The 72089-nt window shown below is 36.1% G+C and overlaps 4 protein-coding genes across 4 annotated transcripts in view; all 4 read left to right on the plus strand.

Annotated features, from left to right (window-relative positions):
- Positions 1-1108, plus strand: part of LOC109674790 (uncharacterized) — a 1824-nt gene extending 716 nt beyond the window's left edge. Inside the window, 2 exon segments of the mRNA XM_074081770.1 lie at positions 1-869; positions 872-1108. The exon segment at positions 1-869 is cut by the window's left edge and continues 430 nt beyond it. Of these exon segments, the coding sequence (XP_073937871.1) occupies positions 1-869; positions 872-1080 (1078 nt within the window). The 3' untranslated portion in view covers positions 1081-1108.
- Positions 1109-22791: 21683 nt separating this feature from the next.
- On the plus strand, positions 22792-23760 carry LOC141425950 (olfactory receptor 6C2-like). The gene has a single exon (XM_074084873.1). The coding sequence runs from the start codon at positions 22792-22794 to the stop codon at positions 23758-23760; it is 969 nt and encodes a 322-aa protein (XP_073940974.1).
- Positions 23761-36057: 12297 nt separating this feature from the next.
- Positions 36058-36987, plus strand: LOC109675817 (olfactory receptor 6C2-like). The gene has a single exon (XM_020152429.2). It carries the CDS (start codon positions 36058-36060, stop codon positions 36985-36987), a length of 930 nt encoding a protein of 309 aa, XP_020008018.2.
- Positions 36988-61904: 24917 nt separating this feature from the next.
- LOC109675199 (olfactory receptor 6C2-like) lies at positions 61905-69521 on the plus strand. The gene is made up of 2 exons (XM_020151969.2): positions 61905-62129; positions 69153-69521. Exons 1-2 carry the CDS (start codon positions 61905-61907, stop codon positions 69519-69521), a joined length of 594 nt encoding a protein of 197 aa, XP_020007558.2.
- The last annotated feature ends 2568 nt before the right edge of the window (positions 69522-72089 follow it).

The raw sequence follows: 72089 nt of genomic DNA on the forward strand, positions 1-72089 counted from the left end.
TAACAGTTCTCACCTGATTCAGCATCTAAGAACACACACAGGAGAGAAGCCCTACCAGTGTGCTGACTGTGGGAAAAGCTTCAGCAATACTTCCCATCTTATTATCCATGAGAGGACTCACACGGGAGAGAAACCCTATAAGTGTCCTGCGTATGGAAAGAGTTTCAGTAGCAGCTCTCACCTTATTCAGCATCACCGTTCACATACAGGTGAAAAACCGTATGAGTGTTCTGTTTTTGGAAAAGGCTTCAGCCACTGCTATGTTCTAGTAGAACATCAGAGAACCCACACTGGAAAAAAACCCTATAGATGCCCAGATTATGGAAAGAGTTTTACTCAGAGTTCCAGCCTGATTCGTCACCAGCGGACACACACAGGTGAGAAGCCATACAAATGTCATCAGTGTGGAAAAAGCTTTGGTTGTAATTCTACTCTAATAAAGCATCAGAGAATACAAACAGGAGAAAAACCCTATCACTGTCCAGAATGTGGAAAGAATTTTAGTCGAAGTTCAAACATTGTAACACACCAAAAAACACACACAGGAGAGAAATCTGAAAGAAATTCTAAATATGAAGAAAGTTTGCATCAAAGCTGCAATGTGATAGAAAAATATAGAGTTCAAGATGGAGAAAAACCATATAAATGCTATGTATGAGGGAAGAGCTTTGGTCTTAGCTCCCACCTCATTAGACATCAGAGAACACATACAGGTGAAAAGCCTTACTGATGTTCTAAGGGCTGGAAAACCTTCAGTCAGAGCTCCACCCTGGCAATTCACCAAAGGACACACACAGGAGAGAGACCTTATAAATGCCCCGAGTGTGGTGAGTGCTTCAGTCAGAGCTTTAACCTTATCAGGCACCAGAGAACCACATAGGAGAAAAGCCTTACAAATGTGCCAGCTGTGAGAAATGCTTCAGCAGAAATGCCTACCTCAATCAGCATCAGAAAACTCACATAGAAGAGTCTTCAGAAGTTCCCGAGGTGGTGAGGTTTCCTCAGAAATGGACTTGGAAAAGCTGTTCAGGGGAAATGGCCATCATCCCTTCATTGTCAATCTCAAATTCATCTTCCTGAGTTTCAGAGTCTGGTGGTTTTTCTTTCTTCCTTAACTGAGCCATTATAATTAAAGTTCTCTATCATCAAAAAAAAATCAGACTAGATCCTTATCTCTTATCCTCATACAAAAATTAATTCAAAATGAATCAAGGTTAATGCAACACCTAAAACAATGAATCTACTAGAGAAAAACATAATGAACATCACAGACTACTTCGAGAACCTATATTCAAATAAATTTGAAAATCTTAAAGAAATGGACAGATTTCTAGATACATATGATCATCCAAAACTGAACCAAGTTGAAATTAATCACCTGAATAGATCTATAACACAAAATGAAATTGAAGCAGAAATCAAGAGTCTCCCCAAAAAGAAAAGTCCAGGACCTGATGGATTCTCTGCTGAATTCTATCAGACCTTTAAAGAAGAACTGATGCCAACCCTCCTTAAACTATTCCACTAAATAGAAAGGGAAGGAAAACTGCCAAGCACATTTTATGAAGCCAGTATTACACTTATCCCAAAACCAAGCAAAGACACCTCCAAAAGGAGAACTACAGACCAATCTCCTTAATGAACATTGATGCAAAAATCCTCAACAAAATAATGGCAAACAGAATTCAACAGCACATCAAAAAGATTATTCACTACGACCAAGCAGGCTTCATCCCAGGGATGCAGGGGTGGTTCAACATATGAAAATCAATAAACGTAATAAACCACATTAAGAGAAGCAAAGACAAAAACCACTTAATCATCTCAATAGATGCAGAAAAAGCCTTTGATAAGATCCAACACCATTTCATGATAAAAGCTCTAAGAAAACTAGGAATAGAAGGAAAGTACCTCAACATTATAAAAGCTATATATGACAAACCTACAGCCAGCATTATACTTAATGGAGAAAACCTGAAACCATTCCCTCTAAAATCAGGAACCAGAAAAGGATGCCCACTATCTCCACTCCTATTCAACATAGTACTGGAATTCCTAGCCAGAGCAATTAGGCAAGAAGAAGGAATAAAAGGAATAGAAATAGGTAAAGAAACTCTCAAAATATCCCTATTTGCAGACGACATGATCCTATACCTTAAAGACCCAAAAAACTCTACTCAGAAGCTTCTAGACATCATCAATAGCTATAGCAAGGTAGCAGGATATAAAATCAACATAGAAAAATCATTAGCATTTCTATACACTAACAATGAGCAAACTGAAAAAGAATGTATGAAAACAATTCCATTTACAATAGTCTCAAAAAAAAATCAAATACCTAGGTGAATGACCTAACAAAAGATGTGAATGACCTCTACAAGGAGAACTATAAACTTCTGAAGAAAGAGATTGAGGAAGACTATAGAAAGTGGAGAGATCTCCCATGCTCATGGATTGGTAGAATCAACATAGTAAAAATGTCGATACTCCCAAAAGTAATCTACATGTTTAATGTAATTCCCATCAAAATTCCAGTGACAATCATTAAAGAGATTGAAAAATCTACTGTGAAATTTATATGGAAACACAAGAAGCCACAAATAGCCAAGGCAATACTCAGTCAAAAGAACAATGCTGGAGGTATCATGATACCTGACTTCAAACTATATTACAAAGCAATAACAATAAAAACAGCATGGCACTGGCACAAAAACAGATATGAAGACCAGTGGAACAGAATAGAGGACCCAGATATGAAGCCACACAACTATAACCAACTTGTCTTTGACAAAGGTGCTAAAAATATACAATCCAGAAATAGCAGCCTCTTCGACAAAAACTGCTGGGAAAACTGGTTAGCAGGCTGCAAAAAACTGAAACTAGATCCATGTATATCACCCTATACCAATATTAACTCATAATGGATCAAGGATCTTAATATCAGACCCCAAACTCTAAAGTGATACAGGAAAGAGTAGGAAATACTCTGGAGTTAGTAGGTATAGGCAAGAACTTTCTCAATGGAACACCAGCAGCACAGCAGCTAAGAGATAGCATAGATAAATGGGACTTCAGAAAACTAAAAAGCTTCTGTTCATCAAAAGAAATGGTCTCTAAAGTGAAGAGAATACCCACAGAGTGGGAGAAAATATTTGCCAGCTACACATCAGACAAAGGACTGATAACCAGAATACATAGGGAACACAAAAAACTAAATTCTCCCAAAACTAATGAACCAATAAAGAAATGGGCAACTGAACTAAACAGAACTTTCTCAAAAGAAGAAATTCAAATGGCCAAAAAACACATGAAAAAATGCTCACCATCTCTAGCAATAAAGGAAATGCAAATTAAAACCACACTAAGATTCCACCTCACCCCGTTAGAATAACCATCATTAGCAACACCACCAACAACAGGTGTTGGCAAGGATGCGGGGAAAAAGGAACCCTCTTACACTGTTGGTGGGAATGTAAACTAGCACAACCACTCTGGAAAAAAATTTGGAGGCTGCTTAAAAAGTTAAACATTGATCTACCATTTGATCCAGCAATACCACTCTTGGGGATATACCCAAAAGACTGTGACACAGGTTACTCCAGAGACACCTGCACACCCATGTTTATTGCAGCACTATTCACAATAGCCAAGTTATGGAAACAGCCAAGATGCTCCACTACTGACGAATGGATCAAGAAAATGTGGTATCTATACACAATGGAGTTTTATGCAGCCATGAAGAAGAACGAAATGTTATCATTTGCTGGTAAATGGATGGAATTGGAGAACATCATTCTGAGTGAGGTTAGCCTGGCCTCAAAAGACCAAAAATCATTTGTTCTCCCTCATATGCGGTCATTATATCAAGGGCAAACACAACAAAGGGATTGGACTTTGAGCACATGATAAAAGTGAGAGCATACAAGGGAGGTGTGAGGGTAGGTAAGACACCTGAAAAATTAGCTAGCATTTGTTGCCCTTAATGCAGAGAAACTAAAGCAGATACCTTAAAAGCAACTGAAGCCAATAGGAAAAGGGGACCAGGAACTAGAGAAAAGGTTAGATCAAAAAGAATTAACCTAGAAGGTAACATACACGCACAGGAAATTAATGTGAGTCAACTCCCTGTATAGCTATCCTTATCTCAACCAGCAAAAACCCTTGTTCCTTTCTATTATTGCTTATACTCTCTCTACAACAAAATTAGAAATATGGGCAAAATAGTTTCTGCTGGGAATTGAGGGGTGTGGGGAGATGGAGGGGGTAGAGTGGGTGGTAAGGGAGGGAGTGGTGGCAGGAGGGAGAAATGAACCAAGCCTTGTATGCACATATGAATAAAAAAAAACATAATGAACAAACTTGAAGATATAGGCATAGACAATGACTTTCTGAATAGAACTCCAAATAGCTCAGAAAACAAGATCAAGAATTAGTAAATGTGATTCAATCAGCTTAAAAGCTTCTGCACATCAAAGTAAAGAATTGAATGAAGAGACAACTTACAAAATGGGAGAAAAACTTTGTCAGCTATTCATTAGACATGTGGTTAATAACCAAAGTATATAAAGAGCTCAAAAAATAAACCCATAATCCCATTAATAAATATGAAAATGAATTGAACCTACAGTCCTCAGAAGAAGTACAAATGGCCAATAAACACGTGAAGAAATGTGTGACTTTCTTCAACATAAAGAATACACAATTCAAAACTACGTTGAAATTCCATTTTATCCCTATCAGAATGGTTATTATCAAGGAAATAAATAACAGCAATTGCTTATGAGGATGACAGGAGGAAAAAACCCTTAACCACTATTGGTGGGAATGTAAATAAGTGCTGCCACTATGGAAATAATTATGGAGGTTCCCCCTAAATCTAATAATAAAACTAACATATAGTCCTACTACACCACTTTTGGGCATACATCCAAAAGCATGTAAGGCAGCATAGAATAGAAACACATGTATAACCATGTTTATTGCAGCACTATTCACAATAGCCAAGTATGGGAACAGCCTAATTCCCATCAACTGATAAAAATATGTGGTATATGTACAGAGTAGAATTTTATTTAGACATAAAAAATGAAATTATGTCATTTGCAGGAAAATGTGTGGAATTGGGGATAGTCATATTAAGTTTAAAAAAAAGCCAAGCTCAGAAAAACAAATATCTCATATTTTCTCTCATATGCAGAATCTAGACCTAGTTAAATGTAGAAGTGTTTGGAGGAAACTAGAGGAAGGAGGAGAGGGAAAGGAGAAGGTGATAGGGAGTGAATATGATCAAAATGCCCATATCTATATGAAAATAGTATAGTGAAAGCTACTAAACACTGTAACAAAAAAGGGAGAAAGTAGATGGAGGATAACCAAGAATAATAAAAGAAGGTGAGTTTGATCAAAGTAAAATATATGCCTGCATGGAAATATCACAATGGAAAAACAAACAAATAAAATCTAACTACATGTGCTCCATATTCTGGATAAACAAGAGCCTTTCTATATGCATTAGTCCAAATATTTACCAGTCTGTGTGGCAATATGGTCTAGGTATTAAGTCAGAATTCCTATAACTTAGTATTATATCTGGAAAATGGAGTTTCAACCCCCCCCCAAAAAAAAACAGATCCACAGAGAGAGAAGTTGGGTATGATAATGCATGACTGCAATCCTAGCACTTTGAACAGACTCAGGAAGATCATGAGATTGAGGCCAACCTGGGCTCCCTAGCAAGTTCCATGCCAATGTGGATTATGCCTTAACATAATTAAAATTACAAAAAGAAAATGGAAAGCAAGGAAAAAGTGTCAGGTCACATATAAGGGAATTCCCATTACACTAACAGCAGATTTCTCAGCAGAAACCTTACAGGCCTGGTGAAAATTGGATGATATATGGTTCACAGTGCAGGAAAAAACAACTACCAGTGAAAAACACTAAGTTCAGCTAATCTAGCCTTCAGATATGAAGGAGAAATAAAATCTCTACCTTGCAAACAAATATTGGAATTTGTCACCACTAGATCTCCTTTATAAGAAATGCTCAATGGTGCCACATATCTAGAAGTAAAGAATGATAGTTAACATCACAGAAGCAATCAAAAACATAAAATACACTGATAAAACAGATACATAAGTGAGAAATAGAAAGGAATCAAATCTTACCACTAAAACAAACCATAAAAATAAACGATAAGAGAGGAAGAATAGAAAAGAGGGTATATAAAGTAATGAGAAAACAACCAAATGATAAGAAAAGGTTCTTATAGGCCAATAATAAGCATCAATGTAAGCAAGTTAAATTCCCCCAATTAAATGATATACTGGGTGAAAAGTTTTTGTTAAAAAAGACTCAACCATATGCTGCCATATGCTGCCTATAAGAAACTCATTTCACCAGTGAATAAATGCATAGATTGAAAATAATAGGATGGAAAAATTATCCCATGCAAACAGAAACTAAAAGTAAACAGGAGTAACAATATCAGGTAAAACAGATTTAAAGGTCAAAATGAATAGACACAAAAGTATTGTATAATGATAAAAGGATCAATTAAACAAGAGGATATACCAGTTGTAAACATATACTTGCCCAATACCAGAGTATCCAAATGTATAGAGCATATATTATTGAGAGAGATGCTAATGAAATAAAGATTGAGGACTTCAACATCCCACTTCAACAATGGAGAAATGATACATACAGAAAAATAAAGAAACAGAGAAGCTAAACTATACTGTAGACAAACTGGACCTAAAAGAATGTATAGAACAATTTGTGCAACAATTGCAGAACACATTTTCTTCTCATGAGCACATGGAACCAACTCAAGGATAGGCTAGATGCTGGGCCTTAAAAAGAAAGTGTCAGCATCCTTTTAAAAACTGAATACATACCACATATCTTTGCTGACCACAATTAAATAAAACTAGAAATAATCAACAAGAGTAATTTAATTTCCATATATATCTGTATCTATATCCATATGGATATAGATACAGATATATTTCCAAATGACCACGAAGATGAAATGATGGTTCAATATATTCAAATCAATAAGTATGACACATTAATTCAACAGAATGAATAATGAAACATTTATGACCATCTCAGTAATTGCAAGACATGATTTGATAAAATTCAGCATACTTTCATGATAAAAACATTTTTATATTTTAAAAATTCATTATTTTCTTTTTTATTTTGTTCATTCTTTTACATTTCTGTTAGCATATATTAATTGTGAGGGGTGTTTCATTGTGACTTTTCCATATATGTTTACAATGTACCTTGGTTAAATTCACCCCCTCTATTGTTCTCCCTCATCCTCCTTTCCCCCTTCTTAAAGCAATTTCAAAAGGTTTCATTGTTCTATTTTCATACAAGTATATAAAGTACACTGAACATATTCATCCTCCTTCACCTTTCACCTCCCCCCTCCCACTAGTAACCATCCTTGAACTGGAGCAGTTTTACATTCCTGTCCATTTTGTAAGTGTATATTCATTGTTTTAAGGGGTTACACCAAGCTATTTCACATGTGAATACATTGTATTTTAATCAGATTAAACCCCTCTACTACTCTCTATCCCCAGGATCTCAAATTACTCAAGAGCCTTCAGTGCATTTTGTTATGCCATCTACATACACAAATACAGTGTATTTCAATATTATTTACAATCTATCATTCTCCTTTCCTCTCCCACCTCCCCCTAGCCTCCTTAAACAGCCTTTTACAAACATGTGTATATATGCATTATAAATACATATATATAATATACATACATGTATTTATAATATTTTTAATTCATCTTTTAGGTCTAGCTTCCACATATGAGAGAAAACATGCAACCTTTATCTTTCTAAACCTTGCTTACTTTGCTTAACATAATGATTGATCACCAGTTTCATCCAGTTACCTGCAAATGAAATAATTTCATCCTTTTTATGGCTGAATGATAGTTCCTCATTATTATTATATGACACATTATTATATATGACATGTATACATATATATGACATTTTGTATGTATATATATATATGTGTGTATATATATATATGTGTGTATATATATATACATACATACATATATGATGTTTTCTTAATCTATTCATCAGTATAGGACATTTCAGCTGTTTCCATAGCTTGGCTATTATGAATAGTGCTACAATAAGCATGGGTGTCCAAGTGTCTCTATTGTATCCTAAATTACATTCCTTCAGATATATGCCCAGGAGTGGTATTTCTGGACCTTGTGGTAGTTCTAGTTTTAGTTTTTTGAGGAACTTCCATACCACTTTCCTCAGTGGTTGCACTAATTTACATCAACAGTGTATAAGAGTTTCTTGTCATCATTTGTTATTTGTGTTCTTAATGGTAACCATTTTGACAGTAGTAAGATGAAATCCTAATGACATTTTAATTTGCATTTATTTTATGACCAGGGATGTTGAGCATTTCTTCATGTATTTATTGGTCATTTGTACTTCTTTTGAGAATTATCTGTTCAGCTCATTTAGTCATTTATTTATTGGGTTGTTGATTCTTTGGGAGTTTAGTTCTTTGAGCTCCCTATATATTCTGGTTATTAATCCCTTGTCATATGAAGAGCTCTCAAAGATTTTCTTTAATTCTGTAGGCTTTCTCTTCAGTTTAGTGACTGTTCCTTTGCTGTGCAGAAGCTTTTTAGTTTGATGCAATTGAATTTGTCAATCGTTCTCCTATTTGCTGGGTTATTGGAGTTCTATTCAGAAATTTACTGCCTATACCTATATGTTCCAATGTTTTTCTTCTTCTTTACTGTAAGCAGTTTCAAAGTTTCTAGTCTTACATCAAGATCTTTGATCAACTTTGAATTTATATTAGTCTAGAGTGAGACATGGATCTATTTCAATCTTCTACCTACATATATCCAGTTTTCCCAGCACCACTGATTAAAGAGGCTATCTTTTGTACAACATGGTTTGGGGCTGCTTTGTCAAAAAGGAAATAGCTATAGCTGTGTGGATTCACTTCTGGGTCTTCTGTTCCACTCCATTGATCTTCATATCTGTTCTGTGCCAGTACCATGCTGTTTTTATTGCTATAGCTCTGTAGAATAGTTTCAAGTCAGATATGATAATTCCAGCTTTGCTCTTTTTTGCTCAGGATTGCTTTGACCATTCAAAGTCTTTTGTTCTTCCATGTGAACTTTAAGGTTGATTTTTCTGTGTCTGTGAAGAATGTTATTGAAATTTTGATGGGGATTGCATTGACCATATAGATTGCTTTCAAAAGTATAGCCATTCAAAAATATTGATTCTGCTGACTCATGAGCAAGGGAGGTCATTCCATCTTCTAATGTCTTTTCTGGTTTCTTTCTTCAGTGATTTATAGTTTTCACTGTTGAGATCTTTCACTTCCATCATTGAATTTATCCTAAGGTATTTTTTGAGGTTTTTATGAATGGGATTGTTCTCCTGATTTCTTTCTCAATCTGTTCATTTTTGGTATAAAAGAAAGCTACTGATTTTTGGACATTGATTTTGTATTCTGCTTTGTTAAAGGTAAACACCTTTAACAAAGTTTTTAGAATCTTTTAGGTATAAGATCTTGTCATGTGCAAATAGGGATAATTTGACTTCTTTCTTCCCTGTCTGAATCCCTTTCATTTCTTTTTCCTGTCTTCTTACTCTAGCTAGAAATTACAATACTATATTAAATAAGAGTGGAGAAAGAGGACAGCCTTGTCTCATTCCTGACTTTGGAGAAAATTTTCAATATTTCCCCAGTAAGTACTATGTTGGATACAGGTTTGTCATGTATAACCTTTATCATGTTGAGGTACATTACTTTGTTCCTAGTTTCTTCAGAGCTTTTATCATAACAGAATATCTTTGTTTTGTTTTTGGTGGTATTGGGTTTTGAACTCAAAGCTTCACATTTGGTAGACAGACACCCTACCACTTGAGCCAAGGCTTCCAGCCTATTAAAGGATATTGAATTTTTATCAAAGGCTTTTTCTGCATTAACTGATATAATCATGTGATTTTGTTATTAGTTCTGTGTTACATTTATTGATTTGTGTATGTTGAACCATCCTTGCATCCATAGAATGAAATCAACTTGATCGTAGGAAATTATCTTTTTGGTGTGTTGATGAATTTTGTTTCAACTTCTTGTTTCTATGTTCATTAAAGTGAGTGGTCTATAATTCTCTTTTATTAGCTTACTTGTCCAGTTTTGGAATGAGAATAAAACTAGACCCATATCTATCACTATAAAATTATATTCCAATCTCATGATATAGAAAAATAAACTCAAGATGGGTTAATGACTTAAATAAAAGACTCCAAACATTTAAAGCACAAGGAAACACTTCAGAAAATTAGTATATGTGAAGATGTTTTGGTTAAGATTCTAAAAGCATGAGAAATAAAACAAAAATAAGCAGATAGAATGAAAATGCTTCTACACAGAAAATCAACAGAACAAAGAGAAGCCTGTAGAATGAGAGAAAATGTTTGTGAACTATTCAGCTGAAAAGGGATTAATAATAAGAATATATAAAGAACTCAAACAATTCAATATCAAATAATAAAATAATAGTAATAATAATCCAATTTGAAAATAAGCAAATGACCTGAATAGAGATTTTACAAAGTAAGCCAGATGGCCAAAAACATATAAAAAGATGCTCAACATCAGTAATCATCAGAGATAAAAATCAAGGCACAAAGAAATACCACCTCATCCCAGTTAGCATGGCTATCAGCAGAAAGGCTAAAGGCATCCAAAGCTGGTGAGGATGCAGAGAAAAAGGATTACTTATACACTGTTGGAAAGGTAAATTAGTACAGCCATTATGAAAACACTATGTAGACTCTTTCTAAAACTATAGAACTACCACACAATCCAGTCATCCCTCTACTGGATATACCCACGGGAAAGGAAATCAGGGTGCCAAAGAATATCTGCACTCCTATATTTACTGCAGTACTATTCACAGCAGCCAAGATAAGAAATCACTCCAGGTTTCCATCAGCATCTAAGTAAAAAAAAAAAAGTGAGATACACACACACAAATAATTAAATACTGCTCTACCAAAAAAATTGAAATCCTGTCATTTCAGGAAATATAGATGAGCCTACAAGACATTATGTGACATGAGCTAAGCCAAACACAGAAAGACAATTACCACATAACCTTACTCATATGTAGAATGTAAAAAAAAAAAATGACCTCAGTTAGATGTATTGGTGCACACCTACAATCCCAGACACTCAGAAGATGCAGATTGGGAGAATCTCAGGCCAGACCAGACAAAAAGCAAATGAGACCCTCTGCCAATCAATAAGCTAGCTTGGTGGTTCATACCTGTAATTCCAGCTACATGGGAGGCATAAGTAGGAGTTCCATGGTCTGAGGTTGGCCCTGGGCAAAAATGTAAGATCCTATCTGAAAAATAACTAAAGCAAGAAGCGAGTGGCTTGGCTCAAGTGGTACAGCATCAGGCCCTGTGTTCAAACACCAGCACCAACCCCCAATAAAAAAGAATGATCTCATAGACACAGTGAGTAGAAAGGTTAAGAGGATAGGTAAGATGGGTAATTCTTTTTAAATATGCACCTACAAAGGAAGAACAGTTCTAGGGTTCTTTAGCACAGTAAGGTGACTATAGTTAATAATAACTTATTACATAAACAAAATAACTAGAAAATATTTTTAATGTTCCTGTTATGGTTAACCTTTTTTTATTATTCATATGTACATACAATGGGTCATTTCTCCCCCCTCCCCTACCCCCTCTCTTACCACTCAACCCCTCCCTCTCCCCCCACCCCCTAGCTAACCCAGCAGAAACTATTTTGCCCCTATCTCTAATTTTGTTGTAGCGAGAGTATAAGCAATAAAAGGAAGTAATAAGGGTTTTTGCTAGTTGAGATAAGGATAACTATACAGGGAGCTGACTCACATTAATTTCCTGTGCATGTGTGTTACCTTCTAGGTTAATTCTTCTTGATCTAACATTTTCTCTAGTTCCTGGTCCCCTTCTCTTATTGGCCTCAGTTGCTTTAAAGTATCTGCTTTAGTTTCTCTGTGTTGAGGGCAATGAATGCTATCTGGTTTATTAAGTGTCTTAACTATCCTCATACCTTCCTTGTGTGCTCTCGCTTTTATCAGGTGCTCAAAGTCCAATCCCCTTGTTCTGTTTGCCCTTGATCTAATGTTCACATAAGAGGGAGAACATATGATTTTTGGTCTTATGGCCAGGCTAACCTCACTCAGAATGAAGTTCTCCAATTCCATCAATTTACCAGAGAATGATAACACTTCATTCTTCTTCATGGCTGCATAAAATTCCATTGTGTATAAATACCATATTTTCTTAATCCATAAATCAGTAGTGGGGAATAGTGGCTGTTTCCATAACTTGGCTATCATGAATAGTGCTGCAATAAACATCAGTGTGAAGGTGCCTCTGGAAGAAACTGTGTCATATTCTTTTGGATATATCCCCAAGAGTGATATTCCTGGATCAAATGGTAGATCAATGGTTAGCTTTTTAAGTAGCCGCCAAATGTTATTCCAGAGTGGTTATACTAGTTTACATTCCCACCAACAGTGTAAGAGGGTTCTTTTTTCCCCGCATCCTCACCAACACCTGTTGGTGGTGGTGTTGCTAATGATGGCTATTCTAACGGGGTGAGGTGAAATCTTAGTGTGGTTTTAATTTGCATTTCCTGTATTGCTAGACATGGTGAGCATTTTTTCATGTGTTTTTTGGCCATTTGAATTTCTTCTTTTGAGAAAGTTCTGTTTAGTTCACTTGCCCATTTCTTTACTGGTTCATTAATTTTGGGAGAATTTAGTTTTTTAAGTTCCCTATATATTCTGGTTATCAGTCCTTTGTCTGATGTGTAGCTGGCAAATATTTTCTCCCACTCTGTGGGTGTTCTCGTCACTTTAGAGACCATTTCTTTTGTTGAGCAGAAGCTTTTTAGTTTTATGAAGTCCCATTTATCTATGCTATCTCTTAGTTGCTGGGCTGCTGGGGTTCCATTGATAAAGTTCTTACCTATACCTATTAATTCGAGAGTATTTCCTACTCTTTCCTAAATCAACTTTAGAGTTTGGGGTTTGATATTAAGATCTTTGATCCATTTTGAGTTAATATTGGTATAGGATGATATACATGGATCTAGTTTCAGTTTTTTGCAGACTGCTAACCAGTTTTCCCAGCAGTTTTTGTTGAAGAGGCTGTCTTTTCTCCATTATATATTTTTAGGACCTTTGTCAAAGAAAAGTTGTTCGTATTGTGAGGCTTCATATCTGGGTCCTCTATTCTGTTCCACTGGTCTTCATGTCTCTTTTTGTGCCACTACCATGCTGTTTTTATTGTTACTGTTTTGTAATATAGTTTGAAGTCAGGTATCGTGATACCTCCAGCATTGTTCTTTTGACTGAGTATTGCCTTGGCTATTCGTGGCCTCTTGTGTTTCCATATAAATTTAATGATAGATTTTTCAGTCTCTTTAATGAATGTCATTGGAATTCTGATGGGAATTACATTAAACATGTATTACTTTTGGGAGTATAGACATTTTACTATGTTGAATCTACCAATCCATGAGCATGGGAGATCTCTCCACTTCCTATAGTCTTCCTCAATCTCTTTCTTCAGAAGTTTATAGTTTTCCTTGTAGCAGTCATTCACATCTTCGTTAGGTTTACACCTAGGTATTTGATTTTTTTTTTTTGAGGCTATTGTAAATGGAATTGTTTTCATATATTCTTTCACATTTTGTTCATTATTAGTGTATAGAAATGCTAATGATTTTTCTAAGTTGATTTTATATCCTGCTACCCTGCTATACTTACTGATGGTGTCTAGGAGCTTTTGAGTAGAGATTTTTGGGTCTTTAAGCTATAGGATCATGTCATCTGCAAATAGGGATATTTTGACAGATTCTTTACCTGTTTGTGTTCTTTTTATTCCTTCTTCTTGCCTAATTGCTCTGGCTAGGAATTCCAGTACTATGTTGAATAGGAGTGGAGATAGTGGGAATCCTTGTCTAGTTCCTGATTTTAGAGGGAATGGTTTCAGTTTTTCTCTGTTAAGTATAATGCTGGCTGTAGGTTTGTCATATAAAGCTTTTATAATGTTGAGGTACTTTCCTTCTATTCCTAGTTTTCTTAGAGCTTTTATCATGAAATGGTGTTGGATCTTATCAAAGGCTTTTTCTGAATTTATTGAAATGGTCAAGTGATTTTGTCTTTGCTTCTGTTAATGTGGTGTATTATATTTATTGATTTGCATACGTTGAACCATCCCTGCATTCCTGGGATGAAGCCTACTTGTTCGTGGTGAATAATCTTTTTGATGTGTTGTTGAATTTGGTTTGCCATTATTTTGTTGAGGATTTTTGCATCAATGTTCATTAAGGAGATTGGGCTATATTTCCCCTTTTTGGAGGTGTCTTTGCATGGTTTGGGGATAAGTGTAATACTGGCTTCATAAAATGTGTTTGGCAGTTTTCCTTCCCTTTCTATTTCGTGGAACAGTTTAAGGAGGGCTGGTATCAGTTGTTCTTTAAAGGTCTGATAGAATTCAGCAGAGAATCCATCAGATCCTGGACTTTTCTTTTTGGGGAGACTCTTGATTGCTGCTTCAATTTCATTTTGTGTTATAGATCTATTCAGGTGATCAATTTCCTCTTGGTTCAGTTTTGGATGATCATATGTATCTAGAAATCTGTCCATTTCATTAAAAATTTCAAATTTATTTGAATAAAGGTTCTCAAAGTAGTCTCTGATGATTTCCTGGACTTCCATGGTGTTTTTTGTTATCTCCCCTTTGGCATTCTTGATTCTACTAATTTGGGTTTTTTCTCTCCTCATTTTAGTCAGGTTTGCCAGCGGTCTGTTGATCTTGTTTATTTTTTCAAAAACCAACTTTTTCTTTCATTAATTCTTTGTGTGTTTTTTTTTTTGGTTTCCATTTCATTGATATCAGCTCTTATTTTTATTATTTCTCTTCTTTTATTTGTTTTGGGATTTGCTTGTTCTTGTGTTTCTAGGAGTTTGAAATGTATCATTAGGTCATTGATTTGGGATCTTTCAGTCTTTTTAATATATGCACCCATGGCTATAAAGTTTCCTCTCAGGACTGCCTTAGCTGTGTCCCATAGGTTCCAGTAGGTTGTGTTTTCATTTTCATTGACTTTCAGGAACTTTTTAATTTCCTCTTTTATTGCATCAATGACCCATTGTTCATTAAGTAATAAGTTATTCAGTTTCCAGCTGTTTGCATGTTTTTTGTCTTTACTTTTGTTGTTGAGCTCTAGTTTTATTGCATTGTGATCAGATAGAATGCATGGTATAATTTCTATTTTCTTAAATTTCCTGAGGCTTGCTTTGTGCCCTAGGATATGATCTATTTTGGAGAAGGTTCCATGGGCTGCTGAGAAGAATGTATATTGTGTAGAGGTTGGATGAAATGTTCTGTAGACATCTACTAGGTCCAGTTGATCTATTGCATATTTTAGATCTTGGATTTCTTTATGGATTTTTTGTTTGGATGACCTATCTATTGATGATAATGGGGTGTAAAAGTCTCCCATAACCACTGTGTTGAAGTTAATATATGCTTTTAGGTCTTTCAGGGTATGTTTGATGAAATTGGGTGTGTTGACATTGGGTGCATATAGGTTGATAATTTTTATTTCCTTTTGGTCTATTTCCCCTTTTATTAGTATGGAATGTCCTTCTTTATCTCATTTGATCAATGGAGGTTTGAAGTCTACTTTGTCAGAGATAAGTATTGCTACTGCTGCCTGTTTTCGGGGGCCATTGGCTTGGTAAATATTCTTCCAGCATTTCATCCTAAGCCTATGGTTATTTCTGTCGGTGAGATGGGTCTCCTATAAGCAAAAAATTGTTGGATCTTGCTTTTTAATCCATTTCATCAAATGGTGCCTTTTGGTGGGTAAATTAAGTCCATTAACATTAAGTGTTAGTACTGATAGGTATGTGGTGATTCCTGTCATTTAGTTGTCTTAGTTGTTTGAAGGTTTGATTGTGTGTACCTAAGTTGAGATTACTCTCTACTTTCTTGCTTTTTCTTTTCTTGTATTTTGGTGCTGCCTGTCCTTTCATGGTTATGTTGGATTTCACTTTCTGTGTGCAGAATCCCTTGAAGAATCTTTTGTAGTTGTCACTTTGTGGTCACATATTGTTTTAGTTTCTGCTTATCATGGAAGACTTTTATTGCTCCATCTGTTTTGAATGATAGTTTTGCTGGGTAGAGTATCCTGGGGTTGAAGTTATTTTCATTCAGTGCCCAGAAGATCTCACCCCATGCTCTTCTTGCTTTTAATGTTTCTGTTGAGAAGTCTGCTGTGATTTTGATGGGTTTACCTTTGTATATTATTTGTTTTTTCTCTCTTACAGTCTTCAATATTCTTTCCCTAGTTTCTGAACTTGTTGTTTTAATGATGAAATGTCATGGGGTAGTTCTATTTTGATCTGGTCTGTTTGGTGTTCTGGAGGCCTCTTGCATCTATATAGGACTATCTTCTCTAGATTTGGGAAATATTCTGTTATTATTTTGTTGAATATATTATGCATTCCCTTTGCTTGCACCTCTTCTCCTTCTTCGATGCCCATGATTCTCAAGTTTGGTCTTGTGATGAAGATGGTGAGTTCTTGCATTTTCTTTTCACAGGTCTTGAGTTGTTTAATTAATAGTTCTTTGGTTTTTCCTTTAATTACCATTTAATCTTTGAGTTCTGAGATTCTGTCTTCTGTTTGTTCTATTCTGCTGTATTGGCCTTCCATTTTGTTTTGCAATTCTCTTTCGTTCTTTTTTCTGAGGTTTTCCATATCCTGGGTCATTTATTCTTTAATGTTGTCTATTTTCGACCTGAGTTCATTTATCTCTTTATTAATCATGTTCTCTGTTTCACTTTGGTGTTTATACAGTGCTTCTATGGTTTCTTTTATTTCTTCTTGTGCTTTCTCAAATTCTCTATTTTTGTTGTCTTGGAATTTCTTGAGTGTCTCCTGTACATTTTGTTTGACCATATCCAGTATCATCTCTATAAAATTCTCATTGAGTACCTGTAGTATGTCTTCTTTTAAATTATTCTTGTGGGCTTCATTGGGTTCTTCAGCATAGTTTATCTTCATTTTTTTGGAGTCTGGATCTGAGTATCTGTTTTCTTTATTCCCCTCTGGTTCCTGTACTAATTTTTTGCTCTGGGGAAACTGGTTTCTCTGTTTTTTCTGTCTTCCTGTCATTGCCCTTGGTGTTGTCATTGTCCCTGTATTGTGTGCAATTAAGTATATTCTAGCTTGTAATAATAACAGTGGTGATATTTAGAATGGAAGGGTGAGAGGAGATTGAAAGCAAAGAAGTTAAAGAAAAAGGGAAAAACAAATAAACAAGTTAAAAAAATAAACAACAAAAAAGTTTCAAAGATATAAACAGGGAGAGATAGTGTACTAATCAACAGTAAGCTGTACAGGCATTAGAGAGACAGAGAGATGATTGAAAATAAAAAATAAGAAATTAAAAAAATTTTTAAAAGAGAAAAGAAAAATAAATAAATGAAAAAAGAAAAGAAAACATATATATATGTGTATATATTTATATATATATACACATAAATCTCCAAGTTCAAATGCAATAAAGTTTTAGTCTTAATAATTTTGGTGTTCCTCAGCCTCCAATCCTGGAGATGATGTCTCAGAACTAGTTGTATCATTGTCTCATCAAAGGCGAACCTAAACTAATAAAAACAAGACAGCACAAAACAAAACAAAAAAAACCCACAAAGTGCCCAAGTTCAAATGCAATACAGTTTCAGTACGTTTTTCAGCATGCAGGTGTAGTTCGGTTATTGTCTCATCAAAGGGAGAGAGAAAAAAAAGAGTATAGAGACAGTTCTGTGAATGTTATCTGCAGCTGTGGCTTGCCTGCCCACTGCTGTCAGCCTACTGTTGCTGTAGGCGTTATTTATGCAGATCTCAGGAGTGAGCTTAACACTCCCTGGCCCCTGCAGGCTTTGTTTACTCAGAGTTCTCCTGTGCGCAAGCCACTGCTACAAGCTTTCCCCTTTCCATGCACACTGGGGGAGATGACACAACACCCACTTTCTCAGGACTGCATGTTTATTTACAGTTCACATGGGAATTGGGTCTTCCCCCATCTCCAGTGGACTTTTCCTCCCACTGCCACTTTTACAAGCTTTCCCACTCCTGATTGCTGGGCGTGTGCCACTGCTCCTGCCTTCTCTGGCCGGCTTGTTTATTTACAGCTCATGTGGGAAGTGGTCTTCCTCCCTCTCCTGTGGAGTTTTCCTCCTTCCGCCACTTTTACAAGCTTTCTCACTCCTGGTTTTTGGGTGTTTGCTGCCGCTCCTGCCTTCTCCAGCCGACTTGTGAGGGATTTACCCTCCCCTCCTCTTTGGTGCTCAGGGCACCCTCTTTGCTACATGTTTTTGTTGTTGTTGTTATTGCTTATTATTCAGTTTCTCTTTTTTTCCCTTGTGGGGGTCAGTCTGTCCAGGGGGCTATGCTGATCTGGCCCAGGGTTGTCTGTGGGAGTACAGCATACTGCTTAGCTCACCTTGTGAGCCATCTGGGCACTGGCGTCTGGTGGCGGCACAGGAGTCCTCTTGGTTTCTCTGTTTAACATGAAGTGGAGATGCTATGCACAGGCTGGAGGTGTGGAGGAGGCAAAGTTTTGCCTTTTCTGGGTGGTTTTTCCTGTAAAGTGTGTCTCCAGCATCTCTCTAAGATTTTACTGTAGGAGGCATGCTTTCTGCTTCCTCCCTCTAGCTGCCATCTTGGAATTCTCCTGTTATGGTTAATCTTGACTAGATTGAGAGATGCCTAAGAGATCAGTAAAGCACACCTCTGGGTATGTCTGTGAGGGCATTCCCAGAGCAGATTAACTAAGAGAGGAAAACCTGCCCTGAATGTGGGTGGCACCATCCATAGACAGTGGTCCAGATTGATAAAAGGGAGAAAAAGAAAAAGCCCACTAGCCCAGGCATTCTCTCCTTCTCTCCCCACCTCCCTTCATGTCCACCATGATGTGAAATGTTCTTCTCTGCCATGCCCTCTACACCATGATGATCTGAAACCATGAGCTAGAATAAATCATTCCTCTCCTTATGTTGTTTTACTTAGTTATTTGTCATAGCAACAAGTATTCTAACACACTTCCCAACAACAAAAAAAAGTTTGAGATGATGGATATGCCATTACCCTAATTTGATCATTACACATCATAAACATATATAAAATATCACACTGTGCCCCGTAAAAATGTACAATTATCATGTGTCAACTAAAAATAATGTTTAAGAAGAAACAAATTGTAATAAATGATACATATGTAATTATACATATATTAAATTAGCATAATTTAAAAGTTTGAGAACATTTGATGTTATATATGCAATTATATAAATTATGTTGCTGTTTATTTTTAAATAATACTTATAAATATATTGATACATTTATAGAATAAAACTGAAATTGTATACAGTATAATGCAAGCAACATGAATTATGTAATTTATATTGTTCCTATTTTTATCTAATTAAAATTTCCCAAATATATTAAATAATTTGTGTGCCAAATTTTAAATGAGAAATGTGCTTTCTATATGAGCCCCTCATAGGTTTCATCATTCAGTAAAAAGGAGCTGAATTCATGTTTTATTTTATAACTTCTGTTGTTCTACTGGCCTTTATCTATTGCTGCATCTTCCTGTCTCCAAGGACACTGTCTCCAAAGAAGACAAAGTTAGCACACTTTTCCAACCTCAAATTTGGTTACTCAGAGGATTCATTAGTGACTGTTTTTGGGTCACCAGGGAATGTGTTTATCCATTTAGATGTACTTTTATCAAATAAAGCAAATGTTAAACTAGCTACTGCAAATGTGTTCCTTACCTTGAGAAGTCAGAGTCACAACAATCCTAAACTGGAGAAGATTCCTGACATTCCACAGCCTTTGTGTGGCAATATTTTTATTTTTTCTTTTCTTTTCTTTTCTTTTCTTTTGGGAATTGGGGGTGGGTAGAAAGTAAATAGTGCAGTAAGGAAACCCGTATGGGTTGGTCTTGTCTGAAATGCCTATGCATCCTAGAGTTGCCATGAATTTAACAGTGGATTTATAAGTAAAAATGGCCAAAAGTTCATAAGAAAATTTTCACCTCAATTATCATTTTCTGTTTAGGAATTTTAAGATTTCAAGTTTCAACAACCAGTAGAAATTATGTTGACAGTTATAATGGTAAGTGCAATAAAGCCATTTCTCATGTATATTATGTTTATTTTATTATATTTACTTTTTTATGATATAAGTTTGACTGCTCTGGAAGAGAAAAAAATAATTCATTTGACTCTTAAAATTGGAAATGTGAGTGATAATTCTGTATTTGGTAAACTTTTTATTTGTAGAGCATGGTTTCTTTGGCTATATAAATGTCATTTTGGAAGATGTTTATGCGCAAGAATATATCAGCATTTAAATGTTAAAATGTGATGACTGCAGAAATATATTATCTATATTGTCAACTTTACATCAAAAAATAAGATATGAATATATATAATGTATACCCCATTTCCCCAAAAGTCTGACAAATTGGCAGAAGTACCACCTCATTAGAGAGGTCCTGTCTTCATTTTAAACATACATTTTTTAAACCAGAATAAACAAAACCAATTAGTCACATTTAGGACATTGACTAACGTCTAGTGTAAACAGGGATGATTAAATTTACAAAGTGATGCAATCTCTGTGTTATTTGAGTAGTTATAAGAAAGACTGGAGGAAGGAATTGTACCTGAATATATGGAAAAGAGAAGGTAATTTCTCTGTTATAAGCTATGAAGATAACAAAGAAAGACAGAAAAGTTAATCTCTTTAAAAGCAAAAATAAAAAAGAAATTTAACAATGGGTACAAAGTCACAGAAAACTTAGTTAATATCAAAAGGTCTGTGATAAAAATCCAAATAAAAATCTAACATAAGAATCTAATGGAAGCTGGACACCAGTGGCTTATACCTCTAATCCTAGCTACTCAGGAGGCAAAGATCAGGCAGTTCAAAGCCAGCCCAGGCAAATGGTTCACAAGACCCTATCTTGAAAAAAATCCATCACAAAAAAGTGTTGTGTGGAGTGGCTCAAGGTGTAGGCCCTGAATTCAACCCCCAGTACCGAAAAAAAAAAAAAAACTAATGGAAAATGCAATAAATAAATCCTTCTAAAAGAATTTGTTGGACAACTGAATGTGTGTGTGGTACTTGAGTTGTATGCACTATTATGGTGAAAAACATACACATTTCATCATCCCCACAACTGATTATTTCTTTCTTAAGTGTCAATATAGTAGTAAGCATTGTTTCCTATGGGGACTACCATAACATAGTAATCAGACATGCAGTAAGCTTTCCAGGGGGCTTAAAACTGAAGTTGAAAACCATTGGAAATACAGAAGTTACTCAATGACTTGGGGACAGCAAACTCTTGTTCTGTGAGGAGCATTTATGAAAATACCTGTCACATAGACAAAATGTAACCTATTATCTTTATTGAAAGGAAAATACTACTGCGACATGATTTATTTGAAGTAAATGAGAAATGTTCAAATAGATATGTCAGGTACATTTGAGAATCAGAAAGGGCCATTGCAAAATAAAGATATGGATTTAATAATAATCACCTAAAATGATATTTCAAAACATAGGAATTGATGAAAATATAGAGGTATATGAGTATGGTTTTATTTTGGGGTTTTTTTCTTTATTCATTTACTCATATGTACATACATTGTTTGGGCCATTTCTCCCCCTGAGTATGGTTCTAAAAATGAAGAGGAATAAATAAAACACTAACAAAACAAAAAATTCAAACTGAGGCTCTCATGATATCATAAGTAGAAGAGTCACTGTTTCTACTTGAGCATGCACCTGCCTCTTCAAAAATGATTAATGATGTGTGCTTATGTCATTGACTGGGCCATAATTTCTATTTTGTTTTAAATCAGATTAGTCACTTTTCATATTTATTTCTCCATATTTTAGCTTTAGATGAAGATTGGTCTACATAGTCAAAAATACTATAACAGGTTATGTTGAGGAAAGAAAATAGTAGCAAACAGATAAAAGGGTGAGAGAAACATAGCAAACATGTCTTTGAAGTTCATTTATCAGAGCATTTCATGAAAGCATAAATGCCTACCATGCATAAGTATGATGTGTATGTTGTGCATTACAGGATTCTGTGTTATGCACCTCCATGAATTATAAGTAATTGCTTAGAGACATACAAATCTAAGAAGGAGCCAGGACCTGGGGAGGATCTGGGGAGTTTGTGGAGGAGGGAGGGAGTGGTGCATGCATGCTAGAGTTTAGATGTATTCAGAGGAGAAAAACACATGTGCAATGAACAAAAACTTAAAATTTTTTAATCATACAGCTATAAAAAAGACCTTAAGTGACTGCAATGTGTGTGGAATGATTCCAAGTTGTCTGACAGATATTAGCATTTTTAAAATAACAAATGTCAAGTAAATGCATTAGAGAATTCTTGAGTCAAAAATATCTCTACTCCCCATGAAATGTAAGACTCATGAAAGTTAGAAGTAATCTTCCACTGTATATTAAAACTGTAAAAATTTTCAAATCCTTAGTGGATAAAAGAAAACTGAGTGATTTAAAACTGTTAATCCATAACAAAATATCTGTGAATGTTACAGGCAGATATAACAAAAGCCAGAAATCAGCAATGAGGAACAATACAGTAACAACTTTCATTCTGATGGGACTGACTGATAACCAGCAACTGCAGGTTCTGATTTTTATCTTTATCTTTCTCACTTACACACTGAGTGTAACTGGGAATCTGGCTATCGTCTCCCTCATCTTAGTGGATTCTCACCTTAAAACAGCTATGTACTATTTCCTACAAAATTTTGCCTTCTTGGAGATCTCATTCACATCTGCATGTATTCCCAGATACTTGTATAACATAGCAACAGGTGACAAGATGATTACCTATAATGCCTGTGTCACCCAAGTATTTTTTACTGACCTCTTTAGTGTAACTGAATTTTTTCTTCTGGTTGCTATGTCCTATGACCGCTATGTGGCCATCTGCAGGCCCCTGCATTATATGACTATCATGAATAGCACACACTGCAGAAGACTTGTCTTTTGTTGTTGGGTAGCTGGTCTGTGTATTTTAATACCTCCACTTAGCCTAGGCCTAAAACTAGAGTTTTGTGACTCTAACGCCATTGATCATTTTATCTGTGATGCTTCTCCCATCATAAAAATCTCTTGTTCAGATACTTGGTTCATGGAACAGACTGTTATTATCTGTGCTGTACTGACCCTCATTATAACATTTTTGTGTGTAGTTCTGTCCTACATTTATATCATCAAGACAATTTTAAAATTCCCTTCTGCCCAGCAAAAGAAGAAAGCCTTCTCTACTTGTTCTTCCCACATGATTGTGGTTTCCATCACTTATGGCAGCTGCATCTTCATCTACATCAAACCTTCAGCGAAAGAAGAGGTGGCTATCAACAAGCGTGTGACAGTCCTCACCACTTCCATCGCTCCTATGCTGAACCCCTTCATCTACACCTTGAGAAACAAACAAGTCAAGCAGGCCTTCAGTGACTCAGTCAAAAGAATCATGACTCTTTTCAAGAAAGAAAGGAATGTAATGTCCAATCAACATAAATCATGAACTTCCCAAAATCCTAATTCTCCTTGTCTAAGGACATCTTCCCCACAGATCTCTTTTAAGATCACATCCTTCTGACCAGACAAGGTGGCTCACACCTGCAATTCCAGATATGTGGGAAGCAGAAATTCATAGGATTGCAATTCCAGGCCATCTCAGGCATAAAGTTAACAAGACTCATCTCAACAAATAAGCTGAACGTGGTGGCACACACCTATCATTCCAGGAAATGAGAGGTCTTGCTCCAGGATGAACCTGGACAAAAACACATGACTCTATTTTAAAAATAACTGGAGGCATAGCTCAAATGGTAGAGCATTTGCCTAACAAGTTAAAGCCCTGAGTTCAAATCCTAATACCACCACTAAAAAAACTCACATCTTTCATTAGTAGGCATGTTAATAGCTTTCAAAAATTTAATTCCTGGATTCATTTGCAAATTAAGAATACCAAAAGATAAAATATGGCAAAATAAGATAGAAGTAAATTGCCAATATATTTTTACATTTTCAGCAAAAAACAAAAAAGTCATGGTCATTATTGTTTCTTCCAGTCCATAGTTTTCAAGTGTTTTATTTATTGGCTCACTGAATAAATATGTATTTGGGTACTTTCTTTATGGCAGACACTGTTTTAGGTCTAAAACTAGAGGAGAAAGAAAACCAGAAAATACCTTTCATATACCCTTAGAGGCAAAAAGAAGAAACAGAAACAAGCTAAGTGTCCATCAACTGATGAATGGATAAAGAAAATTGTTGCATACATGCAGCATGGAATACTACTAGTCAGCCATAAAATAAGATGAAATCCTATTGCTTGCAATAGCATAGATGGAACTAAAGACCCATCAGTAGAGTTAAGTGAAATAAACCAGGCACAAAAAGAGAAGTACCTCATTCATATGTGGAAATAAAAAAAGAGAAGAAGTAAAAGCATCAAAGTGTTGCACAAATGTACTTCCTATACTTTTACCTTTGCATGCTGCTCTCAGTGAAAACACAGTTCATATTTATTATACACTTAAATACATCTATTACTTGCTGTGTCATTTGATTGGTTTATTGTATATATTTAAAGTATTCAGCATGATATTTTTATATACATAGTGCAAGCAAATTAACATACACATCATCTCAAAAAGCTTCCTATTTTATCTGAAGCAAAAGCACCAAATATCTCTGTCAACTTTTATAAACTAGGTGCTGTGGCACATATCTGTAATCCCAGCAGTTAGGAGGCTAAGATAGAAAGATCATAAGTTCCAGGCCAGCCTGGTCAACATAACGAATTTCAGGACAACCTGGACAGCAAGACTCTGTCTCAAGAAATAAATGAATTATTAACTGTAGTCCTAACACTATACACCATGTCTCTAGACATAACTTACATAACTGCAAGTTTATACCCTTTTACCTAGGAATACCAAAACTTTATTTTCCTAAATGCATCCAGATTCTTTCTCATCATGTATCCCACAGCAAAAGGTATGAAGTAAAGGAAGGTTTGGGTTTGTCAAAGTTAGCCAGTGTTTGTTTGTTTGTTTGCTTTACTTCATTTCAAATATATCTTATTTTGTTTTTTCATTTTTGCATTTACTTACATATGTATACATTATTTTGGCCACCCCCTCATTCCTCCTCCTGCTTCAAGCCTCTAGGCAGAACCTGTTCCACCCTCTTCTTCTCTGATTTTGTAGGAGAAAAAACATAAAAGATAATAAGATGTTTTGCTAGTTTGAAATAAAGACAGCTACACAGGGAGATGCCTCATGTTCTTTCCATGCACATGTATTGAAAACCATGCTGGTTCATCTCTACCAGACCTCTTCACTACTTCCTGCTCTCTTTCCCATAGTGGGCTCCACCAGTTTAAGATTACTTTATTCATTCCTATACAGTGAGCACATCAATCACATTCAAGTTTTAGGTTTTCTTCCCTTTCCCTATTCCTCCCGTGCATGGTCTCCCCTTAGTGTGTGATCTATGTTTAATGACATTACTGCATTTGTTTTATATCTATAATCCTCTTATGAGGGAGAACGTGCAATTTTGGCCTTCTGAGCCTGACTAACATCACTTAAGATGATGTTCTCCAGTTCCATCCATTCACTTGCAAATGACAAAATTTCATTCTTCTTTGTGGCTGAATAAAATTCCACTGTGTATAAATACCAAATTTTCTTAATCCATTCTAAATTTATATCCTGTCACCCCTCCTTCTTGCTGTGAGATTTTTCTGAAGTCACTCAAATTATTGAAAATAATAACATATTCTTTTGAATAATATGTTCAGTATATTTTGAATAATATATTCAAAAAATATTCTTTTTGACTGGAGCATTTAATCTATTTTTAAAAGAGCTTTATTAATATATAAAAACATCATATTGTATTCCTTAAGCATAGATCAATAAATGTAATACAACATCATAAACAGAATCAAGGGCAAAAACAACATCATATCAATAGATGCAGAAAAATCTTTGACAAAATTCAACATCTTTTCATTATAAAAGCTGTGAAGACAGGAAATCAATGTGAGTCAACTCCCTGTATAGCTATCCTTATCTCAATAAGCAAAAACCCTTGATCCTTCCTATTATTGCTTATACTCTCTCTACAACAAAATTAGAGATAAGGGCAAAACAGTTTCTGCTGGGTATCGAGGGGGTGGGGGGAGAGAGGGAGGGGGCGGAGTGGTTGGTAAGGGAGGGGGTGGGGGCAGGGGGGAGAAATGACCCAAGCCTTGTATGCACATATGAATAATAAAACAATAAAAAATAAATAAATAAAAAAGAAAGAAAAAGAAAAGCTGTGAAGAAACTAGGAATAAAAGACATATTTCTCAACATTATAAAGGTTATATATGACAAACCTATAGCCAACATTATACTAAATGGGGGAAGAAATAGAAAACATTTCCTCTAAAATCACGAACAAGGCAAGGGTGTCCGCTCTCCCTACTGTTATTCAACATAATGCTGGAATTCTTAACCAGAGCAATAAGACAGGAGAAAGAAAAACGAGGGATTCAAATATGGAAGAAGGAACTCATAGTCCCTATTTGCAGATGATATGATCTTATACCTGAAAGACCCTAAAAACTCTTAGATCTAATAAACATGTTCAGAAAAGTAGCAGAATACAAAATCAATACACAAAAATCAGTATATGCAAACAATGAACTGTCTGAGAAAGAAATGAGGAAAACAATACCATTTACAATAGCTTCAAAAAATAAAATGCCTAAGAATAAATTTAACAAAGGAAGTGGATTAAGAAAATGTGGTATCTATACACAATGGAATTTTATGCAGCCATGAAGAAGAACAAAATGTTATCATTCGCTGGTAAATGGATGGAATTGGAGAACATCATTCTGAGTGAGGTTAGCCTGGCTCAAAAGACCAAAAATCGTATGTTCTCCCTCATATGTGGACATTAGATCAAGGGCAAACACAACAAGGGGATTGGACTATGAGCACATGATAAAAGCGAGAGCACACAAGGGAGGGGTGAGGATAGGTAAGACACCTAAAAAACTAGCTAACATTTGTTGCCCTTAACGCAGAGAAACTAAAGCAGATACCTTAAAGCAACTGAGGCCAATAGGAAAAGGGGACCAGGAACTAGAGAAAAGGTTAGATCAAAAAGAGTTAACCTAGAAGGTAACACCCACGCACAGGAAATCAATGTGAGTCAATGCCCTGTATAGCTATCCTTATCTCAACCAGCAAAACCCCTTGTTCCTTCCTATTATTGCTTATACTCTCTCTACAACAAAATTAGAGATAAGGGCAAAATAGTTCCTGCTGGGTATTGAGGGGGGGGAGCGGGAGGGGGCAAAGTGGGTGGTAAGGGAGGGGGTGGGGGCAGGGGGGAGAAATGAACCAAGCCTTGTATGCACATATGAATAATAAAAGAATAATGAAAAAAAAAAAAAGGAGGTGACCAACCTATGTCATGAAAATTATAAATCACTAAAGAAATAAATCAATGAAGACATTAGAAGATGGAATGACATCCCATGCTCTTGGATCAACACAACCAATATTGTGAAACAGCTATACTACCAAAAGCAATCTATATTTCAATACAATCCTTATCAAAATTCCAATGACATTCTTTTTTTTCCTTTTTCTTTTATTGTTCATATGTGCATACAAGGCTTGGTTCATTTCTCCCCCCTGCCCCCACCCCCTCCCTTATCACCCGCTCCGCCCCCTCTCTCCCCCCCCCAATACCCAGCAGAAACTATTTTGCCCTTATTTCTAATTTTGTTGTAGAGAGAGTATAAGCAATAATAGGAAGGAACAAGGGTTTTTGCTGATTGAGATAAGGATAGCTATACAGGACATTGACTCACATTGATTTCCTGTACGTGGGTGTTACCTTCTAGGTTAATTCTTCTTGAACTAACCTTTTCTCTAGTACCTGTTCCCCTTTTCCTATTGGCCTTAGTTTCTTTTAAGGTTCCAATGACATTCTTTACTGAGACAGAAAAGGCAGTCTTAAAGTTTATATGGAAGCACAAAAGCAATCCTGAGCCAAGAAAGCAATGCTGGAGGTATCACAATATCTGACTTCAAACTATACTGCAGAGTTATACTAATAAAGACAGTATGATACTGGCACAAAAACAAACATAATAGACGACGCTGACAAAAACCGGTGCAACTACAGCCATCTGATTTTCCACAAAAGAGCCCTAAATATGCATTGGAGAAATTATAGCCTGTCCAACAAATGGTGCTAGGAAAACTGGTAATCCACCTGCAGAAGACTGAAACTATATTCCAGTCTCTCACCTTATACTAGCATCAATTCAAAGTGGACTCAATACCTTAATGTAAGAACTGAAATGGTGAAATTGCTCCAAGAATAAATAGGGAGCACATTGGACCACATAGGCATTGGTAATAACAGTATGAATAGAATTCTAATAGCTCAGCAATCAAGAGAAAGACTTGACAAATGAGACTTCATGCAACTAAAAATGTTCTGAAGAGCAAAGGAAACAGTCACTAGACTGAAAAGACAACCATAGAATGGGAGAAAATTTTTGCCAGCTGTACATCTGAAAGGGATTAATAACCAAAATAAATAGGGAGCTCAAAAAACTAACCTCTCAAAGAATCAACAACCCACTGAATAAACAGCCAAATGAACTGAACAGACAAGTCTCAAAAGAAGAAGTACAAACAGCTAATAACTACACAAAGAAATGTTCAACATCTTTGACTAAAGGAAATGCAAATCAGAACAACACCAAGATTCCATCTCACTCCACTCAAAATAATTATCATCAACAAACACAAATGCTGGTAAGGATGTGGAGAAAAAGTGATACTTCTATCCTGCTGGTGGGAATGTAAATTAGTGCAACTCCTTTGAAAAGCAGTATAGAGGTCCCTCAAAAACACTAAAGATAGAACTACCATGCGATCCAGTGATACCAGTCCTGGGCATATATTCAAAGGAATGTGCTACAGAACACGATAGAGCCACTTGCACACCCATGTTTATTGCAGCAGTATTCACAATAGCCAAGCTTTGGAACAGCCCAGATGCCCCCCCACTGATGAATAGATTAAGAAAATGTAGTGTATGTACATAATGGAGTTTCTTTCAGCCATAAAGAAAAATGAAATTATGTTGTTTGCAGGTAAACAGATGGAACTGGAGAATCATGTTAAGTGAAGCAAGCCAGGCTCAAAAAGTCAAAGGTCACATGTTTTCCCTCATATGTGGCTAGAACTATAAGTTAAATGTACACATATAAACACACATATGATCATATTTATGTGTGTGTGTGTGGTGTGTGCATAGTGAGAGAGAGAACAAGACTGTACTAGTGAGTCTGTCTGAGGAGACTATGATAGGCAAGAGAGGGAAAGAAAATGCTAGGAAAAGAAAAATATTGAAACCTACCATCTATATATGATTATAATATAATGTAATACATTGTAAACTGTTGAATAATAGGGGAGCAGGGCGAAGAGAAGGAGTAAGAAATGGGGGAAGGGTTTAATCTGATTAAGGCATTATATATATAGGTCTGAAATGCCAAGGCAAAATCCCTTTAGATTATCAATATACACTTTTTAAAAATTGAAGGACAAGAGGGTAGAACCGGTCTTATCTGGGTTGTGGGCATCAGTGAGAAGGGAGAGGACATAAGGAAATGGTGAATGAAGGTGAATATGGTGGATGTATTTGGTATTCATATATGAAAATAGAAAAATGAAACATGTTAAAATTGTTCCAAGAAGGGGAGAGGAGGAAGAATGATGGAGGATTAAATATGACTAAGATATATTATAAGCACATATCCAAATACAAAGTGTGTCCCCTGGGTAACTATTATATGCTATTAAATAAATTAAAAGTTTCAATAACATCTTTATTAATACATGTAGTTTACATATAATAGCATCAATGTGTAAATTATACTTGTACAGTTAAGTGATTCTTAGTAGTATTCACTAAGTTGTACATGCATAACCATAGTCTAACTTTAGAACATTTTTATCACCCTTAAAAGAACATTGTACCCATGAGCAGTCACTCGTTATTCATCTCCTTCCACATTTCTTCCCAGCCAGAGATAACTACTAATATACCTCCTTCTGTGGTTGTTCAAAGGATATAGCGTTTTAGTTAGACAGGAGAAATAAGTTTTTTATGACTATTGCTCAGCAGAATGACTATACTCAAATATAATGCATTGCATATTACAAAAAGACTAAGAATAAATTCAAATCTCTAATCAAAGCAAAATGAGTGAGAAGTATATGTTAATTGGTTTGATTTAATTATTTCATATTGCCTGCATATATCAAAACATCATATTATTAGCTATAACCATATATAATTACAGTTCATTGATTAAAAATAAGAAAAATAAGGCCAGATGCATTGGCTCCTTCCTGTAATCCCAACTACGTGGGAGGTAGAGGTTAAGAGGATCACTGTTCCAGGCCAGCTGGGGCCAAAAGTTGGTGAGACCACAACTCAATCAATAAGCCCAGGTGTTTGGCACATGCCTGTGATACCAGCTATATGGGAGGCCATAGGTAAGAGGACCACGGTCTGAGGCTAGACTCAGACAAACATCTAAAACCCTACCTGAAAAGTAACCAAAGCAAAAAGAGACTAGGAGTGTGGCTAACGTGTTAGAGTTAGCCTAACAAGCAGTTTAAATCCCAGTGCTCCAAAATAATTAATAATAATAATAAAATAATAAGGTCCATGTGTTTTAAATGAACACATCAAATATTCTTATACTAAATTATAAGATAATTTTATTTAACACAATAATATTTCTCATGTAGTAGACTCTGCTATATTTCTATTCCAGAAGAAATGATAAAGTTAGTTTTGTGAAAGAATGAATTTCATATTGGGTTGATTTCCCAATATAGATTTGAGGTCATTGAGATTCTTGGGTATTAAATTTTATATATCAAATATGTTAATGCATGAAAAGAAATTTCTATTTCTGCTTTCATGGAAAGTTTGATGAATTTAATTATTTGTTCTGACTGAAGTTTTATAGTTTGCCTTATAAGAAGAATATTCTGAGAAAGGGAAGCTAAATAATGTTTTTTAACCTTAATATGTAATTTAATAACTGTATAACATTGACAAGGCAGAAAAGGAGACTTAGACCTTTTAGCTGTTGTACATGACAAACACTAATTAAAAGAGACAGACAAGATCTTGTTTTTTATTAGGTTCTTAATGTTTTCCTGCCAGCATGTTTTAAGTAATATGGATGATTTCCCCTGTCTCTAAAGGCCACTTTTCCATTGTTGCTATGTTAGGTTTGATTTTTTTCCCTCAAGTTCCTTATACAGATGATTCATTAGTGATTTTTTAAACTGGGTCACCAAGGGCTCTGGTTCATTAACTTTGCTGCAGATTTGGCAAATAAAATAAAGAACAAGATTGAAATTAGAAAAATCCTCTCTGTAAGCAAAAGACTTGAGAACATCATTTCTTCAAGAGCTACCAGGAGTTCCTTTGGACCCACTTTTGTTTTCAGATAAAAAAAACAAGGAAGCTATCTGCTAGGTTTATGATAGCACTACTTTTATTGTTAAAAAAAAAACTGGATGGAATTGAGTAGATACAAAACCCAAGCAAATTATGCATTTCCAGGCTACTGTTACTGTGGAAGTGACCAGATTCAGTCAATAGCAACCAGAAATTATCATGCTAATTGTCAGCATTCTATCCACTTTCAAATTATGTTTGTAAGAATGGCTGTGGTTAAACAACATATAGAAGAAGGTTCTGATTACCTACCAGAAGTGTAAGTATAATAAATTCTGTCATTTTAGTTAAATGTGCTTGAGATTTTGGTCACATATGCCTCTAGTAAATAAATGTTTCCTGACTATTAAAATTTAAAAATGAAATTCCTAGCATGGTATTAATTTAAACATTAATTTTAAAGCATTTTAATATTAGATGGTATGTAGCCATTGATAAGATTATGGTAAGCAATAATGAGTAAGATGTTATCTGAAAGTGGCATAATTTGAGTGTTGTGAAAAGTAGTAACATCACCTACATACAAGTCTCTAGAAACTAAAAACTACAAACTAATGGCTGAGTGTGTCTTCCAGTGGAACTGGAGACTGGGGTGCAGGGATAGACTGGGGAGACCTAGAGTGCAGGATAGAATATTACTCCAGTCAGGTAATCCATGTAAAATCCTTATTTCAGTTTCTAGCATACAGAAAATGTTCTGTAACTAAAGCATATTAGTTTGATTATTAAAAAAAAATACAGGGAAGAAAATAGGATATGAAAAATCAACAGCTTCACTTTGGACTTACATTTGGGTACATTAGGTTATGTGATTGAGACTATGAAGAGCAATCATTTTTTTTTGAGATTAAGAGTTCAAGAAAATATTCAAAGAAGCATGCACATGTTATGAACTAATGAAGTAAAAAGAACTATCAACAGAAGAGACATAAGCAAGAAAATAAATGCCTAGAAATTACAAAGTGGAAAGGTGAGAAGCAAAACATAGACACCTAAAAAATTAGCTAGCATTTGTTGCCCTCAACGCAGAGAAACTAAAGCAGATACCTTAAAAGCAACTGAGGCCAATAGGAAAAGGGGAACAGGTACTAGAGAAAAGGTTAGTTCAAGAAGAATTAACCTAGAAGGTAACACCCACGCACAGGAAATCAATGTGAGTCAATGCCCTGTATAGCTATCCTTATCTCAACCAGCAAAAACCCTTGTTCCTTCTTATTATTGCTTATACTCTCTCTACAACAAAATTAGAAATAAGGGCAAAATAGTTTCTGCTGGGTATTGGAGGTGGAGAGGGAAGAGGCGGACTGGGTGGTAAGGGAGGGGGTGGGGGCAGGGGGGAGAAATGAACCAAGCCTTGTATGCACATATGAATAATAAAAGAAAAAGGAAAAAAAATAAGTAAATAAAACAAAACAAAACAAAACAAACAAAAAAAAGAATTGGCAATAAGGTAAGTTATGAGAAAATATTACGAATATGCTAAAAATACCCATTCTAGCAAAGTGTGGCCCCCACTAGTCAGCAAGCAGAGATCAGAAGAATCAAGGTTGAGGCCAGTCTAGGCAAAAAATTAATGAGCTCCCATCTCAACAAATAAGCTGGGTATGGAGATGTGTGTCTATATTTCCAGCTATCCTAGAAGCATAAGTAGGAGCCCACAAAAGGGCTGGGGGTGTGGCTCAAGAGTACAATGCCTGCCTAACAATTGCCAGGCCCTAAATTTCAACAGAAAAAATGGAAGTGTTTGATAAACTTTCATCTAAATTGCTCAGTTAAAATTATAGGGACAAAACATGACTTCAAGATATTGACTAACAAAAAGACAATCACTGTAGACCAGGGCACTAAAATCATTAGAATATACTTATTACTCATTATCAGCCAGGTACTTTTATAAGTACTTTATAAATATACTTGTTTCATTTTTAAGCATACTATATGTGTTACAGATAATATTATATCTATTAAGGATAACAAAGGGAGTCACAGTGAGATCAAGCCACACTTCAGAAGATGTTTAACAGTTTAAATCCGATATTTTTTGGACTTTTAGTGATATTAATAACAGTATTTTGGTGTGTGTTCAAAACTTAATTAAACAGATTCAAAACTGAAAACAATTGTGGTGATTTTTGTCTGGTATATATTTCATAGTTAACATACATTATCATTCTATACAATAAATTTGTTTTCAAAATATACCATTTCTAAACCAATGGGATGCTATTTAGATTCATAGCTTGTGTTATAAATTAAACAGTTGACTCTTTCCTTGAGAAAACAAAAGGAGACTGAAACATGTAACTATTAATAGCAGATAATTTGAAGTGATGAGAAAAAATATAATTATATGTATTGGGCATAGGTTTGTCTTCTTTGCAGAAATAGCCACTCAGGACCTTTGCCCATTTTTAATACTTTTGTTATTTTTAATTACTATGCATTAATAATATGAGGGGATTTCATTGTGATAACTCCATACATGTGCACAGAGTACCCTGAATAAGTAAACCCCTTCATTTTATTTCTATTCTCTCCCTGTTACATCCTCCTTTTATCAGTGTTTGGTGAGTCTCGTTATGCTGCTTTTGTATATATGTACTTGCATATATATACTTGTATATGTATATACACACATATATATATGTAGCATACTTTGATACTATTCAGTCCTCAGTATCCTTTCTTTCTCCCTCGCCATTATTGATCCCTTGATCCCCCCGACTTTCACATGCATGTCCTATCATTGTTATTATTACTATTATCATTATTATTATCACATTATCATCATCCTTTTAAGTCTAGGTTTCATACATAAGCAAGAGTATGTGATGTTTGGCTTTTGGGGTTGGCTTATCTAACTCAACATGATGCTCTTCAGTTTCATCCATTTTCCTGTAAATGACATAATTTTATTTTTCTTTATGGCTAATAATATTCTATGGGATATATCTTCAACATATAGTTAATTTTTACTCTTCAGAATATATTTAGTAGCTGTACATTCTATTACATTGATTTGTTGGCCAATTCTTTCCTATTACATTTGTATTAATATTTTGATATATGTAAAGAAAAGCTCCCACTTTATTTTTAAATATTTTATTCCCCACTCTTCTCTTTTTTATTTTTCCAGGTAACATTTAGAATTGTTACTTTGATTTCCTTCAAATTTTTTCTTGTTAAAATGCTTTTTAAGCTTTATTATTATTACTGTTGTGCTGGGTGTGGTACTTTATGGCATTTACAAAGGTTCTTACAATGTATCAAAAATATCATACTTGAATTCACTCCCTTCACTGCTCTCTTTCAATCCCTCCTCCCCAGTTTAAGCATTTTTTAAAAAAATCTACTGGAATCCTACTTTTTTGTTTTTAAAAACTTCTCCTTCCCTGTGCTTCTTTGAATATGCACATAATTTACTATGGCATGAACACTCCCATTTTATGTTCTGATATTCCAAAATAAATATCAGTATTCTTAGGAGAAAAGAAAATCTTCCATTCCTTCAACACCATATCAGAAAAAGTCTATAACTGAAATTTTAAAATAAAAACTATAAGGGAAAAATGGAGATAGAGTCAGGGGAAAAAGTTGCTAAAAGAAAACACAAATGTTTTTAGTTATAATCCTAGACCTCAGCATCTTAACCAATGGATGAAGAGACTGTGTAATGAACTTAAAATAGTTTGAGATATATTTGCACTTAATGAATTTTTTAAAATGTCAAGGAAAACATTAATAGATTAAACAAAATTTAAGAATCACCTTTGGGATTCTGCCTGAGAGTTAGAAAAAACACTTAATATCACAAAACATTAGCAGTCAAACTTGTTTAGAAAAATAAATCTTAGGGACAGATAGAATAAAAAACAAAGTGCTGGGACTATAACTCACTGGTAGACCATTTGCCTAAAATGTGCAAGACTGTGAATTTGGTCACCAGCACTGCAAGAAAAAAAACAAAAAAAAATTAAGAATAAAATGCACTGAGTACGAAGCACCCATAACATTTTCAAATGGACAAAGAGAAGGCAATTGATTTTTTTTAAGTCTACAATGGAGTGGGGGGTAAAAAAAACTACATAATTGTAGAACCTAATCTATGCTTTTTGATAATATTTGTAAACAAAATATTTAAATGCACATGGATTAATTTTGATAACTTTTTCTTCTTAGTTACCACTCTACACAAATATCTCTGAATTTCAAATGCAGACTGAATAGAAGCCAGGATTCAATTATGAGAAACCACACTATAACATTTATCCTACTGGGGCTGACTGATGACCCAAACCTGCAGGTTGTCGTTTTCATCTTCCTTTTCCTGACCTACATGTTGAGTATAACTGGGAACCTCACAATCATCTCTCTCACCATCGTGGATTCACACCTTAAAACTGCCATGTACTTTTTCCTACAAAATTTCTCCTTCTTAGAAATCTCATTTACAACTGCTTGTATTCCCAGATACTTGTACAACATATCAACAGGTGATAAGACAATCACATATGACAATTGTATCATTCAAATTTTTTTTTCTGATCTTTTTGGTGTAACAGAATTTTTTGTCCTCTCCACCATGTCCTATGACAGATATGTTGCCATCTGCAAACCCCTGCATTATGTGACCATCATGAACACCAGGGTCTGTAGAAGACTCATCCTTTCTTGTTGGACAGCTGGTTTGTTGGTCATACTCCCACCACTTATCTTGGGACTAAATCTGGAATTCTGTGACCCTGTTATTGACCATTTTGCTTGCGATGCATACCCCCTCCTCAAGATCTCATGCACAGAAACATGGCTCATAGAGCAGGTAGTTATACTCAGTGCTGTGTTAACCTTTATCATGACCCTAGTATGTGTAGTTCTGTCCTACACATACATCATTAAGACCATCCTACAATTCCCTTCTGCCCAGCAAAGGAAAAAGGCCTTCTCTACCTGCTCTTCCCACATGATTGTGATTTCCATCACCTACGGAAGCTGCATCTTCGTCTATGTCAATCCTTCAGCAAAGGACTCAGTGACTATCAATAAGGGTGTGTCAGTCCTCACCACTTCCATCGCTCCTATGCTGAACCCCTTCATCTACACCTTGAGAAACAAGCAAGTCAAACAGGCCTTCAGTGACTCAGTCAAAAGAATTTCATTGTTATTAAATAAATAACGAAGGTTGCTAAAGTTAAAAAATTTAAGTTTTTTTAACATGGTTTCCAAGTATGTATCTTTGAATTTTTATATTATTCCTTTCCTGGCAAGGAAGCAATTTCAAGGTGACTTCTTAAAAAGCCAATAAATAGGAAACAAAAGAATGACTTCACATATTAACAAGTCTTAATCAAACTGCAAATCAAATGAAACAAAACAAACAGAATCAAAGAATTCATTGTATGTTTAAGATTAATGAATCATATTTTTACATTTTCAAATTCTAATATTTAAAGGCACCGTTTCAGGCAATTGGGAAACCCACAAATTTATTGTCCTTTCATCCATTACATGGAGCCAATGAATTAGGTAAAAATAACATATTATGCATAAATTATAAACAGAAAACAACCAAAAAAGCCAGATAGTACTTTAAGGTTAAAAGTTCATATCTTAACACAGAAACTGAGCTATAAAATATGAAATCCTATAATTTGAATACTGTAAAAATCACAGGGCTAATGAATTAGCTAGATTAGAATTTGCATGAAATAAAGTGCTAAAAGTTCTTCATAAAAGACTAGTAAATTCATAAGGAAAATGCTATACATACATCTGCACTTGCTCCTACTCCTTTATCTATAACTATGTACTCATTGCATGTTGAGAAATTAAAATTATTTGGAGATTATAAAATATGTAAAAAGTGAAAAACATGGAATATGTGTGTTAGGCATGCAAATGACTACAACTCAAAGTAAATCCAAGGAAGCTATATCTTAAAACGTGTAAGGATGTGAAGTGCTCACTGCTGACATGGTTCCTATGCTGAGTTCCTTGAGAAGCAAGCAACTTACACAAGACTTCAATGACATTTCAAGGACCTTGAATGTATATATCACAATAATTTTATATTGACTTAGAAGTTTAAATAATACTTTGATATATTCAGCTAAATAAAATACACTATTAAAATTATTTTCATTTTATAATTGGCTACTATAAAATTTTAAGCTGGTTCAATGACTCATTTTATATTTCTATTAGAAGGATTTAATATTAATGCAGCACTGGCTAATAATGGAGTCAGAATTCAAATTCTGTGTATTTGACCCAAAATTCCATATTTGACTTAGAAACCCCCATCAGAGAAATACTTTTCAGGAATAATTTTCAGGAAACTCCTCAAACAAACCCTATAGGTATTGAATTCATTAGAAGCAACACTTAAATGATGAAAGATATTCTCAGTAGGCTTAAAAATAATAAGCTATAAAATACAATGTACCTTTTTATCATTATTTTACTTGTACAAAATTATGGGTTATGGTGTGATAATTATGCAGTATGTAATGATCAAATCAGGGAAGCTTACATTTCCAGGTCCTCAAACTTTAATTTTAATTTTTGGCAATACATATTTTTAATGTAAGATTGAAAATATGCGAACAAAATTAATCTGTGGGTTCAAAAGAAAAAGGACTATTGGATAAAAATATAAATGTTGAATTAGGCACTGGTAGCTCACACCTGTAATCCTAGCTACTTGGAAGACTGAGATCAGGAGGATTGCAGTTCCAGGCCAGACTAAACAGGAAGTTCAGGAGAGCACAATCTCAACCAATAGCTAGGTGTAGCTGCACATGCCTATCATCCCAGATAATGCAGGAAGTATAAAATAGGAGGCTCATGGTTTATCCTGGGCAAAAAACAAGACCCTATCTCCAAAATAACCAGAGCAAAAAGGGCTGGAGGAGTGGCTCAAGTGGTAGAGCACCTGCCTAATAAACATGTAAGCATTGAGTTCAAACTCCAATACTGCCAAAAATAAATAAATAAATAAATGTTATAACCACTGGCATAACTCTTAACTTTCTTGGAAAAGATTTGAATTTTTCCTTAATATCATTTCATCTACAAACAAGTCCATTCCACCAACCCCTACTTTATTAGTTGAAACAAATATGTATAAATTAGTACAAATGATGGGACTATGAATATATAAGCCATGCTGCTTCTTAGAGTAATATTAATATTGAGTAGGCAGGAAGGGAACCACAGTTAAATGAGTTTTGGGACCTAGGAAATCTCTTCCTAAAGCAGGAGGAGTTTCTAGCAACTAATAATACCAGTTGTTCTACAATATTAACTCCAGTTGTTATTCAACTCTGACTGTGGTGACTCATTTTTTCTTCATTATCTCTGTGCTTTTTCCCAATCTTCCCACATTTCCTCAATTGGCTCAGTCCATGCCCTAATTTACAGACTAATAATACTGTGAATTATGTTCTTATTCTGAACTCCTGATCTGACAAGCACTGGGTGTTTTCAGATGGAAATCAGTGGACTCAATGGCTACTAATTTATTAGAAAATCTGTTTCAAAAAGTTCGGTTTGCAATAATGCCCTTACTTGCCTGAACTCAAAGCACTGAAGGAAGCCTGCCCTGCAACAAGAAGAGTCAATCGCTGCTTCAAGTTCACTAAGCTCAGACCTAAGGGTCCAGACTGAGAAGCAACTACAGGCTGTGGTCTAAGATGCTTTCCTTTTTCATCCCCATAGATAATTACAGCTAGTCTCCTAAATTCCTTAAAATGTCTAAAAATGTTTCAAAAATTCTATCAGCAACAAATACTTTTGAAAGCTTACTCTAAGCCAGGATGTGTGCCAAGCAATTCCTTTCTATTAATTTTAAGCTTACAGAAATAGAGAAAATGTCATAATGCATACACATCTCTGTATCCATCACAGTGTCAACAAGTATCAATTTATGGCCATCTCCTTTGTCTACATACTAAATCCATTCACCCACAACCCGTGTTTTATTTTTGAAACAGTTACATACATTATTTCATTTGCAGTATTTCAGTAAATATCTTTAAATATATGAACATATATTAAACATTATATAAAAAATGTATAAAACAGTATTTTTAAATATTGGATTTAACATATACTAAGGAACATAATTCAGTATGTGTAGCTGGATGAATTTTCACAAGTGTAGTGGTCATGTAACCAGCACACAGATTCAGACATATTTTCAGCATTCCAGAAATCTTTTTCTACTCCTTCTAGGTAAATATCCTACCAGAGATATACGCTATGCTGATTTATAAAATCAGAAATTAATTTTTATTCACAGTCATATAAATAGAAATACAGCACCTCCTTCTTGGAGATGCTATTTTCCATGGTTTAAGATACCCACAATCAACCATGGTCCAAAATAGTAGATGGAAAACTTCAGAAATAAATCATTTGTGTCTTAAATTGCACACTTTTCTGAATAGCATGATAAAATTTCATATACCATCCTGCTTTGTCCTACCCCAGCTATGAATCATCTCTTTGCATAGAATAGCCACACCGCATACAATATCCACTGTCAGTAGTTTTCTTGGTTATCAGATCAACTGTCTCAGCAGTACTTGCATTCAAATAACTCACATTTTATTCAGCAATGACCCAAAGTGAAAGCACAGTGAATGCTGGCAATCTGGATATGCCAAAGAGAAGCCATGAAGAGATTCCTTTAAGTGAAAAGGCAAATGTTAGCTGGGTAAAGAGGCCATGCCTGCAATCCCAGCCTTGGGAAGATGAAGCACAAAGATCATGAGTTACAGGCCAGACTGGACTACATACCAAGTTCCAGGCCAGCTTGGGCTACGTGAAGAAACCCTGTTTCAAAAAAAAGGTGGAAGTTTTTCTAGACACAAAATACAAACATTTGGTACTGCCCACTCTTTCAGGCATCCACTGGGAGTTGGAGTGTATTCCTTGTGAATAAAGAAGGCAAGATTACACAAAATATACTCTTTGGGGTCTAGTTTCATTTATTCAATATTGTATCTATAATAGTCATCCAAGTCTTTATACTAGTAATAGTTTTTTGTGTTTTTAATTAACACATAAAACTTGTATTTGGGGTTCCAGGTAGCATGACAGATTAAGAGCACCCATTCCTAGCAGATCCAGGGAAGTGACCTAGAGCAGCTAAAGACTAGTGACTCTTTAACAAAGGTGAAGGTGGGAAGGCCCTGACTCAGTAGTGAACAGATAGAGCCAGACTTTAAAAAGGAAAGATGCCAACTCTGCTACTATACAGGCAAAGAGCCCAGCACCAAATACAGAGCACTAGCAGCTGCATAAGGTAGAGACTAGACTGAGGCAAAAGAAAAAAAGGAGTAGAGACCCAAGAAATATGCACTGTGGTGTCAGTTGTGGACAAATAGAATCTTAATTTCTTAAACCAGAGAATTTTGAAGAACAGAAGAAAAAACAAAGAACCCTTCAGCCAATGGTCTGGACAGAAGTGGCACAGCAGAGAGAGACAGGGAAAAGGAGGGAGCTGTGATGAAACTAAGAAAGTGCAACTCAAAAAACACAATTAACAGTGGACTAGCTGTGGAGCAAATTTGCCCATTCGTCAGACAGGGGTCCAAGAATAGCATATGGCTATGATGAAATTTCTCTCTTCTTCCTGACAATCAGGTACATGCACACATGCCATCCAGTGCACTAGCTAGAGGCCATTGTGTAAACACCAAGACCCAGTTAGCTGGCAACAGCAGAGATCAGGAGTTCTTACAGCATTCAGTCTATGGGAAGGATTAGACAGCAAGGATTAGGCACAATACCACTGAGGGCTGACAGCAAGGATTAGGCACAATACCACTGAGGGCTGACCAGGACAGCCAGAAAGAGGAACATCTGAATCAAGGATCAAGAAAGTTTCATACAAAAATTGGCCTGTTACCCAGTTGATATGTTTCCCAGCTGGGCAAGGCCCAGGAAGGGGGTGAATTGCAGACTAGAGCCCCAGGAGTAGAGCATTCTCTTGCAGTGGTGCATCTCCATAAGACTTTCACCATCCCAGGATCAGATAAGTGAAAGTTCCAGGGATTAGGAAGATCTGGCAGACAGTTTATAAATGGACCTATCCAGTTCTCTCACTATATAACCCAGTGTCTGGTTAATCAGGAATAACACAAAAGAAAACAGAAAGCCAATCAAAACAAACCTGGTACCTCACTGCCAATTTAGCCAAAGACTTGTTAGCATTGGTCAAGATTTTGAGCTACATTAAATCACTTGACTTCTACAGTTTCCTTCCTACAACAGAGAGGCAAACTGCTGAGCAGGGTCTGAAAACACCGAGGTCTGCCAGTGGGAACTACATCCTGGCATGTGTTTGCTGCCAAGTGGCTCTAAAGACCCCCAGCACAGGCCTGCTGAATCATATGATTTCCATAGCTGCCTCCTCCTGACAAGAAGGTGAACTGCTAGATGGGGCCTGTAAGCATTCAGACCAGCAGGCAGAGCACTCAGTTCTTCCCCTGTCACTGAAGAATTAGATGGTCTATTTGCTCCCCACCACTCTTTGACACATTTGGGAGTGACTCTGAGGTTTGGATGATTGCTGCCCCTGGGGACACAAACTGGTGGGATTATGGAATAAGAGGGAATCTGGCAGCACACAGGCTATATAGCTCCCAGCAGCCAGCAATGGCTCCCAGTACAGAAAGAAGGGAAGCTTCTACAGTGAAAGCAGCCCAGAAGTGGACAACCAACCCTTCTACAAGAGACTTCAGCTAGTTTACCATAATCTGAGCACTGCTAGAGGTCAGGCCTGGTGCCCTGAGCATGTGGACAAGTGCTTAGCTACTGAGCCATACCCTCTGTTGTGTGGTAACAAATAGCACCTTGGCCTGGCCACTACAATCTCCCAGCTGAACACTGAGAATATTTCACGTGAAAGACTACAGGTGTTTAAAATTTCCAACCAATGGTAAGCCTCAGGTGTACAAATCCCAATGTAGAAACAAAAGAAATATGAGAAAACAAAGAAACATGACTACTTCAAAACTCAACAACTGTACAACCACAAACACGAATGATAAGGAAGTGAATAAAATTTCAGATAATGAATTAACAAAATAATTATGAGAGTGATCTATAATATTAAAGAGGACATGAGTAAATGTCTGAATGAATTCCAAGAAAATTCAAATAAAGAGCTGATGAAATAAAGGACATAAAAGAATTAACAAAGATTCTGAAATTCTGAAAAAAATCAAAGTACAATTCTGGAAATGAGAAGTTTAATAACTCAGATAAAAAACATAGCTGAAAGTCTCTCAGTAGACTGGATCAAACTGAAGGCATATTATCAGTGTTTGAAGACAAAGCAGATGTGTTAGATCATGCAAGTGAAGATAAAGAAAAATAAGTTAAAAGGTAAAAACAAAACATACAAAAATCTCTGGGACACCAATGAAAAAACAAACACATCAATCATGGACATAGAAAAAGAAAAAGAGGTTCCAATTAAAGACATTGAAAACATATTCACTAAAATAATAACAGAAAGCTTCCTAAATATTGAGAAACAGATGGTCATCTCAGGTACAGGAGGCTTTTAGGAATCCTAAAAGGCAAGACCAGAATATAACTTCCTCATGTGATATTATAGTTAAAATGTCAAAGATGTAGAACAAAGAAAGAATATTGAAAGCTCCAAGTCACCTATAAGGGCAAGCCAATCAAAATAACAGCAGATTTCTCAACAGAAACTCAAAAAGCAAGAAGGGGATAGAATAATGTATTTCAAACCCTGCCAACCTAGATTACCATATCCAGCAAAGCAAGGTACAGTGATAGTAATAATTCAAAGAAAAATAAAAACCTTTCATAATAAAAACTAAAGTATAGTCAGGGAATTCCAAGATGGAGGCTAGAGGGAGGAAGCAGAAAGCGAGCCTCCTATAGTGAAATCTTGGAGAGACACCAGAGACACACTTTGCAGGAATAATCACTGAGAAAAGGCATAACTTTGACCCCTCCCCACCTCCAGCCAGCGCAGAGAATCTCCACTTCATGTTAAATGGAGAAACAAGGAGGGCCCCTGGGCCGCCAGTCACCGGTGCCCAGACGACTTGGGAAGACGCAGACCAAGTGAGCTTTGTGGTACTGCGGTACTCTCACAGACAAGCCTGTGCCAGAGCAGCATGACCTCCACCCCAGGAAAAAAGAGAAACTGAGTAATAAGCAATAAGAACAAATAAGACATGCAGGAAAGAGGGTGGGGCACTCTGAGCATGGAAGATTGAGGGAAGGGAATCCTTCCTAGGACTGTAAATAAACAAGCCTATGGCGGGAGCAGGGGCATGGCCAGTAACCAGGAGCGGGGAAGCTGGTGAGAGTGGCAGAGGGAGGAAAACTCCACAGGAGAGGAGGGAAGACCCACTTCCACATGAACTGTAAACAAACATGGCTGCTGGCAGGAACAGCAGCACCGCCCAGTAACCAGGAGCGGGAAAGCTTGTGAAAGCAGAGGTGGGAGGAGAACTGCACAGGAGAGGGGGAAACACCCACCTCACACGTGAACTGTAAATAAACACGCAGGCCTGAGAACGGGGGCAGTGTCACCTTTCCCAGTGCTTGGAAAGGGGAAAGCTTGTAGCAGAGGCTCACGCACAGGAGAAATCTGAGCAAACAAAGCCTGTGGGTCCAGGTGAGTGCTAAGCTCACCCCAGAGATCTGCATAAATAATGCCTCCAGCAACAGCAGGCTGACAACAGAGGGCAGGCAAGCCACAGTTGCAGAAACCATTCTCAGAACTGTCTCCAGACTCTTTTTTTTTTTTTGTCTCCATGCCTTTGATGAGAGAACAACCAAATTAGACCTGCAAGCTGAAAAACTTACTGAAACTGTATTGCATTTGAACTTGGGACACTTGGTGGGTTTATTTTTGTGCGTGTGTGTGTGTAGTTTTGTTCTTCTTTATGCGTCCCCATTGATGAGACAACTACAGAACAATATCTGAGGCACCATCTCCAGGATTGGAGACAGTGACTTCACTGCATTTGAACTTGTAGGTTTTTTGGTTTTTTGGTTGTTTTAAATTTTCTATTTTTTCATTTTATTTTAATACATTTTCGTAAATAGATTTTTCTTTCATTTACTTATTTTTTATTTTTATTCTTACCTTCATTTTTTTATTTTTGGTTTTCAATCCTCTCTCTGTCTCTCTAATGTCTGTTCAGCTTACTGTCAATTAGTACACTAAAGCTCCCTGATTATACCTTTGAAATCTTCTTGTCTGACACCTTGTCTGTTTTCTCCCTCCAGTCTGTGTATTTGTTTTTCCAATTTCTTTAACTTCTTGCTTTCCATCTCAGCTCACTCTTCCATTCTCAATATTACCATTGTTATTATTACAAGCTAGAAAATACTTAATTACACACAGCACAGGGACAGTAACAACACCAAAGACAATGACGGGAAGACAGAAAAAACAGGGAAACTAGTTTCCCCACAGCAAAAAATTAGTACAGGAACCAGAGGGGAATGAAGAAAACAGGTACTCAGATCCAGACTCCAACAAAATGAAGATAAACGATGCCAAAGGACCCAATGAAGCCCACAAGAATAATTTAAAAGAAGACATACTACAGGTACTCAGTGAGAATTTTATAGAGAGGATCCTGGATAGGGTCAACCAAAATGTACAGGAGACACTTAAGAAATTCCAAGACAACAAAAATAGAGAATTTGAAAAAACAAAAGAAGAAATAAAGGAAACCATAGAAGAACTGTATAAGCACCAAAGTAAAAGAGAGAACATGATGAATAAACAGTAAATGAACTCAGGGCAAAATAGACAACAATAAAGAAGAAAACTGCCAGGATATGGAAAACCTCAGAAAAAAGAACGAAACAGAACTGCAAAACAAAACAGAAGGCCAATCCAGAAGAACAGAACAAACAGAAGACAGAATCTCAGAACTTGAAGATGAAATGGTAATTAAAGGAAAAACCAAAGAACTATTAATTAAACAACTCAAGACCTGTGAAAAGAAAATGCAAGAACTCACTGACCCCATCAAAAGACCAAACTTGAGAATCACGGGCATCAGAGAAGGAGAAGAGGTGCAAGCGAAGGGAATGTGTAATATGTTCAACAAAATAATAATGGAAAATTTCCCAAATCTGGAGAAAGATATTCCCATGCAGATGCAAGAGGCCTCCAGGACACCAAACAGACCAGATCAAAATAGAACTACCCCATGACATATCATCATTAAAACAACAAGTTCAAAAACTAAGGAAAGAATATTGAAGGCTGTAAGAGAGAAAAAACAAGTAACATACAAAGGTAAACCCATCAAAATCAAAGCAAACTTCTCAACAGAAACATTAAAAGCAAGAAGAGCATGGGGTGAGATCTTCAGGGCATTGAATGAAAATAACTTCAACCCCAGGATACTCTACCCAGCAAAACTATCATTCAAAATAGATGGAGAAATAAAAGTCTTCCATGATAAGCAGAAACTAAAACAATATGTGACCACAAAGCCACAACTACAAAAGATTCTCCAAGGGATTCTACACACAGAAAGTGAAACCCAATTTAACCATGAAAAGACAGGCAGCACCAAACCACAGGAAAAGAAAAAGCAAGAAAGAAAAGAGTAACCTCAACTTAGATACACACAATCAAACCTTCAAACAACTAAGACAACTAAATGACAGGAATCACCACATACCTATCAGTACTAACGCTTAATTTTAACGGACTTAATTCACCCATCAAAAAGCACCACTTGATGAAATTGATTAAAAAAGAAGATCGAACAATTTGTTGCTTACAGGAGACCCATCTCACTGACAGCAATAACCATAGGCTTAGGATGAAATGCTGGAAGAATATTTACCAAGCCAATGGCCCCTGAAAACAGGCAGGATAGCAATACTTATCTCTGACAAAGTAGACTTCAAACCTACATTGATCAAATGAGACAAAGAAGGACATTCCATACTAATAAAAGGGGAAATAGACCAAAAGAAAATAATAATCATCAACCTGTATGCACCCAATGTCAACACACCCAATTTCATCAAACATACCCTGAAAGACCTAAAAGCATATATAAACGCCAACACAGTGGTTGTGGGAGACTTTAACACCCCATTATCATCAATAGATAGGTCATCCAAACAAAAAATCAATAAAGAAATCCAAGATCTACAATATGCAATAGATCAACTGGACCTAGTAGATGTCTACAGAACATTTCATCCAACTTCTACACAATATACATTCTTCTCAGCAGCCCATGGAAGCTTCTCCAAAATAGATCATATCCTAGGGCACAAAGCAAGCCTCAGCAAATACAAGAAAATAGAAATTATACTGTGCATACTATCTGATCACAATGCAGTAAAACTACAACTCAACAACAAAAGTAAAGACAAAAAACATGCAAACATCTGGAAACTAAATAACTCATTAGTTAATGAAGGACGGATCATCGATGAAATAAAAGAAGAAATTAAAAAATAACTTCTGCTGGGTATTGGCAGGGGAGAGAGTGGGGGCGGAGTGGGTGGTAAGGGAGGGGATGGGGGCAGGGGGAAGAAATGACCCAAGCCTTGTATGCACATATGAATAATAAAAGAAAAAGGAAAACAATAAATAAATAAATAATGGGGCAATAGAGGCCTTGCCTATCATGCAGAAGACCCTGGGTTTGATCCCCACCACAAAAAAGTAAATAAATACTTACATTGCAATAAAAGTAGCAAATGTTAAAAAAAATAAAATAAAATAAACTGGTGGTCCTTTTCAAAAAAAAAAATTTCCTGGAAGTCAATGAAAATGAAAACACAACCTACCGGAACCTATGGGACACAGCTAAGGCAGTCCTGAGAGGAAACTTTATAGCCATAAGTGCATATATTAAAAAGACTGAAAGATCCCAAATCAATGACCTAATGGTACATCTCAAACTCCTAGAAAAACAAGAACAAGCAAATCCCAAAACAAATAGAAGGAGAGAAATAATAAAAATAAGAGCTGAAATAAACGAAATAGAAACCAAAAAAACGATACAAAGAATTAATGAAATAAAAAGTTGGTTCTGTGAAAAAATAAACAAGATCGATAGACCCCTGGCAAACCTGACTAAAAGGAGGAGAGAAATAACCCAAATTAGTAGAATCAAGAATGCAAAAGCGGAGATAACAACAAACACCATGGAAGTCCAGGAAATCATCAGAGACTACTTTGAGAACCTATATTCAAATAAATTTGAAAATTTTAATGAAATGGACAGATTTCTAGATACATATGATCATCCAAAACTGAACCAAGAGGAAATTAATCACCTGAATAGATCTATAAAACAAAAGGAAATTGAAGCAGCAATCAAGAGTCTCCCCAAAAAGAAAAATCCAGGACCTGATGGATTCTCTGCTGAATTCTATCAGACCTTTAAAGAACAACTGATATCAACCCTCCTTAAGCTGTTCCACAAAATAGAAAGGGAAGCAAAACTGCCTAAAACATTTTATGAAGCCAGTATTACACTTATCCCAATACCAGGCAAAGACACCTCCAAAAAGGAGAACTACAGGCCAATCTCCTTAATGAATATTGATGCAAAAATCCTCAACAAAATAATGGCAAACCGAATTCAACAACATATCAAAAAGATTATTCACCACAACCAAGCAGGCTTCATCCCAGGGATGCAGGGGTGGTTCAACATACGAAAATCAATAAACGTAATAAACCACATTAACAGAAGCAAAGACAAAAACCACTTGATCATCTCAATAAATGCAGAAAAAGCCTTTGATAAGATCCAACACCATTTCATGATAAAAGCTCTAAGAAAACTAGGAATAGAAGGAAAGTTCCTCAACATTATAAAAGCTATATATGACAAACCTACAGCCAGCATTATACTTATCGGAGAAAAACTGAACCATTCCCTCTAAAATCAGGAACCAGACAAGGATGCCCACTATCTCCACTCCTATTCAACATAATACTGGAATTACTAGCCAAAGCAGTTAGGCAAGAAGAAGGAATAAAAGGAATACACATAGGTAAAGAAACTGTCAAAATGTCCCTATTTGCAGATGACATGATCCTATACCTTAAAGACCAAAACACTCTACTCAGAAGCTTCTAGACATCATCAATAGCTATAGCAAGGTAGCAGGATATAAAATCAACATAGAAAAATCATTAGCATTTCTATACACTAATAATGAGCAAACTGAAAAAGAATACATGAAAACAATTCCATTTACAATAGCCTCAAACAAAATCAAATACCTAGGTGTAAACCTAAAAAAAGATGTGAAAGACCTCTACAAGGAAAACTATACACTTCTGAAGAAAGAGATTGAGGAAGACTATAGAAAGTGGAGAGATCTCCCATGCTCATGGATTGGGAGAATCAAAATAGTAAAAATGTCGATACTCCCTAAAGTAATCTACATGTTTAATGCAATTCCCATCAAAATTATAATGACATTCATTAAAGAGATCGAAAAATCTACCGTGAAATTTATATGGAAACACAGGAAGCTACGAATAGCCAAGGCAATACTCAGTCAAAAGAACAATGCAGGAGGTATCACGATACCTGACTTCAAACTATATTACAAAGCAATAACAATAAAAGCAGCATGGTACTGGCACAAAAACAGACATGAAGACCAGTGGAACAGAATAGAGGACCCAGATATGAAGCCACACAACTATAACCAACTTGTCTTTGACAAAGGAGCTAAAAATATATGATGGAGAAAAGACAGCCTCTTCAACAAAAACTGCTGGGAAAACTGGTTAGCAACCTGCTAAAAAACTGAAACTAGATCCATGTATATCACCCTATACCAAGATTAACTCAAAATGGATCACAGATCTTAGTATCAGATGACAAACTCTAAAGTTGATACAGGAAAGAGTAGGAAATACTCTGGAGTTAGTAGGTATAGGCAAGAACTTTCTCAACGAAACCCCAGCAGCAGAGCAACTAAGAGATAGCATAGATAAATGGGACCTCATAAAACTAAAAAGCTTCTGTTCATCAAAAGAAATGGTCTCTAAACTGAAGAGAACACCCACAGAGTGGGAGAAAATATTTGCCAACTATACATCAGACAAAGGACTGATAACCAGAATATACAGGGAACTTAAAAAACTAAATTCTCCCAAAATTAATGAACCAATAAAGAAATGGGCAACTGAACTAAACAGAACTTTCTCAAAAGAAGAAATTCAAATGGCCAAAAAACACATTAAAAATGCTCACCATCTCTAGCAATAAAGGAAATGCAAATTAAAACCACGCTAAGATTCTACCTCACCCCTGTTAGAATAGCCATCATCAGCAACACCACCACCAACAGGTGTTGGCAAGGATGTGGGGAAAATGGAACCCTCTTACACTGTTGGTGGGAATGTAAACTAGTACAACCACTCTGGAAAAAAATTTGGAGGCTACTTAAAAAGCTAGACATTGATCTACCATTTGATCCAGCAATACCACTCTTGGGGATATACCCAAAAGACTGTGACACAGGTTACTCCAGAGGCACCTGCACACCCATGTTTCTTGCAGCACTATTCACAATAGCCAAGTTATGGAAACAGCCTAGAAGCCCCACCACTGACAAATGAATTAAGAAAATGTGGTATCTATACACAATGGAATTTTATGCAGCCGTGAAGAAGAATGAAATGTTATCATTCGCTGGTAAATGGATGGAATTGGAGAACATCATTCTGAGTGAGGTTAGCCTGGCTGAAAAGACCAAAAATCGTATGTTCTCCCTCATATGTGGACATTAGATCAAGGGCAAACACAACAATGGGATTGGACTTTGAGCACATGATAATAGCTTTAGTACACAAGGGAGGGGTGAGGATAGGTAAGACACCTAAAAAACTAGCTAGCATTTGTTGCCCTTAACACAGAAAAAGTAAAGCAGATACCTTAAAAGCATCTGAGGCCAATAGGAAAAGGGGACCAGGAACTAGAGAAAAGGTTAGATCAAAATGAATTAACCTAGAAGGTAACACACACGCACAGGAAATCAATGTGAGTCAATGCCCTGTATAGCTATCTTTATCTCAACCAGCAAAAACCCTTGTTCCTTCCCATTATTGCTTATACTCTCTCTACAACAAAATTAGAAATAAGGGCAAAATAGTTTCTGCTGGGTATTGAGGGAGGGGGAGAGGGAGGGGGCGGTGTGGGTGGTAAGGGAGGAGGTGGGGGCAGTGGGGAGAAATGAACCAATCCTTGTATGCACATATGAATAATAAAAGAAAAATGAAAGAAAAAAAAAGAAAGACCTCCTATGTTCATAGATTGGCAGAGTTATTATTTGAAAATGCCTACATTACCAAAAGCAATCTGCAGATTCAATGCAATTTTCATTAAAATTCCAATGACATTTTTCACAGAAATAAAAAAAAAAATCCTAAAATTCATGTGAAAACACAAAAGACCCCAAAGAGCCAAAAGCAATCTGGAACAAAAATGAGCTAGTCTGGAGGTCACAATTCCTGACTTCAAAAATTATACTACAGAGTCACAGTAACAAAAACAGCATGGTACTGGAACAAAAATAGATATGTATACCAATGGAATAGAATAGAAGTCACAGAAATAAGCCTTCACAGCTACAGCCATCTGATTTTTGAAGAAGGAGTCAAAAACACACAGTGAAGAAAAAATAGTCTCCTCAACAAATGGTGTTTGGGAAAACTGTATTCCCACATGTGGCAAACTGAAACTAGATCCCTATCCCTCACCCTGTCCAACACTCAGTTCAAACTTCATCAAAAACCTTAATATCACTCCTGAAACTTTGAAACCTCTATAGAAAACATAGAAGAAACACTTCAAGACATAGGGATAGGCAAGGACTTTATAAATAGAAATACAGTAACTCAGGAAATAGGAGCAAGAACAGACAAATGGAATTGCATCAAGTTAAAAAGTTTCAGCACCCCAAAGGAAATAATCACCAGAATGAAGACAGCCAACAAAATGGTAGAAAATAATTGTAAGATATTTATCAAAGGATTAATATTCAGAATATATAAGAAACTCAAAAAATTAAATACCAAAAAACAAATAATCTCATTATTAATGGACAAATGAATTTAACAGAAAGTTCTCAAAAGGACAAATGGCAAAATAATTCATGAAGAAAATTTGAACACCCTTAGCCAAAAGGAAATACAAATCAAAATAACACTCAGTTTCTGTCTTACTCCAGGCAAGATGGTGATCATGAAGGAAATAAACAACAAATGCTGGCAAGCATATGAGGGGAAAGAAAACTTTACACACTGTTGGTGGGAATGTAAACTAGTGCAGACACTGTAGAAATAAGTACAGAGGTTCCTCAAAAAACTAAAACTGGAATTATCATGTGATCCTGCTGTACCACTCCTGCCCATATACACAAAAGAATGTACGTCAGAATAAAAGTAGATGACTCCACACCCATGTTCATGGCAGCTCTGTTCACAACGGCCAAGTTATACAGACAGCCTAGGTATCCATCAACCCATGAATGGATAAAGAAAATGTGATATATATATACACAGTGAAGCATTATTAACTGATGAAGGAGAATGAAATTATGTCATTTGCAGGAAAATGGAGGATGGAACTGGAGATGGTCATGTTAAGTGAAAAAGCCAGAATCAGAATGAAAAAATCACGTTTTTTTCTCTCATGGAAAATCTAGGTTTTTTTAAAGACATGAACATAGAAGAAGACTATTTGTGAAAAGAAGGAGACCAGCAAGATTGGGAGAGGTGAAAATGATCAAAGTAGATTAATATACAATGTATGAAAATGTCATAATTGAGCCAATTATTTTAAATAATTAATATACATTAATTCAAAATAGCCTTAAATTATGTGTTAGAGTATTTTTAAAGGATAACCAGTACAAAAATACAACAGTGAAATGGGTAAATTCTCCTTGGATGAGACAAAATTATATAGGTAGAAAAGTTTCAAAATTACTATTAAAAATTATTTCTTTCTTATTAAAAAGGGAAGATCCCATTAAAACAATATAATGTATAAAGGGCATAGAAATTAATATAAAAGCATGAGGCTTATTTAGAAAAATAGAAAAAAAATTCTGAAACACAAGTTTTTTAAATCATAATAGCATAAACACAAAATTAAAACAGCTAACAAGCTGGTGAAAAATTTTCACATCATATAGGGTCATTATAATCATAGTAATAGCTATTAAATTAAGTGTTAAAAATTTAGGTAATGAGGACCTATAATCCTAGCTATGTGGGAGGAGGAGATCAGGGGGATCTCAGTTAGAGGCCAGCCTGGGCAAAAGGTTCACTAGACCCCATCTCAAGGGGACCAGGAAGTAGTGAAGAGGTCTAGTAGAGATGAACCAATGTGGATTGCAATACATGTGCATGGAAGCAAAGTTAGGAATCTGTCTGTATAGCTATCTGTATCTCAAACTAGCAAAAACGCTATGTCTTTCTTATTACCGTTTATGTTTTCTCTTCAACAAAATCAGAGAGCAAGAGAGTGGAACAGGTTTTGCCTGGACGCAGGGGTAGGGTAGAGGTGGATGTGGCCCAAATAATGTGTACACATGTGGCAAATGTAAAAGTGATCAAATTAAAATAAATAATAAATAAATAAAAAGACCCCATCTCAAATGACTAGGCCTGGTGGCACACATCTGTCATCCCAGCTATGCTGAAAAGCACAAATAGGAGGATAGTGGTCCATACTGGCCCCAGGTATAAAGTAAGACTCCATCTCAAAAACAACCAGTGCATAAAGCCCATGGCTAGCAAGCGTGAGACCCTGAGTTCAACCCCCACCCCAGCACAACCAAAAGAAAATGTTAGGTAATAAATAAAATTTGACTACATAATTTGGTATGAGCTTTTTGAAGGCACTTTAGCAATTTAATATAAAAGCCTCAATATGTGAACATATTTTCATTCTGAAATTTCCTCTAGAAATTCATCTAAATGTGCTTTCTCTAGCAATTGTTAGTCACAAAACAACAAAATCCCAACAAACTAAATATGATAATACAATCATGTAATTGACTACAGTGAAGTTATTTTAACTATAGTGATAATTACATATATATTAAACTAATAAGAATGGTTTAAAATATAAATGGATGCTCCAAAACACATATTATGCACCACGTTACTCATTTATGGTTGTTGCTCTGTTAGGTTATATAATTAAGTGGGAAAAAAACCAAGTTGTAGCTGTAAATAGTAAAAATGATATTCATTCTTTTTAAATATTCATATACTCATATGTTACTTTAAAATACTAAAAATAATTGTTATTTGCTTTGAGCTTTCCAATATTTTCATTTCATTATCTTTTTTTATTATTTGAGAAAATAGCAGGTGGATTAGTTTTGTAATCTTTTAGTTTTCATTCATCATAAGGGAAAAATGCAGGAGAGGCAAACTGGCTCCTGACCACATTACTTTTTAACTATTGTATTTTGACCTGTACCTGTTGCTATGGTTGCATCAGTGCCTCTAAGGACACTGTCCCCACCACAACATCTTTCAGGATTTTTGCCCAAGTTCATTACAAAAAAAAAACTCATTAATGATGTTTAAACGTGGATCATCAAGGATACACTTGTATATTTATTTAGTTTTAAGCTTAAGCAAATTATTAAATGTAAGTCTTAATAGTGTAAAAAGCCCTCCCCCTATCCTGAAGTCATAGGTTAATGCTTTGAAAATAGAAGGCACCATTTGAATGAAATGATATTTTATTTTTAATCAAAAGGCAGCAAGAAGATATTTCCCAGATTTTAAAAAAAGGACCAAATTCTTGATTAGAAAATCTTTCCACTGTGTTGGAGAAGATAAAACTTGAAGAATTCCAGGCTTTCTCAGAGCACCAGCAACAGAAAGTGGGAAACCATGCCCTGAAGCAAGAAAATTTCTATACGCCCTGGCCATAAGTTCCTCTTCATCAAATTATCTGTAGGACTGCTGTGAAAAACAGCTCATGCTATTACTAATCTCAGAAGTGTAAGTACAGTGGCTGTTTCATTTAATTTCATAGCTGGCAAATCCATATGATGATTTTCTCTGAGAAACAAGCTTGGCATAATTTACCAAAATCAGTTGTAATTACTTATTTGAATTGTTATGTAAATATCTACAGATCTTTCTGAGTTGTTTTGGGAATGCTGCTTTTTTATAGTTACATAAAGACAATGTGATTTTATGGATGGGGAGATGTTATGAATGCCATACCTTCACTGTCCTCTTTACAGGAAAAAACCTGTATGTTGGGGACCAGCCATGAACCCTGGGTTGGGCGATAATGGAGTTTGCACAGCCTCTCCATGGTGGGAGATTGCACAGTCTCTCCTATTCTCATTCTTCTCAGTACCTGGTGTCTTGATCTTTGTTCTCACATCTCCTTGAAGAATACAACCTGCTGTGTCCGCATACCAGCCCCCTAATATACAAAACTAGATAAAGTACCAGAACTATTTGGAGACTCCCTGATGACAGATTAATCAATACCTTAGATAAGGTGTTCTGCATGCCTTGATGATTCCAGAACACATGTGTTGTAATTAAGCTTCTATAGCCTTAGGAAAATCAGCCCACCAGACCTTGTTCCTTTTACCTTGCATCAAAGAATTATTAAAGTTTGATTTTTACCTGAGTCTTTTCCTTGTACTGACCTATTAAATAAACACTCTGGCTCAGGTAAGCGTTCACATTTCTCATCAGGAACATGCAGCCCTCCGGTCCCCAGCTTTTCTGTTTTATGTCTATATGTCTGTGTGTGTCTTATTTCTCATTCCCCACCACTCTTAGTCAAGTTCACGCAACATACCCACGCAGGTGTCAGGCACTTGAATCTGCATTAAAATCACCACTATGGCAAAATTAGCTATTCCTGAAATTTTTCAAACATAAAAAATTTTGGCAAATGTAATTTCTCTCTTAAACTTTTCCCCTTAAAAACTAGGATTATTGGCAGGGGGGACAGTGGCTTATGCCTGTAATCCTAGCTAGTTGAGAAGCTGAGATTGGGAGGATTGCGGTTCAAGGCCAGCATGGTTCAAGACATCATCTCCAAAATAAACAGAGCAAAATGAACTGGAGGCATGGCTCAAGTGGTACAGTGTCTGCTTGGTAAGCATGAAGTCCTGAGTTTTAAACTCAGTACCACCAAAAAAAAAAAAGGCTTAACAAATGCAATAAATGAAGGCTATTTTGGAATGAAGGCTATCATGCAGAGGAGGTGGGAATAAACATGATGCCATGAAATAGGTCTAGGAGGTACTGAGCTCAGAAGAAATAGACTGGAAACAGCAGGAAATCTGAAGAGTATCCTTCACCTCACCAGATGATGGTGGCTCATACTTGTAATCAATCCTAGCTACTGAGGAGGCAGAGATCAGGAGGATCTCAGTTCAAAGCCAGCCCAGGCAAATAGTTCATGAAACCCTATCTCAAAAAAACCCTTCACAAAAAAGGGTGGTGGAATGGCTCAAGGTTTAGACTCTTGAGTTCAAACCCCAACCTCCCGCCCAAGAAAAAGAGTATCCTTCACTTCAACTACAATTATCCACTGTAGTTATTACAGTGTGTCCCTAGGAATGCCATAGTTCTCCAAATAACCATTGTTGACTCTCCCTCTCAATGATGGTGACAGTAAACCTTGGTGTTTAACTGCAGTAATTGGTCTCATAATTAAGTGGTGAACCTTCCTGACCTCTTGAGAAAGTGGCTGTTTTAAAGGATAAACAACAATCATTCATATAAAATGCTAACCAGAAAGAAAATAGCTTTCTATTCATCTACTTAAGACAAACTTGAAATGGTAATGTGCCTCAAGCAGTAAAGTACCTGCCTAGCAAGCATGAAGCCTTGAGTTCAAACTCCAGTATGGCAAAAGGAGAGAGAGAGAAAAATTCAAATATTATAGATACTAATTCAAAATTAAAATATAATTGATTATGCTAATAAAATTAAGTTTGATAGTTGAAGAAAAACTATGAAACAACTATTAATCTAAATCAAGAACTAAAAAGTCAGGGCTGGGGATTTAGCTCAGTGGAAGAACGCTGGCCTGGCAAGTGCAAGGCCCTGAGTTCGGTCCCCAGCACCGAAAAAAGGAAAAAATAGAAAAAAAAAGAACTAAAAAGTCCTTAACTCTCATTTTAAAATAATACTAAAAATATCCACTGGGGGGCATAAATAGAAAATCTAGGGGAGAAATCTTTATCTATAGAAGACAATGATGAAAGCCTTAAATGAAAACTGAATAGATGATTATTCTATGGTTTAATTGTATGAATTAAAATCCAATATTATCAAAATCTGTATTGAATAAAAGTGTCAATAATCTTGAAAAAAGATTTACAATATGGTGCAGTGATTTTGATGTGGGTATACAATAATACCCACATATTATTTTATAATAATTAAGGCAAATAATGATATAGTCTATAGATCATCCCCTGGAAGATGTACACAAAGGTCTAAATAACATTATTACTTTTTTTTATCTATGAAATTACTTTCTAAGAATTATGATGTTATGCCATATGTTTATAAATATATGCTTTTTATAGACTTTAACAATTGTAGAAAACAAAGAAATACATAACAGCATGTTGGAAAATTATTTAAGACTTGTGTATTTAAAAAGTTATTTTAGGTGAAATTCTGAAATAAGAATGTACAAAACTAAAGAGAGCTATCAACTAATAACACAAAAACAGTGGGATGGAATTAGATTAAATGCACCTATAAAGATGTGAATATGTTTACTATGTATCTTCAAATGAATACCAGTTGAAAACTATGTATTCATGTATGTAAATTACTTGACTTCTCAGTTGAAAATATTCCTGAAAGATGCCTCAAAAAAGCTAAAATAGCCATTAACAAAGATCCAACTGTTTATCTGCTCAAGTACTAAAGCAAGGTGATACTTTCACAGTAAAATAAGGCAGAGGGTGATACTTTCATGGTATGACTTTATTCACTAGCAAATTTCTTGTTTCCAATGCATACATAAACCCCAATGTTAAATACAGGGGCACACAATCTCCTTAATGAACATTGATGCAAAAATCCTCAACAAAATAATGGCAAATCGAATTCAGCAACACATCAAAAAGATTATTCACCACGACCAGGTAGGCTTCATCCCAGGGATGCAGGGGTGGTTCAACATACGAAAATCAATAAACGTAATAAACCACATTAACAGAAGCAAAGACAAAAACCACTTGATCATCTCAATAGATGCAGAAAAAGCCTTTGATAAGATCCAACATCATTTCATGATAAAAGCTCTAAGAAAACTAGGAATAGAAGGAAAGTTCCTCAACATTATAAAAGCTATATATGACAAACCTACAGCCAGCATTATACTTAACGGAGAAAAATTAAAACCATTCCCTCTAAAATCAGGAACCAGACAAGGATGCCCACTATCTCCACTCCTATTCAACATAGTACTGGAATTCCTAGCCAGAGCAATTAGGCAAGAAGAAGGAATAAAAGGAATACAAATAGGTAAAGAAACTGTCAAAATATCCCTATTTGCAGACGACATGATCCTATACCTTAAAGACCCAAAAAACTCTACTCAGAAGCTTCTAGACATCATCAATAGCTATAGCAAGGTAGCAGGATATAAAATCAACATAGAAAAATCATTAGCATTTCTATACACTAACAATGAGCAAACGGAAAAAGAATGTATGAAAACAATTCCATTTACAATAGCCTCAACAAAAATCAAATACCTAGGTGTAAACCTAACAAAAGATGTGAAAGACCTCTACAAGGAAAACTATACACTTCTGAAGAAAGAGATTGAGGAAGACTATAGAAAGTGGAGAGATCTCCCATGCTCATGGATTGGTAGAATCAACATAGTAAAAATGTCTATACTCCCAAAAGTAATCTACATGTTTAATGCAATTCCCATCAAAATTCCAATGACATTCATCAAAGAGATTGAAAAATCTACTGTTAAATTTATATGGAAACACAAGAGGCCACGAATAGCCAAGGCAATACTCAGTCAAAAGAACAATGCAGGAGGTATCACAATACCTGACTTCAAACTATATTACAAAGCAATAATAATAAAAACAGCATGGTACTGGCACAAAAACAGACATGAAGACCAGTGGAACAGAATAGAGGATCCAGATATGAAGCCACACAACTATAAGCAACTTATCTTTGACAAAGGAGCTAAAAATATACGATGGAGAAATAGCAGCCTCTTCAACAAAAACTGCTGGGAAAACTGGTTAGCAGTCTGCAAAAAACTGAAACTAGATCCATGTATATCACCCTATACCAAGATTAACTCAAAATGGATCAAGGATCTTAATATCAGACCCCAAACTCTTAAGTTGATACAAGAAAGAGTAGGAAATACTCTGCAGTTAGTAGGTATAGGTAAGAACTTTCTCAATGAAACCCCAGCAGCACAGCAACTAAGAGATAGCATAGATAAATGGGACCTCATAAAACTAAAAAGCTTCTGTTCATCAAAAGAAATGGTCTCTAAACTGAAGAGAACACCCACAGAGTGGGAGAAAATATTTGCCAATTATACATCAGACAAAGGACTGATAACCAGAATATACAGGGAACTTAAAAAACTAAATTCTCCCAAAACTAATGAACCAATAAAGAAATGGGCATGTGAACTAAACAGAACTTTCTCAAAAGAAGAAATTCAAATGGCCAGAAAACACATGAAAAAATGCTCACCATCTCTAGCAATAAAGGAAATGCAAATTAAAACCACACTAAGATTCCACCTCACCCCTGTTAGAATAGCCATCATCAGCAACACCACCAACAACAGGTGTTGGCGAGGATGCGGGGAAAAAGGAACCCTCTTACACTGTTGGTGGGAATGTAGACTAGTACAACCACTCTGGAAAAAAATTTGGAGGCTACTTAAAAAGCTGGACATCGATCTACCATTTGATCCAGCAATACCACTCTTGGGGATATACCCAAAAGACTGTTACTCCAGAGGCACCTGCACATCCATGTTTATTGCGGCACTATTCACAATAGCCAAGTTATGGAAACAGCCAAGATGCCCCAGCACTGACGAATGGATTAAGAAAATGTGGTATCTATACACAATGGAATTTTATGCAGCCATGAAGAAGAATGAAATGTTATCATTCGCTGGTAAATGGATGGAATTGGAGAACATCATTCTGAGTGAGGTTAGCCTGGCTCAAAAGACCAAAAATCGTATGTTCTCCCTCATATGTGGACATTAGATCAAGGGCAAACACAACAAGGGGATTGGACTATGAGCACATGATAAAAGCGAGAGCACACAAGGGAGGGGTGAGGATAGGTAAGACACCTAAAAAACTAGCTAGCATTTGTTGCCCTTAATGCAGAGAAACTAAAGCAGATACCTTAAAGCAACTGAGGCCAATAGGAAAAGGGGACCAGGAACTAGAGAAAAGGTTAGATTAAAAAGAATTAACCTAGAAGGTAACACCCACGCACAGGAAATCAATGTGAGTCAATGCCCTGTATAGCTATCCTTATCTCAACCAGCAAAACCCCTTGTTCCTTCCTATTATTGCTTATACTCTCTCTACAACAAAATTAGAGATAAGGGCAAAATAGTTTCTGCTGGGTATTGAGGGGGGGAGCGGGAGGAAGTGGAGTGGGTGGTAAGGGAGGGGGTGGGGGCAGGGGGGAGAAATAAACCAAGCCTTGTATGCACATATGAATAATAAAAGAAAAATGAAAAAAAAATAAAAAATAAATAAATAAATAAATACAGGGGCACAGAAAAAATTTAAATAATTAAAATAAATGACAAGGCAGTTTTAAGCCCTAAAGAACTGAAGCTAGCTTTGAATGTGTAAGCCAGTGGTGTGGATGGATATACACGTATTCATGCAACAATATTTCTTAAACATTGACTATAAATCTAGAATCATTCTGGTTTGAGTTAAAAATGTAATAATCACTGATTTCAGCTTATTTTCTCAGGGAAAATGCTAAAATGGAAGAAACAATTACTTGTCACAGGAGCACAAATGAACAATGAACATGAGCAACAGACTTTTGAAGATTTTCTAGTGATGCTCAAATTGAACATAACAAGTATACACAGTATTTTAAATTTGATTTTGAACTCTATCATAGTGATAAGATACCAGACAATTTTCTACACTTAACTAAACAGACAAAAGCATGAAGTAAATGTTTCTTTTTCCCAGATGTCTATGCAAGGATGGACATTTCTTCAGATGTAGCCAATTGTGGATCCCAATGAACATAGAGTATAAATTATACACTGTCAGAAAAACAGAAGGAGCCAATAATGAGAAGTTGCATTTTAAAGCACAAAACAAAACAATGTGTTCTTGGTCATGGTGGAAAAATATGAGATACAAGTGCACATGAATCAACAAAACCAATGCTTGGAGTCCAAATAAGTTGTTACATATTTACATTTTATCCAGAACCAAATCTTCTTCTAGGAGAGACATAAAAAAATGATTACATTAAGTATGACCTCTAAAATACAGAAGGAATCTTAGACACATAACTACAAACATAAAATAAAAATGGGAAATTAGGGGTTGGGGATTTAGCTCAGTGGAAGAGCGCTTGCCTGGCAAGTGTAAGGCCCTGAGTTCGGTCCCCAGCACCGAAAAAAAAAGGAAAAAATAGAAAAAATGGGAAATTAGGATGGCAGAACAGTTTTTTAATGTGTTGTAAAACCTAACACCAACTATAAAAACAATGAACTAAAATAAATTCTTGATAGCTAACTACACCAGAGTACTGACAATATCAGTTGCTGCTTATTGAAGACACTTAGCACGAATTCATTCTAATAGTCACTGTCTATGGATATCTGGTTTTGGTAGAATGCTTTTCAAGTAAAATATCTCTAAGTTTACATGAAGTTTAAATAAAATTCAATAGTCAGGGATGAAAAATCACATGATAACAACCTTCATTCTGTCGGGCTAACAAATGATTCTCAACTTCAGATTCCAATTTTTGTCTTTCTATTTTTCATGTACATGCTGAGTATAACTGGAAATCTGACCATAATATCCCTCACTTTATTGGATGTTTGCCTTAAAACACCCATGTACTTTTTTCTACAAAATTTCTCCATACTGGAAATTTCATTTACATCTGCCTGTATCCCTAGATATTTGTACAACATAGCGACAGATGACAGGTCAATTACTTACACTATTTGTGTCATTCAAGTGTTTTTTACTGACATCTTCGGAGTAAGATGTCACCACTTACCCTGTTCCTGAACTTGAAATTCTGTGATTCAAACGTTATTGATTGAGGATTCCAAGATGGCAGCTAGAGGTAGGAAGCAGAAAGCTACCCTCCTATAGTGAAATCTTGGAAAGACGCTGGAGACACACTTTGCAGGCATAATCACTGAAAAAAGGCATAACTTTGACCCCTCCACATCTACAGCCGGTGCAGAGAATCTCCACTTCACGTTAAACGGAGAAACGAAGAGGGCCCCCCTGGGGCCGCCAGTGGTTGGCGCCCATATGGCTTGGGAAGACGCGGACCAGGTGAGCTTCACGGTACCATGGTAGCCCCACAGACAAGCCTGGGCCAGAGCAGCATAGCCCCCTGGACAGACTGACCTCCACCCGGGAAAAAAAAGAGAGAAACTGAGTAATAAGCAATAAGAACAGTTAAGACACACTGGAAAGAGGGTGGGGCGCCATGAGCGCTGAAGATTGGGGAAGGGAATCCTTCCTGGGATTGTAAATAAACAACCTGGGCGGGCCAGAGAGCCTCTGGCGGGAGCAGGGCGCGCACCCAGCAACCAGGAGCGGGGAAGCTTGTGAGAGGAGGGAAGACCCACGTGAACTGTAAACAAACATGGCAGCCGGCAGGAGCAGCAGCACTGCCCAGTAAGCAGGAGCAGGAAAGCTTCTGAAAGTGGCAGTGGGAGGAAAACTTCAAAGGAGAGGGGAGAAGACCCACCTCCCACATGAACTGTAAATAAACACGCAGGACTGACAACGTGGGGGCAGTGTCACCTTTCCCAGTGCTTGGAAAGGGGAAAGCCTGTAGCAGAGGCTCCAGCACAGGAGAACTCTGAGCAAACAAAGCCTGTGGGACCAGGTGAGTGCTAGCTCACCCCAGAGATCTGCATAAATAACGCCGCCAGCTACAGGCTGAGAGCAGCAGGCAGGCAAGCCACAGTTGCAGGTACCACTCTCAGAACTGTCTCCAGAAGCTTTTTTTTCTTTTTCTCCCTACCTTTGATGAGAGAACAACCGAATTACACCTGCAAGCCAAAAAACTTACTGAAACTGTATTGCATTTGAACTGGGGACACTTGGTGGGGCTTTTGTGTGTGTGTGTGTGTGTGTGTGTGTGTGTGTGTGTGTGAGTGTGTATTTTTGTTCTGCTTTATGCATACCCTTTGATGAGACGAATACAGAACAACATCTGAGGCACCAACTCCAGGACTGGAGATTGAGACGGACACCCAAATTATTAAGTCTGAAACTTAATAAATTAACATTTTTTTATCTTTGATTTTCAATCCTCTCTCTGTCTCTCTAATGTCTGTTCAGCTTACTGTCAATTAGTACACTAACACTCCCTGTTTATACCTTTGAAACTCTCTTGTCTGGTACCTTGTTCTGCTTTCTCCCTCTTGTCTGTATATTTGTTTTCCCCTTTTCTTTAACTTCTTGCTTTCCATCTCAGCTCACCCTTCCATTCTAAATATTACCATTGTTATTATTACAAGCTAGAAAATACTTAATTACACACAGTACAGGGACAGTAACAACACCAAGGACAATGATGGGAAGACAGAAAAAACAAGGAAACCACTTTCCCCACAGCAAAAAATTAGTACAGGAACCAGAGGGGAATGAAGAGAACAGAAACTCAGATCGAGACTCCAACAAAATGAACATAAACTATGCCAAAGGACCCAATGAAGCCCACAAGAATAATTTAAAAGAAGACATACTACAAATACTCAATGAGAATTTTATACAGATGATACTGGATAGGGTCAACTAAAATGTACAGGAGACACTCAAGAAATTCCAAGACAATAAAAATAGAGAATTTGAAAAAACAAATGAAGAAATAAAGGAAACCATAGAAGCACTGTATAAACACCAAAGTGAAAGAGAGAACATGATGAATAAACAGATAAATGAGCTCAGGAAAAAAAATAGACAACATAAAAGAAGAAAACAGCCAGGATATGGAAAACCTCAGAAAAAAGAACAAAACAGAACTACAAAACAAAATGGAAGGCCAATCCAGCAGAATAGACCAAACAGAAGACAGAATCTCAGAACTTGAAGATGAAATGGTAATTAAAGGAAAAACTGAAGAACTATTAATTAAACAACTCAAGACCTGTGAAAAGAAAATGCAAGAACTCACTGACTCCATCGAAAGACCAAACTTGAGAATCATGGGCATCAAAGAAGGAGAAGAGGTGCAAGCGAAGGGAATGCGTAATATATTCAACAAAATAATAACGGAAAATTTCCCAAATCTAGAGAAAGATATTCCCATACAAATGCAAGAGGCCTCCAGGACACCAAACAGACCAGATCAAAATAGAACTACTCCATGACATATCATCATTAAAACAACAAGCTCCAAAACTAGGGAAAGAATATTGAAGGCTGTAAGAGAGAAAAAACAAGTAACATACAAAGGTAAAACCATCAAAATCACAGCAGACTTCTCAACAGGAACATTAGAAGCAAGAAGAGCATGGGGTGAGATCTTCTGGGTACTGAATGAAAATAACTTCAACCCCAGGATACTCTACCCAGCAAAGCTATCATTCAAAATAGATGGAGCAATAAAAGTCTTCCATGATAAGCAGAAACTAAAACAATATGTGACCACAAAGCCACCACTACAAAAGATTCTGCAAGGGATCCTGTACACAGAAAGTGACACCAAACTTAACCATGAAAAGGCAGGCAGCACCAAACCACAGGATAAGAAAAATCAAGAAAGTAGAGAGTAACATCAAGTTAGGTACACACAATCAAACCTTCAAACAACTAAGACAACTAAATGACAGGAATCACCACATACCTATCAGTACTAACGCTTAATGTTAATGGACTTAATTCACCCATCAAAAGACACCGTTTGACAAAATGGATTAAAAAAGAAGATCCAACAATTTGTTGCTTACAGGAGACTCATCTCACCGACAGAAATAAGCATATGCTTAGGATGAAAGGCTGGAAGAAGATTTACCAAGCCAATGGCCCCCGAAAACAACCAGGAGTAGCAATACTTATCTCTGACAAAGTAGACTTCAAACCTACATTGATCAAACGAGATAAAGAAGGACATTCCATACTAATAAAAGGGGAAATAGACCAAAAGGAAATAATAATCATCAATCTGTATGCACCCAATGTCAACGCACCCAATTTCATCAAACATACCCTGAAAGACCTAAAAGCATATATAAACGCCAACACAGTGGTTGTGGGAGACTTTAACACTCCATTACCATCAATAGATAGGTCATCCAAACAAAAATTCAATAAAGAAATCCAAGATCTAAAATATGCAATAGATCAAGTGGACCTAGTAGATGTCTACAGAATATTTCATCCAACCTCTACACAATATACATTCTTCTCAGCAGCCCATGGAACCTTCTCCAAAATAGATCATATCCTAGGGCACAAAGCAAGCCTCAGCAAATATAAGAAAATAGAATTAATACCGTGCATACTATCTGACCACAATGCAGTAAAAGTAGAACTCAACAACAAAAGTAAAGACAAAAAACATGCAAACAGCTGGAAACTAAATAACTCATTACTTAATGAAGAGTGGATCATCGATGCAATAAAAAAGGAAATTAAAAAGTTCCTGGAAGTCAATGAAAATGAAAACACAACCTACCGGAACCTATGGGACACAGCAAAGGCAGTCTTGAGAGGAAAGTTTATAGCCATGAGTGCATATATTGAAAAGATTGAAAGATCCCAAATCAATGACCTAATGATACATCTCAAACTCCTAGAAAAACAAGAACAAGCAAATCCCAAAACAAATAGAAGAAGAGAAATAATAAAAATAAGAGCTGAAATCAATGAAATAGAAACCAAAAAAACCATACAAAGAATTAATGAAACAAAAAGTTGGTTCTTTGAAAAAATAAACAAGATCGATAGACCTCTGGAAAACCTGACTAAAATGAGGAGAGAAAAAACCCAAATTAGTAGAATTAGGAATGCAAAAGGGGAGATAACAACAAATACCATACAAGTCCAGGAAATCATCAGAGACTACTTTGAGAGCCTATATTCAAATAAATTTGAAAATCTAAAAGAAATGAACAGATTTCTAGATACATATGATCATCCAAAACTGAACCTAGAGGAAATTAATCACCTGAATAGACTTATAACACAAAAAGAAATTGAAGCAGCAATCAAGAGTCTCCCCAAAAGGAAAAGTCCAGGACCTGATTGATTCTCTGCTGAATTCTATCAGACCTTTAAAGAACAAATGATACCAACCCTCATTAAACTGTTCCATAAAATAGAAAGGGAAGGAAAACTGCCAAACACATTTTATGAAGCCAGTATCACACTTATCCCAAAACCAGGCAAAGACACCTCCAAAAAGGAGAACTATAGGCCAATCTCCTTAATGAACATTGATGCAAAAATCCTCAACAAAATAATAGCAAACTGAATTCAGCAACACATCAAAAAGATTATTCATCACAACCAAATAGGCTTCATCCCAGGGATGCAGGGGTGGTTCAACATACGAAAATCAATAAACGTAATAAACCACATTAACAGAAGCAAAGACAAAAACCACTTGATCATCTCAATAGATGCAGAAAAAGCCTTTGATAAGATCCAACACCATTTCATGATAAAAGCTCTAAGAAAACTAGGAATAGAAGGAAAGTTTCTCAACATTATAAAAGCTATATATGACAAGCCTACAGCCAGCATTATACTTAATGGAGAAAAATTAAAACCATTCCCTCTAAAATCAGGAACCAGACAAGGATGCCCACTATCTCCACTCCTATTCAATATAGTACTGGAATTCCTAGCCAGAGCAATTAGGCAAGAAGAAGGAATAAAAGGAATACAAATAGGTAAAGAAACTGTCAAAATATCCCTATTTGCAGATGACATGATCCTATACCTTAAAGACCCAAAAAACTCTACTCAGAAGCTTCTAGACATCATCAATAGCTATAGCAAGGTAGCAGGATATAAAATCAACATAGAAAAATCATTAGCATTTCTATACACTAACAATGAGCAAACGGAAAAAGAATGTATGAAAACAATTCCATTTACAATAGCCTCAACAAAAATCAAATACCTAGGTGTAAACCTAACAAAAGATGTGAAAGACCTCTACAAGGAAAACTATACACTTCTGAAGAAAGAGATTGAGGAAGACTATAGAAAGTGGAGAGATCTCCCATGCTCATTGATTGGTAGAATCAACATAGTAAAAATGTCGATACTCCCCAAAGTAATCTACATGTTTAATGCAATTCCCATCAAAATTCCAATGACATTCATTAAAGAGATTGAAAAATCTACTGTGAAATTTATATGGAAACACAAGAGGCCACGAATAGCCAAGGCAATACTCAGTCAAAAGAACAATGCAGGAGGTATCACAATACTTGACTTCAAACTATATTACAAAGCAATAACAATAAAAACAGCATGGTACTGGCACAAAAACAGACATGAAGACCAGTGGAACAGAATAGAGGATCCAGATATGAAGCCACACAACTATAAGCAACTTATCTTTGACAAAGGAGCTAAAAATATACGATGGAGAAATAGCAGCCTCTTCAACAAAAACTGCTGGGAAAACTGGTTAGCAGTCTGCAAAAAACTGAAACTAGATCCATGTATATCACCCTATACCAAGATTAACTCAAAATGGATCAAGGATCTTAATATCAGACCCCAAACTCTTAAGTTGATACAAGAAAGAGTAGGAAATACTCTGCAGTTAGTAGGTATAGGTAAGAACTTTCTCAATGAAACCCCAGCAGCACAGCAACTAAGAGATAGCATAGATAAATGGGACCTCATAAAACTAAAAAGCTTCTGTTCATCAAAAGAAACGGTCTCTAAACTGAAGAGAACACCCACAGAGTGGGAGAAAATATTTGCCAACTATACATCAGACAAAGGACTGATAACCAGAATATACAGGGAACTTAAAAAACTAAATTCTCCCAAAACTAATGAACCAATAAAGAAATGGGCAAGTGAACTAAACAGAACTTTCTCAAAAGAAGAAATTCAAATGGCCAGAAAACACATGAAAAAATGCTCACCATCTCTAGCAATAAAGGAAATGCAAATTAAACCCATGCTAAGATTCCACCTCACCCCTGTTAGAATAGCCATCATCAGCAACACCACCAACAACAGGTATTGGCGAGGATGCAGGGAAAAAGGAACCCTCTTACACTGTTGGTGGGAATGTAGACTAGTACAACCACTCTGGAAAAAAATTCGGAGGCTACTTAAAAAGCTGGACATCGATCTACCATTTGATCCAGCAATACCACTCTTGGGGATATACCCAAAAGACTGTTACTCCAGAGGCACCTGCACATCCATGTTTATTGCGGCACTATTCACAATAGCCAAGTTATGGAAACAGCCAAGATGCCCCAGCACTGATGAATGGATTAAGAAAATGTGGTATCTATACACAATGGAATTTTATGCAGCCATGAAGAAGAACGAAATGTTATCATTCGCTGGTAAATGGATGGAATTGGAGAACATCATTCTGAGTGAGGTTAGCCTGGCTGAAAAGACCAAAAATCGTATGTTCTCCCTCATATGTGGACATTAGATCAAGGGCAAACACAACAAGGGGATTGGACTATGAGCACATGATAAAAGCGAGAGCACACAAGGGAGGGGTGAGGATAGGTAAGACACCTAAAAAACTAGCTAGCATTTGTTGCCCTTAACGCAGAGAAACTAAAGCAGATACCTTAAAGCAACTGAGGCCAATAGGAGAAGGGGAACAAGTACTAGAGAAAAGGTTAGATCAAAAAGAATTAACCTAGAAGGTAACACCAACGCACAGGAAATCAATGTGAGTCAATGCCCTGTATAGCTATCCTTATCTCAACCAGCAAAAACCCTTGTTTTTGCAGAGTGGGTGGTAAGGGAGGGGGTGGGGGCAGGGGGGAGAAATGAACCAAGCCTTGTATGCACATATGAATAATAAAAGAAAAGTGGAGAAAAAAAAATGTTATTGATCATTTTTTCTGTGATGCATCTCCTATCTTGAAGATTTCCTGCTCAGATACATGGCTCATAGAGCAGTTGGTAATCGTCTGTGCTGTGTTGACCTTCATTCTGACCCTCCTGTGTGTAATTCTGTCCTACACATACATCATCAAGTCCATTCTAAGATTCCCTTCCACGCAGCAAAGGAAAAGAGCCATTTCCACCTGTTCTTCTCACATGATTGTGGTTTCCATCACCTATGGAAGCTGTATCTTCATCTATGTCAAACCTTCAGCAAAGGAATCTGTGGCTATCAATAAGGGTGTGGCAATTCTAATGACAGCCATTGCTCCAATGTTGAACCCATTCATTTAGACTCTGAGAAACAAACAAGTAAGACAAGCATTCAGTGAGTCCTTCAAAAAAATTGTTTTCATCTCAAAGAAGAAAGCTCATGGGCAAGTATAGTAATAAAGTATCAGTTAAGCACAAACAACTGAGATCCATGTCTGTTTGTCTCTGCTTGATCTGATCCATATCAAACATGACATTTCTTTCTCCCAGAATGAATACTATCTACCCCTTAAATTCACTCCTTCAATCCCCCTGAAAATAAGCCTTTCTCCAGATAAGTTCCCAATCAAAAAGGTGATAACATATTTCTAATTAATGTAAAATAATTTCTAATCTAGCAAAAATAAATTAAAAACAAAGCAAAATAGTACATTCAAATCCAAAAGGGAAACAAATAACTTAGATTAAATTTTCTGGGTCTTCCAAGAAAATAATTGATTTAGAATTCTAATAACCTCTTCTAGTCTAAATGTTACTGAATAGTTTAATGGGTTAAATTAAAGTTTTTTCAGTGCCTAGTTCTTGGCACTCAAACAAAAGCAAAAAGAACTTATAATATTATTGGACTTATTTATCTCACTAAAAACCTCTATACCTAAGGATTTTTTTAAATCACCATTCAATAAGTGACATGATACAATGCAAAAGTAAAGAAAACAAAAATAAGTTTATATCCAAATAAATGTGCTCTAAATAGAAACAGAATGTGATATTTATGATGCTAAAGCTTATTTATACACATGTACATATTTTTACATATATAAAAAATGCTGAAATTATTAGAGTAAACATTCAAGGATTATACAGACTAAATAAAATTTAAGTTAAGATGAGAAAATGCTCTCTACTAGGAGTGAAATTATAAGTACAATGTCAAAATGTTAGTTGAAGCTTAAAATTTAAGGTAAAAATGGAGAAAACATTCAATTGTAAAATGGAATATGAATGTTTTTAGCAATCCTGGGGTTTGAATTCAGGTCTTCATGCTGTAACACTTGGACAAGTGTTCTGCCTCCTGAGCCACGCCTCCAGCCCTTTTTACTCTGTTATTTTGGAGATAAGATCTTACTCTTTGCTCAGGCCAGCTTGGACCTGGACCAAACCTCTTATTTTAAGCTTCTCACCATCACTGGGATGACAGGCACCTGCCAGTTCAACCAACTTTTCTCCATTGAGATGGGGCATCGCAAACTTTTCTGTCCAGGAACCACAACCTCCAAATCTCAGCTTCCCAAGTAACTAGAATCGTAAGTATAAACCAATAGTACCTGTTTCTAGAATATGATTTTTTTTTCTGCCGTAGTGAGGTTTGAACTCAGGGCCTACGTCTTGAGCCACTCCATCAGCCCTTTTTCATAAAGGGTTTTTTTGAGATAGGGTCTGGTGAACTATTTGCCCAGGCTGGCTTTGAACCTCGATCCTACTGATCTCTGCCTAGGATTGCAGGAGTAAGCCACCCACACCTGGCTAGAATATGAATATTTTAATGCAGCTAAATAAAGCAATAAGTTTTCAGATCAAGTATACAGGGTAAGTATAAATAGGAAGACTGTGATTCTTGCATAAATGTGAGACCCCATTCATAAAATGCATAAAGAAAAAGTGCTGGAGGCGTGGCTCAATTGGTATAGTACACGCCTACCAAGCACAAAGCCCAGAGTTCAAACCCCAGTTGTATCAAAAAACAACTTCATATATCATCAAAATATAATTTCAACAGAAATAGAAGAAAAAAACCAGCAATATACACAGACATCTCAAGTAATTTAAAAGGAAGTTCAAAATGAAAAATTATGAAGCAATGATTAAATTTTTCATGAGATAAATGGATTCTAAATTAGAACACAAAATGCCCACCCATTTTCTTTTTCAAAATAGCTCACATGATTGTCAACTAACTTTTCATATTAATCAGTCTGTCCCATCTTCTATGATGCAGGCCTAATGGTCAACCTTGGCAATCTGTTGATATCACAAAGATTTTACACCTGCTATTGCCACCATAAAACAAAAATGCTCTTTCCCTTGTTCTTCCATCTAATTTCTATTCTTCATTTATATCTCAATTTAAATGTCTCTCACTTAAACAGGAGTTTCTTCCTATCCCCATCACATATTCCACAAATAAAATTTAGAAAAACCATCTGTCCTGGAGACTAGACGCAACACTGGCTTGTAATCAGACATTTAGGAATTAGGAATCAAAAGATCACAGATTGAGGCCAACCCAGGCAAAAAGTTAGCAAGATCTCATCTCCACCAACAAGTTGGGTATGATGGTATATGTCTATAATCCCAACTACATGGGAGGCATAAATAGGAACATCATGGTCTGAAGCTGGACCTGGGCAATGTAAAACCCTATTTGAAAAATAAATAAATAATAAAGGGCTTAGAGTGTGGCTCAAGTGGTAGTGTGCCTGCCAAGCAAAAGAGGCTCTCAGTTCAGACCCCATACAACAACAACAACAACAACAAAAAATTGTTGTCTATTCTGCTTGCTATTTTAACCTGAGCACTCCTGTGATAGCACCAATTTCAATAAAATGTTGTTATATTATACCTAAAATCTGCCATAAAAGCAAATAC

The sequence above is a fragment of the Castor canadensis genome, chromosome 8 (genome assembly GCF_047511655.1).
Source record: "Castor canadensis chromosome 8, mCasCan1.hap1v2, whole genome shotgun sequence".
NCBI classification, from domain to species: domain Eukaryota; kingdom Metazoa; phylum Chordata; class Mammalia; order Rodentia; family Castoridae; genus Castor; species Castor canadensis.

Bases quoted from the DNA above. Each gene is read 5' to 3' on its own strand.
- LOC109675817 (XM_020152429.2), top strand. From the start codon at position 36,058: ATGAGAAACCACACTATAACATTTATCCTACTGGGGCTGACTGATGAC.
- LOC141425950 (XM_074084873.1), top strand. From the start codon at position 22,792: ATGAGGAACAATACAGTAACAACTTTCATTCTGATGGGACTGACTGAT.
- LOC109675199 (XM_020151969.2), top strand. From the start codon at position 61,905: ATGTACATGCTGAGTATAACTGGAAATCTGACCATAATATCCCTCACT. The intron at 62,130-69,152 runs GTAAGATGTCAC...ATAAAAGAAAAG, and splicing joins TTTTTACTGACATCTTCGGA to TGGAGAAAAAAAAATGTTAT.